Raw genomic sequence first — 72,089 nt, 5'->3', positions numbered from 1 at the left:
TTGGCAAAAAACACACACATTTCTTCACACAGGGTCGTGGGGTTAGACAGGGATGCAGCTTAAGCCCCACCCTCTTCAACATATATATCAACGAATTGGCGCGGGCACTAGAAAAGTCTGCAGCACCCGGCCTCCCCCTGCTAGAATCCGAAGTCAAATGTCTGCTGTTTGCTGATGATCTGGTGCTTCTGTCACCAACCAAGGAGGGCCTACAGCAGCACCTAGATCTTATGCACAGATTCTGTCAGACCTGGGCCCTGACAGTAAATCTCAGTAAGACCAAAATAATGGTGTTCCAAAAAAGGTCCAGTCACCAGGACCACAAATACAAATTCCATCTAGACACTGTTGCCCTAGAGCACACAAAAAACTATACATACCTTGGCCTAAACATTAGCGCCACAGGTAACTTCCACAAATCTGTGAACGATCTGAGAGACAAGGCAAGAAGGGCATTCTATGCCATCAAAAGAAACATAAATTTCAACATACCAATTAGGATTTGGCTAAAAATACTTGAATCAGTCATAGAGCCCATTGCCCTTTATGGTTGTGAGGTCTGGGGTCCGCTCACCAACCAAGACTTCACAAAATGGGACAAACACCAAATTGAGACTCTGCACGCAGAATTCTGCAAAAATATCCTCCGTGTAAAACGTAAAACACCAAATAATGCATGCAGAGCAGAATTAGGCCGATACCCACTAATTATCAAAATCCAGAAAAGAGCCGTTAAATTCTACAACCACCTAAAAGGAAGCGATTCACAAACCTTCCATAAAAAAAGCCATCACCTACAGAGAGATGAACCTGGAGAAGAGTCCCCTAAGCAAGCTGGTCCTGGGGCTCTGTTCACAAACACACCCTACAGAGCCCCAGGACAACAGCACAATTAGACCCAACCAAATCATGAGAAAACAAAAAGATAATTACTTAACACATTGGAAAGAATTAACAAAAAAACAGAGCAAACTAGAATGCTATTTGGCCCTACACAGAGAGTACACAGCGGCAGAATACCTGACCACTGTGACTGACCCAAAATTAAGGAAAGCTTTGACTATGTACAGACTCAGTGAGCATAGCCTTGCTATTGAGAAAGGCCGCCGTAGGCAGACATGGCTCTCAAGAGAAGACAGGCTATGTGCTCACTGCCCACAAAATGAGGTGGAAACTGAGCTGCACTTCCTAACCTCCTGCCCAATGTATGACCATATTAGAGAGACATATTTCCCCCAGATTACACAGATCCACAAAGAATTCGAAAACAAATCAAATTTTGAAAAACTCCCATATCTTTTGGGTGAAATTCCACAGTGTGCCATCACAGCAGCAAGATTTGTGACCTGTTGCCACGAGAAAAGGGCAACCAGTGAAGAACAAACACCATTGTAAATACAACCCATATTTATGCTTATTCATTTTATCTTGTGTCCTTTAACTATTTGTACATTGTATATATATATATAATATGACATTTGTAATGTCTTTACTGTTTTTAAACTTCTGTATGTGTAATGTTTACTGTTAATTTTTGTTGTTTTTCACTTTATATATTCACTTTGTATGTTGTCTACCTCACTTGCTTTGGCAATGTTAACACATGTTTCCCATGCCAATAAAGCCCTTGAATTGAATTGAATTGAATAGAGAGATAGAGAGAGAGAGAGAGAGAGAGAGAGAGAGAGAGAGAGAGAGAGAGAGAGAGAGAGAGAGAGAGAGAGATAGAGAGAGAGGTGTGGACCCATTGTTAGCCGCTGCTTGGCCTTTACAAAAAGCTACATACAACAGGCTATCACATTCACCTACATAACACCCATACCGGAATACAGTCCATCCTCATCTGGAAATATAATAATGCCTGTAGATATTGTTTATCCGTTAGTAATTCATATAGGTGACATTTAACTGTTGTTGTTAATGTTGTTGTTGTGGAGTTTTAAGGCTTCATTCAAGCACATTAAATTGTTATGTATTCCATACACATACAGTCAACATTCCATGTATAGGCTTTTCTCCAGAATGATTCAGCAAGTCAAGTTCCTTCAAAGATATGAATCTCAGCTGTATCCTCTCTGTATACAGGGATCTCACTGGGATGAAGTTTAAACAACGTGTGTAATAATCTCAGTGGGATCACCAGTGAGAGACCTGGCCTGCAAATGTCGCTATTTGGTTTTGAAAATAATAATGCAATGTTGGTCTGAGTTCTGGTTATTTTTCCTTGAGTTCCTTCATCTGTCTGTCATGGATGTTTGATTCCAAGTGTAACCTAGAGGCGGAATAAACACACACCTATTTAGGTGAGGTGCTGGCTAGCGTACTGGAACACTTAAAACATAAAGGAGAGCTGCCCACTCTGGGATCTCAGATGCAAATATTTAATGTCCAACGTTTCAACAGACAATGTGTTTTCGGACCTTCCCTTGATCGTATTCTCGCGGGGCAGAAACCTCAGAGATCAATTGGTAAACTCTGATTCACCACCCCAAGATATCCCTGCACAACGTCTATTTGCGCCACTACAAGTGTAATGGCTGTGCTCAATGCAATGGCACTTATAAATGTAGATCCTTCAAACACCCACAAACAGGGAAACAGATCCCAGTCCAAGGTGTTATCACGTGCTCCACTAAGGCAGTTATTTATCTTGTAACTAGTCCTTGTGGTAATGATGTGGGTAAAACAAGCTCCACTAAGGCAGTTATTTATCTTGTAACTAGTCCTTGTGGTAATGATGTGGGTAAAACAAGCTCTACTAAGGCAGTTATTTATCTTGTAACTAGTCCTTGTGGTAATGATGTGGGTAAAACAAGCTCTACTAAGGCAGTTATTTATCTTGTAACTAGTCCTTGTGGTAATGATGTGGGTAAAACAAAGCACAAATTAAAAGTACGTCTCTCAGAGTATCGTAGCACCATTAGGTGCAAAAAACGTCTCTCAGAGTATCGTAGCACCATTAGGTGCAAAAACTCGACTTACCAAGTTGCGGCCCACTTTTTGGAAGCAAACCACTTGATTACGGCTCTACGTTATATTGGCATCAAACATGTCACCCTCCCTAGGAGAGGGGGTGACCTCGACAATTTATTGTTAAAACGAGAGGCTGCCTGGATCTTTCATTTAAAGACCCTTACATAGACTGAACTGAAGCCATTCTTGTGATTAATTGTGATTTTGCTATTCATTGTAAGTGTTTGCAGGCCTATGTAGCCACATTGTATCTATGATCGTATGTTATCCATTTATGTTTTTGTATGCTATTTTAATATATGAGCATTAACCAATGATATCAGGCCACACCCGGCAATGATTACAGACACCTGTGTGTCTTTTAACACTCTATAAATGCAGTGTTTGTCATTACACCCTGATGAAGACAGCTTGTCTGTCGAAACGTTGGACATAAACTTTTTGCATCTGAGATCCTAGAGTGTGTGGCTCTCCTTTAGTTTTTTGATTCCAAGTGTCCCAGTAAGAGTAAAAGAGAACATGAGGCCTATTTGGGTTTGGTGGGAATGGTGCTGGACTGAGGTAGATGGACTGAGGCAGATGGACTGAGGTAGATGGACTGAGGAAAGTGGACTGGGACAGATGTGGGACAGATAACTGGGACATGTACTCTGGGACAGATACATCAGGACAGATGGACAGGGACAGATGGACAGGGACAGATGGACAGAGGCTGATGGACAGAGGTAGATGGACTGATGGTAGATGGACTAAGGGTGACGGAGATGGACAGGGGGAGGAGAAGAGAGGAACAGAGGGCCTAACAGTGAGGGGTAGGTCCGGTACAGAGGAGTGACGGAAGGAGAGGGATCTGAGTATTGTATCTCCGTATCTCTCTGTATATCTCTGTTCACATCACTTTTCCCTTAATCATAGATCAACACAATTTCCACTCATTGTGTAAGGTTTGAGTTTCAGGCTCTGAATCCAAGTGGCATATTTGTTTTCACACGCAGCTCTTATCTCAAACTCTAGAATCTCAACCACAATGGACACATAATAGATGCTTAATCCCTCATTGTCTTCTGACAAAGACAGTCAGTCAAGGTTAGATGAGATGCGCAAATATGGAGAAAGAGTCATTTTAAATCCCATCATTCAGCCCTTCCCATAATCACACATGGAACACCACACAACGGGTTGTGTCTCTAGTTCACCATGAAAGACCCGAGTCCAAATCCCAGATTCTGTATCTGGCCTTTCTTTCTCCCCATAGAGATAGACATGAATGTGATGCTTACTATCTTAATACAGGGTTATTCTCATCTATTCTGAACTAGGCCTTTCACTTAGAATAAGAATAGTTCTGTTGGGTTTCTAGGTGCCAAAGTCTTTGTAACTCACAGTACGTGATCCCTGGTGAGGTCTAATCCTACAACAAGAGGAAGATGTAACTCGCTGTCTGACATTGTGATGCGAAGGAAGAGATGGGGAGACTATTCTGACTTCTTCCCATTGCCTCTGTAAAGCAAACACAATGGACTAACAAACAACACCTGTACACAAGGTACAATAGGATACTTTACTTGTGGCTGCTAGGTCCATTTCAATCAGTAGTTACACAGCTCTTAACACGTGTGTATTAAATGTCTAGGAAACACATATCTATTGTCACCAAACCAGGATGTACATTTAGGAATTAATTTACTTGACTACTGAATTTCAAGGAAGTGAAAGCAATATTATGTTGTTTCATGCCAATGGGTTTCAAACAGGAAGCCAATATCATTTAAAAAACATCCTTAGAGACATTCTCAGACACATAACTTCATACAACACACTTTATATTCAAATTAGGAGCACATTTGGCTGAAATTAGGAGTAAATTAAGCAGAAACGAGGAATAAATATCACATATAGTACCAGTCAAACATTTGGACACACCGAATCATTCAAGGTTTTTTCTTTATTTTTACTATTTTCTACATTGTAGAATAATAGTGAAGATATCAAAACTATGAAATAACACATATGGAATTATGTCGTAACCCAAAAAGTGTTAAACAAATCAAAATAAATGAAGAATCTCAAATATAACAAAGTAGCCACCCTTTGCCTTGATGACAGCTTTGCACACTCTTGGCATTCTCTCAACCGGATTCACCTGGAATGCTTTTCCAACAGTTGTGAAGGAGTTCCCACATACGCTGAGCACTTGTTAGCTGCTTTTCCTTCACTCTGCGGTCCAACTCATCCCAAAACATCTCAGTTGGGTTGAGGTCGGGTGATTGTGGAGGCCAGGTCATCTGATGTAGCACTCCATCACTCTCCTTCTTGGTCAAACAGCTTTTACACAGCCTGGATGTGTGTTGGGTCATTGTCCTGTTGAAAAACAAATGATAGTCCCACTAAGCACAAACCAGATGGGATGGCGTATCACTGCAGAATGCTGTGTTAGCCATTCTGGTTAAGTGTGCCTTGAATTCTAAATAACTGACAGTGTCACCAGCAAAGCACCCCCACACCATCACACCACCTCCTCCATGCTTCATGGAGGGAACCACACATGCGGAGATGTCCATCTGATGTCCATTGCTCATGTTTCTTGGCCCAAGCAAGTCTCTTATTATTATTGGTGTCCTTTAGTAGTGGTTTCTTTGAAGCAATTCAACCATTAAGGCCTGATTCACGCAGTCTCCTCTGAACAGTTAATGTTGAGATGTGTCTGTTACTTGAATTCTGTGAATTTATTTGGGCTGAAATATGTGGTGCAGTTTACTCTAATGAACTTATCCTCTGCAGCAGAGGTAACTCTGGGTCTTCCTTTCCTGTGTCGGTGCTCATGAGAGACAGTTTCATCACAGCGCTTGATGGTTTTCGCAACTGCACTTGAAGAATTGAGATTGAGATTTTGCGGATTGAATGACCTTCATGTCTTAAAGTAATGAAGGACTGTCGTTTCTCTTTGCTTATTTGAGCTGTTCTTGACATTATATGGACTTGGTCTTTTACCAAATAGAGCTGTCTTCTGTATACTACCTCTACCTTGTCACAACACAACTGATTGTCTCAAATGCATTAAGAAGGACAGAAATTCCACAAATGAATTTTTAACAAGGCACACCTGTTAATTGAAATGCATTCCAGGTGATCTCATGACCTAATTTCAGGTGACCTCCTGAAGCTGGTTGAGAGAATGCCAAAAGTGTGCAAAACTGTCATCAAGGCAAAGGGTGGCTACATTAAAGAATCTCAAATATAAAATATATTTTGATTTGTTTAGCACTTTTTTGCTTACTGCATGATTCCTTATATGTTCTTTTTACATTTTCATGTCTTCACTATTATTCTACAATGTAAAAATGGTCAAAATAAGGAAACACTCTGGAATGAGTAGGTGTGTCCAAACCTTTGACTGGTACTGTAATCATACCTTGCAGGAAACATCATTTAGTTGAAACTATTTTTTGAGAACAAAGATCAGGTGTAGGGTGTGTGGACATCACCTGGCAATCCCCTCACACACTCTCTCTTCTTCCCATCATGATACCTGTACACTGACCTAAGCCCACAGGCAGAGAAGAGAGAGTACTGTCCTTATTGGGGGCTCTCTGATTGGATCCCACAGAGCTGATCTACCCGTGCCCTGCCGCTAAAGATTCCAGATGAGCTCCTGTATCCAAGCTCCCATGTACCTATGGATGTAGCTTATTGAAACGCTAACAGTCATCATGGAAAAGCTTGGAACTTTCTATTTACCTTTCATCTTATTGTCATTGACTCAGGTAAGTGTTCATTCTAATGCATTCTTTTGTATTTTGTATTTTATTTGTGGATGATGGAGGTAGATGCTGTGATTTGTCTTGTACATTTTATTTTTTATTTAAAACTTTTTGTCCTCATTGCTTTTTCAGATACAGCATGCATTAGCAGGTGAGTTAGCTGGGCTTATATTGGAAGTATTTGAAGAGTTTATTTCCAAAACACTATATCCACAACTTGTCCACATTTGTGTTTCTTCCATCAGAACTTAGTGCGTATGGGTACTTCTATGTGTGTGTAAAATATCACTGTTCTCACATGTTTTATTCATAGATTTTAGATGTGTATTCAAATGTTTTTTATTTTGCTAAACGCTATAAATCCATTGTTTAGCTGGAATGGAATGGACATATCTTGTATAACATATAAATTCAACCCATCATATAAATCTAGCCTCTTGCTATAGTGTTTGGTTAGAGTTAGGTCTCATCCTAAAAGGCACCCTATTCCCTATATAGTGCACTACTTTTGACCAGAGCCCAGATCTCATATTACTGTATTGATAATCGGTTATATATATATTTTAATATTGGCGTCACAAAAGTATCATATGTACAGTTGTTTATAACATTTTTTATTATTTGTCACATTTGATTCATCTACATTTGTAACCAAATGTGTCTCTCTGAGATAAAAACATCTCGTAAAACCAATACACATGCATTTCATTGAACAACCCCGTGATTAGATGTGGAAAAAACACACCAATCTCTTTCAGAAATTCTTTCAACAAAAAAAGCGAATTCGCCAACATTTCTGAAAATGGATATATAACGTTTTGGAATGAAACACTTCATTTTATTGTGCAAGAAGGTTTATTTATTTGTTATAATTTTTGGTGGTTCACAACTTAATATACAGTATTTTAGAAAGAAGATATTGTGCTACACTGACATTACAGGTTAAACATGTAACGTGGCAATGCACCAACGCCAACCCTTAGAAATGTCTATAGATGTGGAACAAAAATTATTATTAATTCAATACAATAACAATTTATTTTGTCTCTCAAATATCGATTTTAATCATATTTTGTAGTGTATTCTAATAATGACCAGTCATTGTGAATTGATAAAAGAGAACTAACTAGCTATTGAATACCGTGGTTATTTGGAAACTACCCAGAATACATGTTAAAATGTCATCATCATTATCAACATTTCAGCTGATGTGTTTTCTATGCTCCCAGATACACAACTCCTAACCTTTATTTGTAGCACAGGGCCTAACTATAGAACTCATTCAAAATTGATCAAATATTATTGTCCAATGTCTTCGTTTTTATACTGCTACGTCATGTAATCCTTCATGACTGACAACGTTTGTGTTCTCTATTCAGCTTGTAGTATCACGTCAGTAACATCTCCTTCCGCATCGACACTGACCGTCAAATGGAACAGTTACCCTGGAGCCACAAATTATTTTCTGGATTTGCGGGTCGTGAACTCAATAAACATCGCGCCAGTTGTGGTGACACTGCCTGTGTCAAGTACACAAAGGCTGATCCAAGGACTGCGGCCAGGGAGTGTTTACCAAGTCCAATTGAAAGTCTTTCAGTTTTACTATGTGATGTGCACTAACACGCAAACTGCCACAACAGGTAACTCTCCTACGTGTAATATGACCAGTAGTTAATTAGTCCATGTTTACCTATTTGCATTGATTTCTTTGAGTGTTAGATCATCAACAGTGTCCTTATCTTGTTTCTAGTTCCCGCCACCTCCCAGATCACCTATTGCAAGGCCATATCGAGTACCTCCATCAGATTTGAATGGTCCGGCGTCTCTGGGGCTGACAAGTATTTGTTGGTTGTGGACGGGTTCAGTAACGGAGACAGATACAACCACAGTTTCACTACGCTGACTGGACAGGTGGATGGGCTCACACCTGCCAAGTCTTATATCTGCTATGTCTACTCTTCCAACCAAGCGGGACTGGGGACCAGCAGCATGACCAGGACAATCACGACATGTAAGTCTGACAAATAGAATCATACAGGCTATATGATAAAGTATGTAAAACAGTGTAGAACGGCTCATAATAATGTCCGCAATGGTGCAAATGGAATGGCATCAAACGCCAGGAAACCATGTTGTTTGATGTATTTGATACCATTCCACTGATGCCACTCTAGTCATTACCATGAGCCCGTTCGCCCCAATTAATGTGACACCAGCCTCCTTTGATATACAGTAACAGGACAAACTCAAGTTGCGCATGTCTATAGCAAGGGCCCTGAGTTTTTCCTAGTCACATCAAGTGCTCAGGAAAGACTCAGATGATCCCTAGTAACAGTGGTGTCTGTAGTACTGTCCCTACTAATCACACCATTATCTCTTTCCCTACAGTGGTACAACCTAGTAACAGTGGTGTCTGTAGTACTGTCCCTACTAATCACACCATTATCTCTTTCCCTACAGTGGTACAACCCCCAGCTGGTGTTGCCGTAGTACTGTCCCTACTAATCACACCATTATCTCGTTCCCTACAGTGGTACAACCCCCAGCTGGTGTTGCCGTAGTACTGTCCCTACTAATCACACCATTATCTCGTTCCCTACAGTGGTACAACCCCCAGCTGGTGTTGCCGTAGTACTGTCCCTACTAATCACACCATTATCTCGTTCCCTACAGTGGTACAACCCCCAGCTGGTGTTGCCGTAGTAGCGACAGGAAAGAGCACAGCCCGTGTAACTTGGCATTCGGTCAACAAAGTTCTGTTGTATCAGGTCAGCATTACAGACAACAACAAACCGAGTGTGTCTGTACTGAAGAACACCACCACTACGTACATGGACGTCGATAATCTACAACCCTGCTCCACATACATTGTAGGAGTGTCATCAGTCAACACCTTCCTAGAGCCTGGAGAACCCACTAATGTCTCACACAGCACATCCAGTGAGTACTGTTGGAAGAGAGAAAATGAGATGAAATGATGGTCAGAGAGAGAGGAAATTAGATGAAATTACAGTCAGAGAGAGAGAGAGAGAGAGAGGAAATTAGATGAAATTACAGTCAGAGAGAGAGAGAGAGAGAGAGAGAGGAAATTAGATGAAATTACAGTCAGAGAGAGAGAGAGAGAGGAAATTAGATGAAATTACAGTCAGAGAGAGAGGGAGAGAGAGAGAGGGGATACAATGAAATTACAGTCAGACAGAGAGAGAGAGAGGGGATACAATGAAATTACAGTCAGACAGAGAGAGGGGATACAATGAAATTACAGTCAGACAGAGAGAGAGGGGATACAATGAAATTACAGTCAGAGAGAGAGAGGGGGGATCAAATGAAGTTACAGTCAGACAGAGAGAGAGAGAGGGGATACAATGAAATTACAGTCAGACAGAGAGAGAGAGAGGGGATACAATGAAATTACAGTCAGACAGAGAGAGAGAGAGGGGATACAATGAAATTACAGTCAGAGAGAGAGAGAGAGAGAGAGAGAGGGGATCAAATGAAATTACAGTCAGACAGAGAGAGAGGGGGGATAAAATTAAATTACAGTCAGACAGAGAGAGAGAGAGAGAGGGGATCAAATGAAATTACAGTCAGACAGAGAGAGAGAGGGGGGATCAAATGAAATTACAGTCAGACAGAGAGAGAGAGAGGGGATACAATGAAATTACAGTCAGACAGAGAGAGAGAGAGGGGATACAATGAAATTACAGTCAGAGAGAGAGAGAGGGGATACAATGAAATTACAGTCAGACAGAGAGAGAGAGAGGGGATACAATGAAATTACAGTCAGGGAGAGAGAGAGGGGATCAAATGAAATTACAGTCAGACAGAGAGAGAGAGAGAGAGAGGGGATCAAATGAAATTACAGTCAGACAGAGAGAGAGAGGGGGGATCAAATGAAATTACAGTCAGACAGGGAGAGAGAGAGGGGATACAATGAAATTACAGTCAGACAGAGAGAGAGAGAGGGGATACAATGAAATTACAGTCAGACAGAGAGAGAGAGAGGGGATACAATGAAATTACAGTCAGAGAGAGAGAGAGAGAGAGAGGGGATCAAATGAAATTACAGTCAGACAGAGAGAGAGAGGGGGGATAAAATTAAATTACAGTCAGACAGAGAGAGAGAGAGAGAGAGAGAGAGAGAGAGAGGGGATACAATGAAATTACAGTCAGACAGAGAGAGAGAGGGGATCAAATGAAATTACAGTCAGACAGAGAGAGGAAATGAGAGAGAAGATGCATGCACACATGTACTGTAGGCTACACATGCAGACATGTACTGTAGGCTACACATGCACACATGTACTGTAGGCTACACATGCAGACATGTACTGTAGGCTACACATGCACACATGTACAGACAGACAGACAGACAGACAGACAGACAGACAGACAGACAGACAGACAGACAGACAGACAGACAGACAGACAGACAGACAGACAGACAGACAGACAGACAGACAGACAGACAGACAGACAGACAGACAGACAGACAGACAGACAGACAGACAGACAGACAGACAGACAGACAGACAGACAGACAGACAGACAGACAGACTGACAGGCAGACAGACAGACAGACTGACAGGCAGGGCATAATCTGTATTTGTCCTTGCTTTTAGCCATCAACAGGGTCATGTCCATCTCAATGAACTACAGCTGTTCTAGTGGGGTGGTGGCTGTGACTTGGGAACAGGTGTTGGGAGCCAACTCCTACAGGTGACTACTGTCTCTTATTTACCTGGATTGATTGTGCTGTTCTGTGTGATTGCTACATCTTCCTCAGTTGAATGCCTTTTTCTTAGGACCAAGAGTTATTTCTGATCCCTTATCCAGGGACTGGTGTTTCTCCCAGTCAGGTCACATGGTCCGGGTAAAACTCCTGTGTCCCCTCTCATTGAAGGTGGCTCTGAATAACACACATATGTTATGTACATCTGCTAAATGACTCAATGACCAAACTGTGAATGTGTTGTCAAGGGCGGAGGCTGTAGATGTGAACGGGACGGCCCTGTCTTGCACCTCTGCCTCAAACACCTGTCAGATCACCATGTTGAACTGTGGAGAGAGATACCTGATCCAGGTCACTGCCATCTCATTCGACTGCCAGAGCACCTCCAACACATCCACATACTTTGAGACAGGTGAAGGACATGTGGATGTACAGCATACCTCTACTATCTTGCTATCCCCTCCTCTCTGTCTACATATTTTTCTTCAATTTGATCTGTTATGTGTTCCAGTTCCCCTCACGTTCACACTCACACACACACTCATATGTGTACACTCACACTCACACACACGCACACATACACCCCTCAACCACCCGCCACACGCACATACAGTACACATTCTACCAGACACACTTAATCTGTCTCCAACAACTGATCCCTCTGAGTCAATCCTACTCTCTCCTGAACCTTCCCATAATATCTGCTGTTTGTTGCTCATCCTAATCACTGGTACACACCCAGCAGATATATAGTTCTGAAGAGGTCTATGGACTAGACGAGTCTCTATTGAGTAGAGGGGGGGTGTATGAAAGGTCAGACAGTGATAGTGTCTGTCATACCAGGAAGTGAAAGGGTTTTACACACACCTAGACATGTGTGAGGTATAGAGTGAAAACTCACAAAGGAATATGTTACCTACTGTACCTGTGTTGATAAGGAGAGACAAAGACAAAGTGATTCAGGTTAAGTTTCAATATGATCCTCCGTTATTGTTCTGGTTGACTTGGGGACATTAGAGTTGAACCTCCATCCAACTGGCTCTACTTCATATGATGTTATATATCTCACAGTTGCACATTCACTGTCCAATTTACAGCAAGTTCACTTGTTTGTTTCCCTTCTAGACATTGTACAAAATGTCTTTTTTAAGGGCACTTTATATTTCCCCCTTCTTCTCCAGTCCTATTTTCAGTTCACTCCCCTTTACCATGTGCCCTAACCCCTAACCCCTTACTCTGTACCCCTGTCCCACCCTAACCCCTAACCATTACTCTGTACCCCTGTCCCACCCTAACCCCTAACCCCTTACTCTGTACCCCTGTCCCACCCTAAACCCTAACCCCTTACTCTGTACCCCTGTCCCACCCTAATCCCTAACCCCTTACTCTATACCCCTGTCCCACCCTAACCCCTAACCCCTTACTCTGTACCCCTGTCCCACCCTAAACCCTAACCCCTTACTCTGTACCCCTGTCCCACCCTAACCCCTAACCCCTGTCCCACCCTAACCCCTAACCCCTTACTCTGTACCCCTGTCCCACCCTAACTTCTAACCCTTTACTCTGTACCCTTGTCCCACCCTAACCCCTAACCCCTTACTCTGTACCCCTGTTCCACCCTAACCCCTAACCCCTTACTCTGTGCCCCTGTCCCACCCTAACCCCTAACCCCTAACCCCTAACCTCTTACTCTGTACCCCTGTCCCACCCTAACCCCTAACCCCTAACCTCTTACTCTGTACCCCTATCCCACCCTAACCCCTAACCCCTTACTCTGTACCCCTGTCCCACCCTAACCCCTAACCCCTAACCCCTAACCCCTTACTCTGTACCCCTGTCCCACCCTAACCCCTAACCTCTTACTCTGTACCCCTGTTCCACCCTAACCCCTAACCCCTAACCCCTTACTCTGTGCCCCGTCCCACCCTAACCCCTAACCCCTTACTCTGTACCCCTGTCCCACCCTAACCCCTTACTCTGTACCCCTGTCCCACCCTAACCCCTAACCTCTTACTCTGTACCCCTGTCCCACCCTAACCCCTAACCCCTTACTCTGTACCCATGTCCCACCCTAACCCCTAACCCCTAACCCCTTACTCTGTACCCCTGTCCCACCCTAACCCCTAACCTCTTACTCTGTACCCCTGTTCCACCCTAACCCCTAACCCCTAACCCCTTACTCTGTGCCCCCGTCCCACCCTAACCCCTAACCCCTTACTCTGTACCCCTGTCCCACCCTAACCCCTTACTCTGCAGCCCTGTCCCACCCTAACCCCTAACCCCTTACTCTGCAGCCCTGTCACACCCTAACCCCTAATATGTACCCTTGTCCCACCCTAACCCTTAACCCTCTCTCTCTCTCCCCCACCAGTGCCCTGCGTTCCCTCCCAGCTGGCGACGTACCGTGAGTGTTCCAGTAATGCGATCATCTTCTCCTGGGCTCCCACCAATAACACCAACTACTACGTAGCTACGTCTCTGGCTTCAGACGGACAGCTGGTGGTGTGTCGCACCAGGGGCACAGAGTGCTTTTTCACCAACACGGTCTGCGGACACACCTACCAGTTCACCGTTTACGCCGTCAGTAGTTGCAACAGCAAAACCAGTCCCTCGAAGCACGTCCGGACCTGTGAGTGAAGGGAAGGGGTGTAGGGAATGTGTGGTGGGGGGAGGGGGAGGGGCAGAAAGAGAGAGTTCTTTACCTAGTGGCTACCTGTGGTAATGCAAGGTAACGTGTGTGTCTGTGTGTGTATTTGTATTATACATGTCTGTGCGTGTACAACATGAGTGAATTCTCTCCCCCCCCCCCCACCCTCCCTCCCCAGCCCCTTGTATCCCCCAGAATATAAAGACGTATGCAGAGTGTCGGTCTGATGTGTTGATCACCACCTGGGACAAGACAGCAGGGGCTCTGTCCTACACAGTGGAGGCTCAGGGTAACAACGGAGACAGCTACAACTGCAGCTCCTCCACCAACAGCTGTGCTCTGCCCGGTGTGGCCTGTGGAGAGAGTCTGAGTGTGTGGATCACTGCCTCAAATGATGACTGTACCACAGAGAAGGAGCTGGGAGAGGCAGCTAAGACTGGTGAGTACTGGAGGATGGGTGTATTGTTATGTTATAGTGTAGGAAGAGGATAGAAGAAACTGACAAGTCTGGTGGGGATTTCGATCTGCGGCTAGTTGAGCCACTTATAGGGAGGACTGGAGCTTCAATATCATAGTTGAGAAATAATGGCATCATATACATTTACTTGTCATTACTTCAAACCTCTCTCCTCCTCGCTTCCCCAGTCCCTTGTCCCCCTACCAACGTGTCAGCCTCTGTGGAATGCAGCCCCAACTCTGCCCTTATGAACTGGACGGTGAGCAAAGGGGCAGTGTTCTACATCGCCATGGCACAGAACGCAGACGGCACGGTGCGATCCTGCCACTCCATGGGCCCTAACTGTCTCATACAGGGCTTAAACTGCGGCAAAACCTACACCGCCAGCGTCATAGCAACCGACACGACGTGCAACAGCTCCCAGAGCCAACTGGTCGCTGTAGAAACTGGTAAGTGATGGAGCGGGGGGGGGGGGGGCTAGGCTCTAAGGTGGGCACTACTTTAGAGGACTACAGTATGTGGCTTTATACACAAGTAGTGTTTGAGTCATTGAGTTCAGGTTAAGATTATTTGTCATATGCAACAGAATAGCCAGGGGCACAGTCCAACACTCAGACATAATTTACATACAAAGCATTTGTGTTCAGTGATTCTGCCAGATCAGGGGCAGTAGGGATGACCAGAGATGTTATCTTTATAAGTGTGACTTTGAACATTTTCCTGTCAACATGTAAGAATAACTTTTGGGTGTTTTGGAAAATGTATGGAGTAAAAAGTACATCATTGTCTTTAGAAATGTGGTGAAGTACAAGTAAACGTTGTCAAAAATACAAATAATACTCTCTCCTTTTCTCTGTCTCTCCCTTCTCTCTGTCTCTCTCTTTCTCTCTCTCTCTCTTTCTCTCTCCCTACAGGTGCCTGTCCCCCCACCAATGTCACAACGTCTCTGCAGTGTGATGGCAACATGGGCACTGTCTCCTGGACGGCCGTTGCCAGGGCGGACATGTACCTAGCAATCGCCACAGGTGACGACGGACACACCCACACCTGCAGCTCCAATAACACCGACTGTTCCTTCACCGACCTGCACTGCGCCGAGACCTACGCTGTCACTGTGGTTACCATGGACAGGGGCTGCCGTAGCGACCCCAGCCCTGACGTTGAACTCAGAACAGGTGAGAAGATACAGAGTCTGTCTGTCTGATCTCTCTGTGATGAATATCTTGTAGATCTAGAACTCGATTTCATCTTTCATAATCTCTCATGGACAGACGCACTTAACATAGAACGATATCGCAGCATCTCTCAACAGACTGTGGGATGAGACGATTAACCAGGGACTTTGTTCCGCTGTGTAGATTTTTTACGCCACTGATCATTTGGACAAATCACGATTTCACAAGTGTTCACATCTTTCGAATTTCAGAAGGCGAGGGGACATTTAGCCCATCCATTTAGTGGGGTGGAGACTTTGATAGTCTGGTTTGTATCTTTTCTCATACATCTTTCCCCTGAACCTGATGGAGGATCTCACGCATTAACGCAATAATTAAGTTCTGGGGTCCGAGATTCCATTCTTCATTACATTCACACTTGTTGGACTTGAGTTAGCAACTGTATACTCTAGTACATCTGTTGTCTCTGGACTGCTCAGCACTGTGTCCACCCATCGACCTGGAGGGCATGGTGTCCTGTTCCACCAACATCCTGTCCCTGACCTGGGATGCCAGCCCAGTGTCCGGGGCCAATAACACCTTACACTCCTTGAAGATAGGGGTGCTAACAACACCACTTCATATCCCACAATTTGTATTACATTTTTATTGACGGATAACCAGGGGCACAGTCCAACACTCAGACATAATTTACATACAAATCATTTGTGTTCAGTGATTCTGCCAGATCAGGGGCAGTAGGGATGACCAGAGATGTTATCTTTATAAGTGTGACTTTGAACATTTTCCTGTCAACATGTAAGAATAACTTTTGGGTGTTTGGGAAAATGTATGGAGTAAAAAGTACATCATTGTCTTTAGAAATGTGGTGAAGTACAAGTAAACGTTGTCAAAAATAAAAATAATACTCTCTCCTTTTCTCTGTCTCTCCCTTCTCTCTGTCTCTCTCTTTCTCTCTCCCCTTCTCTCTCTCTCTCCCCTCTCTCGTCCTCTCTCTCTCTTTCTCCATCACCCTCCCTCTCTCTTTCTCCATCACCCTCCCTCTCTCTCTTTCTCTCTCCATACAGGTGCCTGTCCCCCACCAATGTCACAACGTCTCTGCAGTGTGATGGCAACATGGGCACTGTGTCCTGGACGGCCGTTGCCAGGGCGGACATGTACCTAGCAACCGCCACAGGTGACGACGGACATACCCACACCTGCAGCTCCAACTCCACCGATTGTTCCTTCACCGACCTGCACTGCGCCGAGACCTACGCTGTCACTGTGGTTACCATAGACAGGGGCTGCCGTAGCGACCCCAGCCCTGACGTTGAACTCAGAACAGGTGAGAAGATACAGAGTCTGTCTGTCTGATCTCTCTGTGATGAATATCTTGTAGATCTAGAACTCGATTTCATCTTTCATAGTCTCTCATGGACAGACGCACGTAACATAGAACGATATCGCAGCATCTCTCAACAGACTGTGGGATGAGACGATTAACCAGGGACTTTGTTCCGCTGTGTAGATTTTTTACGCCACTGATCATTTGGACAAATCACGATTTCACAAGTGTTCACATCTTTCGAATTTCAGAAGGGGAGGGGACATTTAGCCCATCCATTTATAATAATAATAATAATAATATATGCCATTTAGCAGACGCTTTTATCCAAAGCGACTTACAGTCATGTGTGCATACATTCTACGTATGGGTGGTCCCGGGGATCGAAACCACTACCCTGGCGTTACAAGCGCCATGCTCTACCAACTGAGCTACAGAAGGACCACATTTAGTGGGGTGGAGACTTTGATAGTCTGGTTTGTATCTTTTCTCATACATCTTTCCCCTGAACCTGATGGAGGATCTCACGCATTAACGCAATAATTAAGTTCTGGGGGTCCGAGATTCCATTCTTCATTACATTCCCACTTGTTGGACTTGAGTTAGCAACTGTATACTCTAGTACATCTGTTGTCTCTGGACTGCTCAGCACTGTGTCCACCCATCGACCTGGAGGGCATGGTGTCCTGTTCCACCAACATCCTGTCCCTGACCTGGGATGCCAGCCCAGTGTCCGGGGCCAATAACACCTTACACTCCTTGAAGATAGGGGGTGCTAACAACACCACTTCATATCCCACAATTTGTATTACATTTTTATTGACGGATAACCAGGGGCACAGTCCAACACTCAGACATAATTTACATACAAATCATTTGTGTTCAGTGATTCTGCCAGATCAGGGGCAGTAGGGATGACCAGAGATGTTATCTTTATAAGTGTGACTTTGAACATTTTCCTGTCAACATGTAAGAATAACTTTTGGGTGTTTGGGAAAATGTATGGAGTAAAAAGTACATCATTGTCTTTAGAAATGTGGTGAAGTACAAGTAAACGTTGTCAAAAATAAAAATAATACTCTCTCCTTTTCTCTGTCTCTCCCTTCTCTCTGTCTCTCTCTTTCTCTCTCCCCTTCTCTCTCTCTCTCCCCTCTCTCGTCCTCTCTCTCTCTTTCTCCATCACCCTCCCTCTCTCTTTCTCCATCACCCTCCCTCTCTCTCTTTCTCTCTCCATACAGGTGCCTGTCCCCCCACCAATGTCACAACGTCTCTGCAGTGTGATGGCAACATGGGCACTGTGTCCTGGACGGCCGTTGCCAGGGCGGACATGTACCTAGCAACCGCCACAGGTGACGACGGACATACCCACACCTGCAGCTCCAACTCCACCGACTGTTCCTTCACCGACCTGCACTGCGCCGAGACCTACGCTGTCACTGTGGTTACCATGGACAGGGGCTGCCGTAGCGACCCCAGCCCTGACGTTGAACTCAGAACAGGTGAGAAGATACAGAGTCTGTCTGTCTGATCTCTCTGTGATGAATATCTTGTAGATCTAGAACTCGATTTCATCTTTCATAGTCTCTCATGGACAGACGCACTTAACATAGAACGATATCGCAGCATCTCTCAACAGACTGTGGGATGAGACGATTAACCAGGGACTTTGTTCCGCTGTGTAGATTTTTTACGCCACTGATCATCATTTGTGACAAATTTCAGAAGGGGAGGGGACATTTAGCCCATCCATTTATAATAATTTCAAAGTGTTCACATCTTACAGTCATGTGTGCATTTCAGATGGGGGAGGGGACATTTAGCCCATCCATTTAGTGGGGTGGAGACTTTGATAGTCTGGTTTGTATCTTTTCTCATACATCTTTCCCCTGAACCTGATGGAGGATCTCACGCATTAACGCAATAATTAAGTTCTGGGGGTCCGAGATTCCATTCTTCATTACATTCCCACTTGTTGGACTTGAGTTAGCAACTGTATACTCTAGTACATCTGTTGTCTCTGGACTGCTCAGCACTGTGTCCACCCATCGACCTGGAGGGCATGGTGTCCTGTTCCACCAACATCCTGTCCCTGACCTGGGATGCCAGCCCAGTGTCCGGGGCCAATAACACCTTACACTCCTTGAAGATAGGGGTGCTAACAACACCACTTCATATCCCACAATTTGTATTACATTTTTATTGACGGATAACCAGGGGCACAGTCCAACACTCAGACATAATTTACATACAAATCATTTGTGTTCAGTGATTCTGCCAGATCAGGGGCAGTAGGGATGACCAGAGATGTTATCTTTATAAGTGTGACTTTGAACATTTTCCTGTCAACATGTAAGAATAACTTTTGGGTGTTTGGGAAAATGTATGGAGTAAAAAGTACATCATTGTCTTTAGAAATGTGGTGAAGTACAAGTAAACGTTGTCAAAAATAAAAATAATACTCTCTCCTTTTCTCTGTCTCTCCCTTCTCTCTGTCTCTCTCTTTCTCTCTCCCCTTCTCTCTCTCTCTCCCTCTCTCGTCCTCTCTCTCTCTTTCTCCATCACCCTCCCTCTCTCTTTCTCCATCACCCTCCCTCTCTCTCTTTCTCTCTCCATACAGGTGCCTGTCCCCCCACCAATGTCACAACGTCTCTGCAGTGTGATGGCAACATGGGCACTGTGTCCTGGACGGCCGTTGCCAGGGCGGACATGTACCTAGCAACCGCCACAGGTGACGACGGACATACCCACACCTGCAGCTCCAACTCCACCGACTGTTCCTTCACCGACCTGCACTGCGCCGAGACCTACGCTGTCACTGTGGTTACCATGGACAGGGGCTGCCGTAGCGACCCCAGCCCTGACGTTGAACTCAGAACAGGTGAGAAGATACAGAGTCTGTCTGTCTGATCTCTCTGTGATGAATATCTTGTAGATCTAGAACTCGATTTCATCTTTCATAGTCTCTCATGGACAGACGCACTTAACATAGAACGATATCGCAGCATCTCTCAACAGACTGTGGGATGAGACGATTAACCAGGGACTTTGTTCCGCTGTGTAGATTTTTACGCCACTGATCATTTGGACAAATCACGATTTCACAAGTGTTCACATCTTTCGAATTTCAGAAGGGGAGGGGACATTTAGCCCATCCATTTAGTGGGGTGGAGACTTTGATAGTCTGGTTTGTATCTTTTCTCATACATCTTTCCCCTGAACCTGATGGAGGATCTCACGCATTAACGCAATAATTAAGTTCTGGGGTCCGAGATTCCATTCTTCATTACATTCCCACTTGTTGGACTTGAGTTAGCAACTGTATACTCTAGTACATCTGTTGTCTCTGGACTGCTCAGCACTGTGTCCACCCATCGACCTGGAGGGCATGGTGTCCTGTTCCACCAACATCCTGTCCCTGACCTGGGATGCCAGCCCAGTGTCCGGGGCCAATAACACCTTACACTCCTTGAAGATAGGGGTGCTAACAACACCACTTCATATCCCACAATTTGTATTACATTTTTATTGACGGATAACCAGGGGCACAGTCCAACACTCAGACATAATTTACATACAAATCATTTGTGTTCAGTGATTCTGCCAGATCAGGGGCAGTAGGGATGACCAGAGATGTTATCTTTATAAGTGTGACTTTGAACATTTTCCTGTCAACATGTAAGAATAACTTTTGGGTGTTTGGGAAAATGTATGGAGTAAAAAGTACATCATTGTCTTTAGAAATGTGGTGAAGTACAAGTAAACGTTGTCAAAAATAAAAATAATACTCTCTCCTTTTCTCTGTCTCTCCCTTCTCTCTGTCTCTCCCCTTCTCTCTCTCTCTCCCCTTCTCTCTCTCTCCCCTCTCTCTTCCTCTCTCTCTCTTTCTCCATCACCCTCCCTCTCTCTTTCTCCATCACCCTCCCTCTCTCTCTTTCTCTCTCCCTACAGGTGCCTGTCCCCCCACCAATGTCACAACGTCTCTGCAGTGTGATGGCAACATGGGCACTGTGTCCTGGACGGCCGTTGCCAGGGCGGACATGTACCTAGCAACCGCCACAGGTGACGACGGACATACCCACACCTGCAGCTCCAACTCCACCGACTGTTCCTTCACCGACCTGCACTGCGCCGAGACCTACGCTGTCACTGTGGTTACCATGGACAGGGGCTGCCGTAGCGACCCCAGCCCTGACGTTGAACTCAGAACAGGTGAGAAGATACAGAGTCTGTCTGTCTGATCTCTCTGTGATGAATATCTTGTAGATCTAGAACTCGATTTCATCTTTCATAGTCTCTCATGGACAGACGCACTTAACATAGAACGATATCGCAGCATCTCTCAACAGACTGTGGGATGAGACGATTAACCAGGGACTTTGTTCCGCTGTGTAGATTTTTTACGCCACTGATCATTTGGACAAATCACGATTTCACAAGTGTTCACATCTTTCGAATTTCAGAAGGGGAGGGGACATTTAGCCCATCCATTTAGTGGGGTGGAGACTTTGATAGTCTGGTTTGTATCTTTTCTCATACATCTTTCCCCTGAACCTGATGGAGGATCTCACGCATTAACGCAATAATTAAGTTCTGGGGGTCCGAGATTCCATTCTTCATTACATTCCCACTTGTTGGACTTGAGTTAGCAACTGTATACTCTAGTACATCTGTTGTCTCTGGACTGCTCAGCACTGTGTCCACCCATCGACCTGGAGGGCATGGTGTCCTGTTCCACCAACATCCTGTCCCTGACCTGGGATGCCAGCCCAGTGTCCGGGGCCAATAACACCTTACACTCCTTGAAGATAGGGGTGCTAACAACACCACTTCATATCCCACAATTTGTATTACATTTTTATTGACGGATAACCAGGGGCACAGTCCAACACTCAGACATAATTTACATACAAATCATTTGTGTTCAGTGATTCTGCCAGATCAGGGGCAGTAGGGATGACCAGAGATGTTATCTTTATAAGTGTGACTTTGAACATTTTCCTGTCAACATGTAAGAATAACTTTTGGGTGTTTGGGAAAATGTATGGAGTAAAAAGTACATCATTGTCTTTAGAAATGTGGTGAAGTACAAGTAAACGTTGTCAAAAATAAAAATAATACTCTCTCCTTTTCTCTGTCTCTCCCTTCTCTCTGTCTCTCTCTTTCTCTCTCCCCTTCTCTCTCTCTCTCCCCTCTCTCGTCCTCTCTCTCTCTTTCTCCATCACCCTCCCTCTCTCTTTCTCCATCACCCTCCCTCTCTCTCTTTCTCTCTCCATACAGGTGCCTGTCCCCCACCAATGTCACAACGTCTCTGCAGTGTGATGGCAACATGGGCACTGTGTCCTGGACGGCCGTTGCCAGGGCGGACATGTACCTAGCAACCGCCACAGGTGACGACGGACATACCCACACCTGCAGCTCCAACTCCACCGACTGTTCCTTCACCGACCTGCACTGCGCCGAGACCTACGCTGTCACTGTGGTTACCATGGACAGGGGCTGCCGTAGCGACCCCAGCCCTGACGTTGAACTCAGAACAGGTGAGAAGATACAGAGTCTGTCTGTCTGATCTCTCTGTGATGAATATCTTGTAGATCTAGAACTCGATTTCATCTTTCATAGTCTCTCATGGACAGACGCACTTAACATAGAACGATATCGCAGCATCTCTCAACAGACTGTGGGATGAGACGATTAACCAGGGACTTTGTTCCGCTGTGTAGATTTTTTACGCCACTGATCATTTGGACAAATCACGATTTCACAAGTGTTCACATCTTTCGAATTTCAGAAGGGGAGGGGACATTTAGCCCATCCATTTAGTGGGGTGGAGACTTTGATAGTCTGGTTTGTATCTTTTCTCATACATCTTTCCCCTGAACCTGATGGAGGATCTCACGCATTAACGCAATAATTAAGTTCTGGGGGTCCGAGATTCCATTCTTCATTACATTCCCACTTGTTGGACTTGAGTTAGCAACTGTATACTCTAGTACATCTGTTGTCTCTGGACTGCTCAGCACTGTGTCCACCCATCGACCTGGAGGGCATGGTGTCCTGTTCCACCAACATCCTGTCCCTGACCTGGGATGCCAGCCCAGTGTCCGGGGCCAATAACACCTTACACTCCTTGAAGATAGGGGGTGCTAACAACACCACTTCATATCCCACAATTTGTATTACATTTTTATTGACGGATAACCAGGGGCACAGTCCAACACTCAGACATAATTTACATACAAATCATTTGTGTTCAGTGATTCTGCCAGATCAGGGGCAGTAGGGATGACCAGAGATGTTATCTTTATAAGTCTGAATTTGAACATTTTCCTGTCAACATGTAAGAATAACTTTTGGGTGTTTGGGAAAATGTATGGAGTAAAAAGTACATCATTGTCTTTAGAAATGTGGTGAAGTACAAGTAAACGTTGTCAAAAATAAAAATAATACTCTCTCCTTTTCTCTGTCTCTCCCTTCTCTCTGTCTCTCCCCTTCTCTCTCTCTCTCCCCTTCTCTCTCTCTCCCCTCTCTCTTCCTCTCTCTCTCTTTCTCCATCACCCTCCCTCTCTCTCTTTCTCTCTCCCTACAGGTGCCTGTCCCCCACCAATGTCACAACGTCTCTGCAGTGTGATGGCAACATGGGCACTGTCTCCTGGACGGCCGTTGCCAGGGCGGACATGTACCTAGCAATCGCCACAGGTGACGACGGACACACCCACACCTGCAGCTCCAATAACACCGACTGTTCCTTCACCGACCTGCACTGCGCCGAGACCTACGCTGTCACTGTGGTTACCATGGACAGGGGCTGCCGTAGCGACCCCAGCCCTGACGTTGAACTCAGAACAGGTGAGAAGATACAGAGTCTGTCTGTCTGATCTCTCTGTGATGAATATCTTGTAGATCTAGAACTCGATTTCATCTTTCATAATCTCTCATGGACAGACGCACTTAACATAGAACGATATCGCAGCATCTCTCAACAGACTGTGGGATGAGACGATTAACCAGGGACTTTGTTCCGCTGTGTAGATTTTTTACGCCACTGATCATTTGGACAAATCACGATTTCACAAGTGTTCACATCTTTCGAATTTCAGAAGGGGAGGGGACATTTAGCCCATCCATTTAGTGGGGTGGAGACTTTGATAGTCTGGTTTGTATCTTTTCTCATACATCTTTCCCCTGAACCTGATGGAGGATCTCACGCATTAACGCAATAATTAAGTTCTGGGGTCCGAGATTCCATTCTTCATTACATTCACACTTGTTGGACTTGAGTTAGCAACTGTATACTCTAGTACATCTGTTGTCTCTGGACTGCTCAGCACTGTGTCCACCCATCGACCTGGAGGGCATGGTGTCCTGTTCCACCAACATCCTGTCCCTGACCTGGGATGCCAGCCCAGTGTCCGGGGCCAATAACACCTTACACTCCTTGAAGATAGGGGTGCTAACAACACCACTTCATATCCCACAATTTGTATTACATTTTTATTGACGGATAACCAGGGGCACAGTCCAACACTCAGACATAATTTACATACAAATCATTTGTGTTCAGTGATTCTGCCAGATCAGGGGCAGTTGGGATGACCAGAGATGTTATCTTTATAAGTGTGACTTTGAACATTTTCCTGTCAACATGTAAGAATAACTTTTGGGTGTTTGGGAAAATGTATGGAGTAAAAAGTACATCATTGTCTTTAGAAATGTGGTGAAGTACAAGTAAACGTTGTCAAAAATAAAAATAATACTCTCTCCTTTTCTCTGTCTCTCCCTTCTCTCTGTCTCTCTCTTTCTCTCTCCCCTTCTCTCTCTCTCTCCCCTCTCTCGTCCTCTCTCTCTCTTTCTCCATCACCCTCCCTCTCTCTTTCTCCATCACCCTCCCTCTCTCTCTTTCTCTCTCCATACAGGTGCCTGTCCCCCCACCAATGTCACAACGTCTCTGCAGTGTGATGGCAACATGGGCACTGTGTCCTGGACGGCCGTTGCCAGGGCGGACATGTACCTAGCAACCGCCACAGGTGACGACGGACATACCCACACCTGCAGCTCCAACTCCACCGACTGTTCCTTCACCGACCTGCACTGCGCCGAGACCTACGCTGTCACTGTGGTTACCATGGACAGGGGCTGCCGTAGCGACCCCAGCCCTGACGTTGAACTCAGAACAGGTGAGAAGATACAGAGTCTGTCTGTCTGATCTCTCTGTGATGAATATCTTGTAGATCTAGAACTCGATTTCATCTTTCATAGTCTCTCATGGACAGACGCACTTAACATAGAACGATATCGCAGCATCTCTCAACAGACTGTGGGATGAGACGATTAACCAGGGACTTTGTTCCGCTGTGTAGATTTTTTACGCCACTGATCATTTGGACAAATCACGATTTCACAAGTGTTCACATCTTTCGAATTTCAGAAGGGGAGGGGACATTTAGCCCATCCATTTAGTGGGGTGGAGACTTTGATAGTCTGGTTTGTATCTTTTCTCATACATCTTTCCCCTGAACCTGATGGAGGATCTCACGCATTAACGCAATAATTAAGTTCTGGGGGTCCGAGATTCCATTCTTCATTACATTCCCACTTGTTGGACTTGAGTTAGCAACTGTATACTCTAGTACATCTGTTGTCTCTGGACTGCTCAGCACTGTGTCCACCCATCGACCTGGAGGGCATGGTGTCCTGTTCCACCAACATCCTGTCCCTGACCTGGGATGCCAGCCCAGTGTCCGGGGCCAATAACACCTTACACTCCTTGAAGATAGGGGTGCTAACAACACCACTTCATATCCCACAATTTGTATTACATTTTTATTGACGGATAACCAGGGGCACAGTCCAACACTCAGACATAATTTACATACAAATCATTTGTGTTCAGTGATTCTGCCAGATCAGGGGCAGTAGGGATGACCAGAGATGTTATCTTTATAAGTGTGACTTTGAACATTTTCCTGTCAACATGTAAGAATAACTTTTGGGTGTTTGGGAAAATGTATGGAGTAAAAAGTACATCATTGTCTTTAGAAATGTGGTGAAGTACAAGTAAACGTTGTCAAAAATAAAAATAATACTCTCTCCTTTTCTCTGTCTCTCCCTTCTCTCTGTCTCTCTCTTTCTCTCTCCCCTTCTCTCTCTCTCTCCCCTCTCTCGTCCTCTCTCTCTCTTTCTCCATCACCCTCCCTCTCTCTTTCTCCATCACCCTCCCTCTCTCTCTTTCTCTCTCCATACAGGTGCCTGTCCCCCCACCAATGTCACAACGTCTCTGCAGTGTGATGGCAACATGGGCACTGTGTCCTGGACGGCCGTTGCCAGGGCGGACATGTACCTAGCAACCGCCACAGGTGACGACGGACATACCCACACCTGCAGCTCCAACTCCACCGACTGTTCCTTCACCGACCTGCACTGCGCCGAGACCTACGCTGTCACTGTGGTTACCATGGACAGGGGCTGCCGTAGCGACCCCAGCCCTGACGTTGAACTCAGAACAGGTGAGAAGATACAGAGTCTGTCTGTCTGATCTCTCTGTGATGAATATCTTGTAGATCTAGAACTCGATTTCATCTTTCATAGTCTCTCATGGACAGACGCACTTAACATAGAACGATATCGCAGCATCTCTCAACAGACTGTGGGATGAGACGATTAACCAGGGACTTTGTTCCGCTGTGTAGATTTTTTACGCCACTGATCATTTGGACAAATCACGATTTCACAAGTGTTCACATCTTTCGAATTTCAGAAGGGGAGGGGACATTTAGCCCATCCATTTAGTGGGGTGGAGACTTTGATAGTCTGGTTTGTATCTTTTCTCATACATCTTTCCCCTGAACCTGATGGAGGATCTCACGCATTAACGCAATAATTAAGTTCTGGGGGTCCGAGATTCCATTCTTCATTACATTCCCACTTGTTGGACTTGAGTTAGCAACTGTATACTCTAGTACATCTGTTGTCTCTGGACTGCTCAGCACTGTGTCCACCCATCGACCTGGAGGGCATGGTGTCCTGTTCCACCAACATCCTGTCCCTGACCTGGGATGCCAGCCCAGTGTCCGGGGCCAATAACACCTTACACTCCTTGAAGATAGGGGGTGCTAACAACACCACTTCATATCCCACAATTTGTATTACATTTTTATTGACGGATAACCAGGGGCACAGTCCAACACTCAGACATAATTTACATACAAATCATTTGTGTTCAGTGATTCTGACAGATCAGGGGCAGTAGGGATGACCAGAGATGTTATCTTTATAAGTCTGAATTTGAACATTTTCCTGTCAACATGTAAGAATAACTTTTGGGTGTTTGGGAAAATGTATGGAGTAAAAAGTACATCATTGTCTTTAGAAATGTGGTGAAGTACAAGTAAACGTTGTCAAAAATAAAAATAATACTCTCTCCTTTTCTCTGTCTCTCCCTTCTCTCTGTCTCTCTCTTTCTCTCTCTCCCTTCTCTCTCTCTCTCCCCTCTCTCTCCTCTCTCTCTCTTTCTCCATCACCCTCTCTCTCTTTCTCCATCACCCTCCCTCTCTCTCTTTCTCTCTCCATACAGGTGCCTGTCCCCCCACCAATGTCACAACGTCTCTGCAGTGTGATGGCAACATGGGCACTGTGTCCTGGACGGCCGTTGCCAGGGCGGACATGTACCTAGCAACCGCCACAGGTGACGACGGACATACCCACACCTGCAGCTCCAACTCCACCGACTGTTCCTTCACCGACCTGCACTGCGCCGAGACCTACGCTGTCACTGTGGTTACCATGGACAGGGGCTGCCGTAGCGACCCCAGCCCTGACGTTGAACTCAGAACAGGTGAGAAGATACAGAGTCTGTCTGTCTGATCTCTCTGTGATGAATATCTTGTAGATCTAGAACTCGATTTCATCTTTCATAGTCTCTCATGGACAGACGCACTTAACATAGAACGATATCGCAGCATCTCTCAACAGACTGTGGGATGAGACGATTAACCAGGGACTTTGTTCCGCTGTGTAGATTTTTTACGCCACTGATCATTTGGACAAATCACGATTTCACAAGTGTTCACATCTTTCGAATTTCAGAAGGGGAGGGGACATTTAGCCCATCCATTTAGTGGGGTGGAGACTTTGATAGTCTGGTTTGTATCTTTTCTCATACATCTTTCCCCTGAACCTGATGGAGGATCTCACGCATTAACGCAATAATTAAGTTCTGGGGTCCGAGATTCCATTCTTCATTACATTCCCACTTGTTGGACTTGAGTTAGCAACTGTATACTCTAGTACATCTGTTGTCTCTGGACTGCTCAGCACTGTGTCCACCCATCGACCTGGAGGGCATGGTGTCCTGTTCCACCAACATCCTGTCCCTGACCTGGGATGCCAGCCCAGTGTCCGGGGCCAATAACACCTTACACTCCTTGAAGATAGGGGGTGCTAACAACACCACTTCATATCCCACAATTTGTATTACATTTTTATTGACGGATAACCAGGGGCACAGTCCAACACTCAGACATAATTTACATACAAATCATTTGTGTTCAGTGATTCTGCCAGATCAGGGGCAGTAGGGATGACCAGAGATGTTATCTTTATAAGTCTGAATTTGAACATTTTCCTGTCAACATGTAAGAATAACTTTTGGGTGTTTGGGAAAATGTATGGAGTAAAAAGTACATCATTGTCTTTAGAAATGTGGTGAAGTACAAGTAAACGTTGTCAAAAATAAAAATAATACTCTCTCCTTTTCTCTGTCTCTCCCTTCTCTCTGTCTCTCTCTTTCTCTCCCCCTCTCTCTCTCTCTCCCCTCTCTCGTCCTCTCTCTCTCTTTCTCCATCACCCTCCCTCTCTCTTTCTCCATCACCCTCCCTCTCTCTCTTTCTCTCTCCATACAGGTGCCTGTCCCCCCACCAATGTCACAACGTCTCTGCAGTGTGATGGCAACATGGGCACTGTGTCCTGGACGGCCGTTGCCAGGGCGGACATGTACCTAGCAACCGCCACAGGTGACGACGGACATACCCACACCTGCAGCTCCAACTCCACCGACTGTTCCTTCACCGACCTGCACTGCGCCGAGACCTACGCTGTCACTGTGGTTACCATGGACAGGGGCTGCCGTAGCGACCCCAGCCCTGACGTTGAACTCAGAACAGGTGAGAAGATACAGAGTCTGTCTGTCTGATCTCTCTGTGATGAATATCTTGTAGATCTAGAACTCGATTTCATCTTTCATAGTCTCTCATGGACAGACGCACTTAACATAGAACGATATCGCAGCATCTCTCAACAGACTGTGGGATGAGACGATTAACCAGGGACTTTGTTCCGCTGTGTAGATTTTTTACGCCACTGATCATTTGGACAAATCACGATTTCACAAGTGTTCACATCTTTCGAATTTCAGAAGGGGAGGGGACATTTAGCCCATCCATTTAGTGGGGTGGAGACTTTGATAGTCTGGTTTGTATCTTTTCTCATACATCTTTCCCCTGAACCTGATGGAGGATCTCACGCATTAACGCAATAATTAAGTTCTGGGGGTCCGAGATTCCATTCTTCATTACATTCACACTTGTTGGACTTGAGTTAGCAACTGTATACTCTAGTACATCTGTTGTCTCTGGACTGCTCAGCACTGTGTCCACCCATCGACCTGGAGGGCATGGTGTCCTGTTCCACCAACATCCTGTCCCTGACCTGGGATGCCAGCCCAGTGTCCGGGGCCAATAACACCTTACACTCCTTGAAGATAGGGGTGCTAACAACACCACTTCATATCCCACAATTTGTATTACATTTTTATTGACGGATAACCAGGGGCACAGTCCAACACTCAGACATAATTTACATACAAATCATTTGTGTTCAGTGATTCTGCCAGATCAGGGGCAGTAGGGATGACCAGAGATGTTATCTTTATAAGTGTGACTTTGAACATTTTCCTGTCAACATGTAAGAATAACTTTTGGGTGTTTGGGAAAATGTATGGAGTAAAAAGTACATCATTGTCTTTAGAAATGTGGTGAAGTACAAGTAAACGTTGTCAAAAATAAAAATAATACTCTCTCCTTTTCTCTGTCTCTCCCTTCTCTCTGTCTCTCTCTTTCTCTCTCCCCTTCTCTCTCTCTCTCCCTCTCTCGTCCTCTCTCTCTCTTTCTCCATCACCCTCCCTCTCTCTTTCTCCATCACCCTCCCTCTCTCTCTTTCTCTCTCCATACAGGTGCCTGTCCCCCACCAATGTCACAACGTCTCTGCAGTGTGATGGCAACATGGGCACTGTGTCCTGGACGGCCGTTGCCAGGGCGGACATGTACCTAGCAACCGCCACAGGTGACGACGGACATACCCACACCTGCAGCTCCAACTCCACCGACTGTTCCTTCACCGACCTGCACTGCGCCGAGACCTACGCTGTCACTGTGGTTACCATGGACAGGGGCTGCCGTAGCGACCCCAGCCCTGACGTTGAACTCAGAACAGGTGAGAAGATACAGAGTCTGTCTGTCTGATCTCTCTGTGATGAATATCTTGTAGATCTAGAACTCGATTTCATCTTTCATAGTCTCTCATGGACAGACGCACTTAACATAGAACGATATCGCAGCATCTCTCAACAGACTGTGGGATGAGACGATTAACCAGGGACTTTGTTCCGCTGTGTAGATTTTTTACGCCACTGATCATTTGGACAAATCACGATTTCACAAGTGTTCACATCTTTCGAATTTCAGAAGGGGAGGGGACATTTAGCCCATCCATTTAGTGGGGTGGAGACTTTGATAGTCTGGTTTGTATCTTTTCTCATACATCTTTCCCCTGAACCTGATGGAGGATCTCACGCATTAACGCAATAATTAAGTTCTGGGGGTCCGAGATTCCATTCTTCATTACATTCCCACTTGTTGGACTTGAGTTAGCAACTGTATACTCTAGTACATCTGTTGTCTCTGGACTGCTCAGCACTGTGTCCACCCATCGACCTGGAGGGCATGGTGTCCTGTTCCACCAACATCCTGTCCCTGACCTGGGATGCCAGCCCAGTGTCCGGGGCCAATAACACCTTACACTCCTTGAAGATAGGGGGTGCTAACAACACCACTTCATATCCCACAATTTGTATTACATTTTTATTGACGGATAACCAGGGGCACAGTCCAACACTCAGACATAATTTACATACAAATCATTTGTGTTCAGTGATTCTGCCAGATCAGGGGCAGTAGGGATGACCAGAGATGTTATCTTTATAAGTGTGACTTTGAACATTTTCCTGTCAACATGTAAGAATAACTTTTGGGTGTTTGGGAAAATGTATGGAGTAAAAAGTACATCATTGTCTTTAGAAATGTGGTGAAGTACAAGTAAACGTTGTCAAAAATAAAAATAATACTCTCTCCTTTTCTCTGTCTCTCCCTTCTCTCTGTCTCTCCCCTTCTCTCTCTCTCTCCCCTTCTCTCTCTCTCCCCTCTCTCTTCCTCTCTCTCTCTTTCTCCATCACCCTCCCTCTCTCTCTTTCTCTCTCCCTACAGGTGCCTGTCCCCCCACCAATGTCACAACGTCTCTGCAGTGTGATGGCAACATGGGCACTGTCTCCTGGACGGCCGTTGCCAGGGCGGACATGTACCTAGCAACCGCCACAGGTGACGACGGACACACCCACACCTGCAGCTCCAACTCCACCGACTGTTCCTTCACCGACCTGCACTGCGCCGAGACCTACGCTGTCACTGTGGTTACCATGGACAGGGGCTGCCGTAGCGACCCCAGCCCTGACGTTGAACTCAGAACAGGTGAGAAGATACAGAGTCTGTCTGTCTGATCTCTCTGTGATGAATATCTTGTAGATCTAGAACTCGATTTCATCTTTCATAATCTCTCATGGACAGACGCACTTAACATAGAACGATATCGCAGCATCTCTCAACAGACTGTGGGATGAGACGATTAACCAGGGACTTTGTTCCGCTGTGTAGATTTTTTTACGCCACTGATCATTTGGACAAATCACGATTTCACAAGTGTTCACATCTTTCGAATTTCAGAAGGGGAGGGGACATTTAGCCCATCCATTTAGTGGGGTGGAGACTTTCATAGTCTGGTTTGTATCTTTTCTCATACATCTTTCCCCTGAACCTGATGGAGGATCTCACGCATTAACGCAATAATTAAGTTCTGGGGGTCCGAGATTCCATTCTTCATTACATTCACACTTGTTGGACTTGAGTTAGCAACTGTATACTCTAGTACATCTGTTGTCTCTGGACTGCTCAGCACTGTGTCCACCCATCGACCTGGAGGGCATGGTGTCCTGTTCCACCAACATCCTGTCCCTGACCTGGGATGCCAGCCCAGTGTCCGGGGCCAATAACACCTTACACTCCTTGAAGATAGGGGGTGCTAACAACACCACTTCATATCCCACAATTTGTATTACATTTTTATTGACGGATAACCAGGGGCACAGTCCAACACTCAGACATAATTTACATACAAATCATTTGTGTTCAGTGATTCTGCCAGATCAGGGGCAGTAGGGATGACCAGAGATGTTATCTTTATAAGTGTGAATTTGAACATTTTCCTGTCAACATGTAAGAATAACTTTTGGGTGTTTGGGAAAATGTATGGAGTAAAAAGTACATCATTGTCTTTAGAAATGTGGTGAAGTACAAGTAAACGTTGTCAAAAATAAAAATAATACTCTCTCCTTTTCTCTGTCTCTCCCTTCTCTCTGTCTTCCCCTTCTCTCTCTCTCTTCCCTTCTCTCTCTCTCTCCCCTCTCTCTTCCTCTCTCTCTCTTTCTCCATCACCCTCCCTCTCTCTCTTTCTCTCTCCATACAGGTGCCTGTCCCCCCACCAATGTCACAACGTCTCTGCAGTGTGATGGCAACATGGGCACTGTGTCCTGGACGGCCGTTGCCAGGGCGGACATGTACCTAGCAACCGCCACAGGTGACGACGGACATACCCACACCTGCAGCTCCAACTCCACCGACTGTTCCTTCACCGACCTGCACTGCGCCGAGACCTACGCTGTCACTGTGGTTACCATGGACAGGGGCTGCCGTAGCGACCCCAGCCCTGACGTTGAACTCAAAACAGGTGAGAAGATACAGAGTCTGTCTGTCTGATCTCTCTGTGATGAATATCTTGTAGATCTAGAACTCGATTTCATCTTTCATAATCTCTCATGGACAGACGCATTTAACATAGAACGATATTGCAGCATCTCTCAACAGACTGTGGGATGAGACGATTAACCAGGGACTTTGTTCCGCTGTGTAGATTTTTTACGCCACTGATCATTTGGACAAATCACGATTTCACAAGTGTTCACATCTTTCGAATTTCAGAAGGGGAGGGGACATTTAGCCCATCCATTTAGTGGGATGGAGACTTTGATAGTCTGGTTTGTATCTTTTCTCATACATCTTTCCCCTGAACCTGATGGAGGATCTCACGCGTTAACGCAATAATTAAGTTCTGGGGTTCCGAGATTCCATTCTTCATTACATTCCCACTTGTTGGACTTGAGTTAGCAACTGTATACTCTATTACATCTGTTGTCTCTGGACTGCTCAGCACTGTGTCCACCCATCGACCTGGAGGGCATGGTGTCCTGTTCCACCAACATCCTGTCCCTGACCTGGGATGCCAGCCCAGTGTCCGGGGCCAATAACACCTTACACTCCTTGAAGATAGGGGGTGCTAACAACACCACTTCATATCCCACAATTTGTATTACATTTTTATTGACTGATAACCAGGGGCACAGTCCAACACTCAGACATAATTTACATACAAATAATTTGTGTTCAGTGATTCTGCCAGATCAGGGGCAGTAGGGATGACCAGAGATGTTATCTTTATAAGTGTGACTTTGAACATTTTCCTGTCAACATGTAAGAAGAACTTTTGGGTGTTTGGGAAAATGTATGGAGTAAAAAGTACATCATTGTCTTTAGAAATGTGGTGAAGTACAAGTAAACGTTGTAAAAAATACAAATAATACTCTCTCCTTTTCTCTGTCTCTCCCTTCTCTCTGTCTCTCTCTTTCTCTCTCTCTCTCTCTCTCTCTCTTTCTCATCTCTCTTTCTCTCTCCCTACAGGTGCCTGTCCCCCCACCAATGTCACAACGTCTCTGCAGTGTGATGGCAACATGGGCACTGTCTCCTGGACGGCCGTTGCCAGGGCGGACATGTACCTAGCAACCGCCACAGGTGACGACGGACACACCCACATCTGCAGCTCCAACTCCACCGACTGTTCCTTCACCGACCTGCACTGCGCCGAGACCTACGCTGTCACTGTGGTTACCGTGGACAGGGGCTGCCGTAGCGACCCCAGCCCTGATGTTGAACTCAGAACAGGTGAGAAGATACAGAGTCTGTCTGTCTGATCTCTCTGTGATGAATATCTTGTAGATCTAGAACTCGATTTCATCTTTCATAATCTCTCATGGACAGACGCACGTAACATAGAACGATATCGTAGCATCTCTCAACAGACTGTGGGATGAGACGATTAACCAGGGACTTTGTTCCGCTGTGTAGATTTTTTACGCCACTGATCATTTGGACAAATCACGATTTCACAAGTATTCACATCTTTCGAATTTCAGAAGGGGAGGGGACATTTAGCCCATCCATTTAGTGGGGTGGAGACTTTGATAGTCTGGTTTGTATCTTTTCTCTACATCTTTCCCCTGAACCTGATGGAGGATCTGACGCGTTAACGCAATAATTAAGTTCTGGGGGTCCGAGATTCCATTCTTCAGTACATTCCCACTTGTTGGACTTGAGTTAGCAACTGTATACTCTAGTACATCTGTTGTCTCTGGACTGCTCAGCACTGTGTCCACCCATCGATCTGGAGGGCATGGTGTCCTGTTCCACCAACATCCTGTCCCTGACCTGGGATGCCAGCCCAGTGTCCGGGGCCAATAACACCTTACACTCCTTGAAGATAGGGGGTGCTAACAACACCACTTCATATCCCACAATTTGTATTACATTTTTATTGACGGATAACCAGGGGCACAGTCCAACACTCAGACATAATTTACATACAAATCATTTGTGTTCAGTGATTCTGCCAGATCAGGGGCAGTAGGGATGACCAGAGATGTTATCTTTATAAGTGTGACTTTGAACATTTTCCTGTCAACATGTAAGAATAACTTTTGGGTGTTTGGGAAAATGTATGGAGTAAAAAGTACATCATTGTCTTTAGAAATGTGGTGAAGTACAAGTAAACGTTGTCAAAAATAAAAATAATACTCTCTCCTTTTCTCTGTCTCTCCCTTCTCTCTGTCTCTCTCTTTCTCTCTCCCCTTCTCTCTCTCTCTCCCCTCTCTCGTCCTCTCTCTCTCTTTCTCCATCACCCTCCCTCTCTCTTTCTCCATCACCCTCCCTCTCTCTCTTTCTCTCTCCATACAGGTGCCTGTCCCCCACCAATGTCACAACGTCTCTGCAGTGTGATGGCAACATGGGCACTGTGTCCTGGACGGCCGTTGCCAGGGCGGACATGTACCTAGCAACCGCCACAGGTGACGACGGACATACCCACACCTGCAGCTCCAACTCCACCGACTGTTCCTTCACCGACCTGCACTGCGCCGAGACCTACGCTGTCACTGTGGTTACCATGGACAGGGGCTGCCGTAGCGACCCCAGCCCTGACGTTGAACTCAGAACAGGTGAGAAGATACAGAGTCTGTCTGTCTGATCTCTCTGTGATGAATATCTTGTAGATCTAGAACTCGATTTCATCTTTCATAGTCTCTCATGGACAGACGCACTTAACATAGAACGATATCGCAGCATCTCTCAACAGACTGTGGGATGAGACGATTAACCAGGGACTTTGTTCCGCTGTGTAGATTTTTTACGCCACTGATCATTTGGACAAATCACGATTTCACAAGTGTTCACATCTTTCGAATTTCAGAAGGGGAGGGGACATTTAGCCCATCCATTTAGTGGGGTGGAGACTTTGATAGTCTGGTTTGTATCTTTTCTCATACATCTTTCCCCTGAACCTGATGGAGGATCTCACGCATTAACGCAATAATTAAGTTCTGGGGGTCCGAGATTCCATTCTTCATTACATTCACACTTGTTGGACTTGAGTTAGCAACTGTATACTCTAGTACATCTGTTGTCTCTGGACTGCTCAGCACTGTGTCCACCCATCGACCTGGAGGGCATGGTGTCCTGTTCCACCAACATCCTGTCCCTGACCTGGGATGCCAGCCCAGTGTCCGGGGCCAATAACACCTTACACTCCTTGAAGATAGGGGTGCTAACAACACCACTTCATATCCCACAATTTGTATTACATTTTTATTGACGGATAACCAGGGGCACAGTCCAACACTCAGACATAATTTACATACAAATCATTTGTGTTCAGTGATTCTGCCAGATCAGGGGCAGTAGGGATGACCAGAGATGTTATCTTTATAAGTGTGACTTTGAACATTTTCCTGTCAACATGTAAGAATAACTTTTGGGTGTTTGGGAAAATGTATGGAGTAAAAAGTACATCATTGTCTTTAGAAATGTGGTGAAGTACAAGTAAACGTTGTCAAAAATAAAAATAATACTCTCTCCTTTTCTCTGTCTCTCCCTTCTCTCTGTCTCTCTCTTTCTCTCTCCCCTCTCTCTCTCTCTCCTCTCTCGTCCTCTCTCTCTCTTTCTCCATCACCCTCCCTCTCTCTTTCTCCATCACCCTCCCTCTCTCTCTTTCTCTCTCCATACAGGTGCCTGTCCCCCACCAATGTCACAACGTCTCTGCAGTGTGATGGCAACATGGGCACTGTGTCCTGGACGGCCGTTGCCAGGGCGGACATGTACCTAGCAACCGCCACAGGTGACGACGGACATACCCACACCTGCAGCTCCAACTCCACCGACTGTTCCTTCACCGACCTGCACTGCGCCGAGACCTACGCTGTCACTGTGGTTACCATGGACAGGGGCTGCCGTAGCGACCCCAGCCCTGACGTTGAACTCAGAACAGGTGAGAAGATACAGAGTCTGTCTGTCTGATCTCTCTGTGATGAATATCTTGTAGATCTAGAACTCGATTTCATCTTTCATAGTCTCTCATGGACAGACGCACTTAACATAGAACGATATCGCAGCATCTCTCAACAGACTGTGGGATGAGACGATTAACCAGGGACTTTGTTCCGCTGTGTAGATTTTTTACGCCACTGATCATTTGGACAAATCACGATTTCACAAGTGTTCACATCTTTCGAATTTCAGAAGGGGAGGGGACATTTAGCCCATCCATTTAGTGGGGTGGAGACTTTGATAGTCTGGTTTGTATCTTTTCTCATACATCTTTCCCCTGAACCTGATGGAGGATCTCACGCATTAACGCAATAATTAAGTTCTGGGGTCCGAGATTCCATTCTTCATTACATTCCCACTTGTTGGACTTGAGTTAGCAACTGTATACTCTAGTACATCTGTTGTCTCTGGACTGCTCAGCACTGTGTCCACCCATCGACCTGGAGGGCATGGTGTCCTGTTCCACCAACATCCTGTCCCTGACCTGGGATGCCAGCCCAGTGTCCGGGGCCAATAACACCTTACACTCCTTGAAGATAGGGGTGCTAACAACACCACTTCATATCCCACAATTTGTATTACATTTTTATTGACGGATAACCAGGGGCACAGTCCAACACTCAGACATAATTTACATACAAATCATTTGTGTTCAGTGATTCTGCCAGATCAGGGGCAGTAGGGATGACCAGAGATGTTATCTTTATAAGTGTGACTTTGAACATTTTCCTGTCAACATGTAAGAATAACTTTTGGGTGTTTGGGAAAATGTATGGAGTAAAAAGTACATCATTGTCTTTAGAAATGTGGTGAAGTACAAGTAAACGTTGTCAAAAATAAAAATAATACTCTCTCCTTTTCTCTGTCTCTCCTTCTCTCTGTCTCTCCCCTTCTCTCTCTCTCTCCCTTCTCTCTCTCTCCCTCTCTCTTCCTCTCTCTCTCTTTCTCCATCACCCTCCCTCTCTCTCTTTCTCTCTCCCTACAGGTGCCTGTCCCCCCACCAATGTCACAACGTCTCTGCAGTGTGATGGCAACATGGGCACTGTCTCCTGGACGGCCGTTGCCAGGGCGGACATGTACCTAGCAACCGCCACAGGTGACGACGGACATACCCACACCTGCAGCTCCAACTCCACCGACTGTTCCTTCACCGACCTGCACTGCGCCGAGACCTACGCTGTCACTGTGGTTACCATGGACAGGGGCTGCCGTAGCGACCCCAGCCCTGACGTTGAACTCAGAACAGGTGAGAAGATACAGAGTCTGTCTGTCTGATCTCTCTGTGATGAATATCTTGTAGATCTAGAACTCGATTTCATCTTTCATAATCTCTCATGGACAGACGCACGTAACATAGAACGATATCGTAGCATCTCTCAACAGACTGTGGGATGAGACGATTAACCAGGGACTTTGTTCCGCTGTGTAGATTTTTTACGCCACTGATCATTTGGACAAATCACGATTTCACAAGTGTTCACATCTTTCGAATTTCAGAAGGGGAGGGGACATTTAGCCCATCCATTTAGTGGGGTGGAGACTTTGATAGTCTGGTTTGTATCTTTTCTCATACATCTTTCCCCTGAACCTGATGGAGGATCTCACGCATTAACGCAATAATTAAGTTCTGGGGTCCGAGATTCCATTCTTCATTACATTCACACTTGTTGGACTTGAGTTAGCAACTGTATACTCTAGTACATCTGTTGTCTCTGGACTGCTCAGCACTGTGTCCACCCATCGACCTGGAGGGCATGGTGTCCTGTTCCACCAACATCCTGTCCCTGACCTGGGATGCCACCAGTGTCCGGGGCCAATAACATTTTTTTACACTCCTTGAAGATAGGGGTGCTAACAACACCACTTCATATCCCACAATTTGTATTACATTTTTATTGACGGATAACCAGGGGCACAGTCCAACACTCAGACATAATTTACATACAAATCATTTGTGTTCAGTGATTCTGCCAGATCAGGGGCAGTAGGGATGACCAGAGATGTTATCTTTATAAGTGTGAATTTGAACATTTTCCTGTCAACATGTAAGAATAACTTTTGGGTGTTTGGGAAAATGTATGGAGTAAAAAGTACATCATTGTCTTTAGAAATGTGGTGAAGTACAAGACAAACGTTGTCAAAAATAAAAATAATACTCTCTCCTTTCTCTGTCTCAGAATTCTTCTGTCTTCCCCTTCTCTCTCTCTGAACCTTCTCTCTCTCGTTTCTCTTCCTCTGAGTTCTTTCTCCATCACCCTCCCTCTCTGCTTTCTCTCGGGATACAGGTGCCTGTCCCCCCACCAATGTCACAACGATCTGCAGTTTGATGGCAACATGGGCACTGTGTCCTGACGGCAATTGCCAGGGCGGACATTCTGCAACCGCCACAGGTGGTGTCGGACATACCCACACCTGCAGCTCCAACTCCACCGACTGTTCCTTCACCGACCTGCACTGTTCCGAGACCTACGCTGTCACTGTGGTTACCATGGAGATGGGCTAGCGACCCCAGCCCTGACGTTGAACTCAAAACAGGTGAGAAGATACAGAGTCTGTCTGTCTTCTCTGTGATGAATATCTTGTAGATCTAGAACTCGATTTCATCTTTCATAATCTCTCATGGACAGACGACATTTAGAATGGAAATGGCACCAGCATCTTTCAACAGACTGTGGGATGAGAAATATTAACCAGGGACTTTGTTCAGCTGTGTAGATTTTTTACGCCACTGATCATTTGGACAAATCTCATTTCACATGTGTTCACATCTTTAAATTTCATTTGGGGGGGAATTTAGCCCATCCATTTAGTGGGATGGAGACTTTGATAGTCTGGTTTGTATCTTTTCTCATACATCTTTCCCCTGAACCTGATGGAGGATCTCACGCGTTAACGCAATAATTAAGTTCTGGGGTTCCGAGATTCCATTCTTCATTACATTCCCACTTGTTGGACTTGAGTTAGCAACTGTATACTCTATTACATCTGTTGTCTCTGGACTGCTCAGCACTGTGTCCACCCATGACCTGGAGGGCATGGTGTCCTGTTCCACCAACATCCTGTCCCTGACCTGGGATGCCAGCCCAGTGTCAGGGGCCAATAACAGTTACACTCCTTGAAGATAGGGGGTGCTAACAACACCACTTCATATCCCACAATTTGTATTACATTTTTATTGACTGATAACCAGGGGCACAGTCCAACACTCAGACAAATTTACATACAAATAATTTGTGTTCAGTGATTCTGCCAGATCAGGGGCAGTAGGGATGACCAAGATGTTATCTTTATCTGTGACTTTGAACATTTTCCTGTCAACATGTAAGAAGAACTTTTGGGTGTTTGGGAAAATGTATGGAGAAAATTTACATCATTGTCTTTAGAAATGTGGTGAAGTACAAGTAAACGTTGTAAAAAATTCAAATAATACTCTCTCCTTTTCTCTGTCTCACCCTTCACTCTGTCTCTCTCTTTCTCTCTCTCTTTCTCTCTCCCTACAGGTGCCTGTCCATAAACCAATGTCATCATAATCTCTGCAGTGTGATGGCAACATGGGCACTGTCTCCTGGACGGCCGTTGCCAGGGCGGACATGTATTGTGCTGCCACAGGTGCTGGACACACCCACATCTGCAGCTCCAACTCCACCGACTGTTTTTCACCGACCTGCACTGAGAGAGACCTACGCTGTCACTGTGGTTACCGTGGACAGGGGCTGCCTACTGGAACCCCAGCCCTGATTTGAACTCAGAACAGGTGAGAAGATACAGAGTCTGTCTGTCTGATGTCTCTGTGATGAATATCTTGTAGATCTAGAACTCGATTTCATCTTTCATAATTGTGCATGGACAGACGCAGTAACATAGAATGTTCCATAGCATCTCTCAACAGACTGTGGGATGAGACGATTAACCAGGGACTTTGTTCCGCTGTTAGATTTTTTAAGAACCACTGATCATTTGGACAAATCACGATTTCACAAGTATTCACATCTTTCTGACTTTTTTTCAGAAGGGGAGGGGACATTTAGCCCATCCATTTAGTATGGGTGAGACTTTGATAGTCTGGAAAACAAAATCTTTTTTACATCTTTCCCCTGAACCTGATGGAGGATCACACTTTTTCTGTTACAAACTGACAACCGGCCCCCTTCAGGGGGAAAAGATTCCATTCTTCAGTAAAACTTTTGGGGACCCAACTGTATACTCTAGTACATCTGTTGTCTCTGGACTGCTCAGCACTGTGTCCACCCATCGACCTGGAGGGCATGGTGTCCTGTTCCACCAACATCCTGTCCCTGACCTGGGATGCCAGCCCAGTGTCCGGGGCCAATAACACCTTACACTCCTTGAAGATAGGGGGTGCTAACAACACCACTTCATATCCCACAATTTGTATTACATTTTTATTGACGGATAACCAGGGGCACAGTCCAACACTCAGACATAATTTACATACAAATAATTTGTGTTCAGTGATTCTGCCAGATCAGGGGCAGTAGGGATGACCAGAGATGTTATCTTTATAAGTCTGAATTTGAACATTTTCCTGTCAACATGTAAGAATAACTTTTGGGTGTTTGGGAAAATGTATGGAGTAAAAAGTACATCATTGTCTTTAGAAATGTGGTGAAGTACAAGTAAACGTTGTCAAAAATAAAAATAATACTCTCTCCTTTTCTCTGTCTCTCCCTTCTCTCTGTCTTCTTTCTCTCTTCTCTCTCTCTCTTCCCTCTCTCTCCTCTCTCTCTCTTTCTCCATCACCCTCCCTCTCTCTTTCTCCATCACCCTCCCTCTCTCTCTTTCTCTCTCCATACAGGTGCCTGTCCCCCCACCAATGTCACAACGTCTCTGCAGTGTGATGGCAACATGGGCACTGTGTCCTGGACGGCCGTTGCCAGGGCGGACATGTACCTAGCAACCGCCACAGGTGACGACGGACATACCCACACCTGCAGCTCCAACTCCACCGACTGTTCCTTCACCGACCTGCACTGCGCCGAGACCTACGCTGTCACAATGGTTACCATGGACAGGGGCTGCCGTAGCGACCCCAGCCCTGACGTTGAACTCAAAACAGGTGAGAAGATACAGAGTCTGTCTGTCTGATCTCTCTGTGATGAATATCTTGTAGATCTAGAACTCGATTTCATCTTTCATAATCTCTCATGGACAGACGCATTTAACATAGAACGATATTGCAGCATCTCTCAACAGACTGTGGGATGAGACGATTAACCAGGGACTTTGTTCCGCTGTGTAGATTTTTTACGCCACTGATCATTTGGACAAATCACGATTTCACAAGTGTTCACATCTTTTGAATTTCAGAAGGGGAGGGGACATTTAGCCCATCCATTTAGTGGGATGGAGACTTTGATAGTCTGGTTTGTATCTTTTCTCATACATCTTTCCCCTGAACCTGATGGAGGATCTCACGCATTAACGCAATAATTAAGTTCTGGGGGTCCGAGATTCCATTCTTCATTACATTCCCACTTGTTGGACTTGAGTTAGCAACTGTATACTCTATTACATCTGTTGTCTCTGGACTGCTCAGCACTGTGTCCACCCATCGACCTGGAGGGCATGGTGTCCTGTTCCACCAACATCCTGTCCCTGACCTGGGATGCCAGCCCAGTGTCCGGGGCCAATAACACCTTACACTCCTTGAAGATAGGGGTGCTAACAACACCACTTCATATCCCACAATTTGTATTACATTTTTATTGACGGATAACCAGGGGCACAGTCCAACACTCAGACATAATTTACATACAAATAATTTGTGTTCAGTGATTCTGCCAGATCAGGGCAGTAGGGATGACCAGAGATGTTATCTTTATAAGTCTGAATTTGAACATTTTCCTGTCAACATGTAAGAATAACTTTTGGGTGTTTGGGAAAATGTATGGAGTAAAAAAGTACATCATTGTCTTTAGAAATGTGGTGAAGTACAAGTAAACGTTGTCAAAAATAAAAATAATACTCTCTCCTTTTCTCTGTCTCTCCCTTCACTCTGTCTCTCCCCTTCTCTCTCTCTCTCCCCTTCTCTCTCTCTCCCCTCTCTCTTCCTCTCTCTCTCTTTCTCCATCACCCTCCCTCTCTCTTCTCTCTCCCTACAGGTGCCTGTCCCCCCACCAATGTCACAACGTCTCTGCAGTGTGATGGCAACATGGGCACTGTCTCCTGGACGGCCGTTGCCAGGCGGACATGTACCTAGCAACCGCCACAGGTGACGACGGACACACCCACATCTGCAGCTCCAACTCCACCGACTGTTCCTTCACCGACCTGCACTGCGCCGAGACCTACGCTGTCACTGTGGTTACCGTGGACAGGGGCTGCCGTAGCGACCCCAGCCCTGATGTTGAACTCAGAACAGGTGAGAAGATACAGAGTCTGCCTGTCTGATCTCTCTGTGATGAATATCTTGTAGATCTAGAACTCGATTACATCTTTCATAATCTCTCATGGACAGACGCACGTACAGTGCCTTGCGAAAGTATTCGGCCCCCGTGAACTTTGCCACATTTTGCCACATTTCAGGCTTCAAACATAAAGATATAAAACTGTATTTTTTTGTGAAGAATCAACAACAAGTGGGACACAATCATGACGTGGAACGACAGTTATTGGATATTTCAAACTTTTTAACAAATCAAAAACTGAAACATTGGGCGTGCTAAATTATTCAGCCCCTTTACTTTCAGTGCAGCAAACTCTCTCCAGAAGTTCAGTGAGGATCTCTGAATGATCCAATGTTGACCTAAATGACTAATGATGATAAATACAATCCACCTGTGTGTAATCAAGTCTCCGTATAAATGCACCTGCACTGTGATAGTCTCAGAGGTCCGTTAAAAGCGCAGAGAGCATCATGAAGAACAAGGAACACACCAGGCAGGCCGAGATACTGTTGTGAAGAAGTTTAAAGCCGGATTTGGATACAAAAATATTTCCCAAGCTTTAAACATCCCAAGGAGCACTGTGCAAGCGATAATATTGAAATGGAAGGAGTATCAGACCACTGCAAATCTACCAAGACCTGGCCGTCCCTCTAAACTTTCAGCTCATACAAGGAGAAGACTGATCAGAGATGCAGCCAAGAGGCCCATGATCACTCTGGATGAACTGCAGAGATCTACAGCTGAGGTGGGAGACTCTGTCCATAGGACAACAATCAGTCGTATATTGCACAAATCTGGCCTTTATGGAAGAGTGGCAAGAAGAAAGCTATTTCTTAAAGATATCCATAAAAAGTGTTGTCTAAAGTTTTCCACAAGCCACCTGGGAGACACACCAAACATGTGGAAGAAGGTGCTCTGGTCAGATGAAACCAAAATTGAACTTTTTGGCAACAATGCAAAACGTTATGTTTGGCGTAAAAGCAACACAGCTCATCACCCTGAACACACCATCCCCACTGTCAAACATGGTGGTGGCAGCATCATGGTTTGGGCCTGCTTTTCCTTCAGCAGGGACAGGGAAGATGGTTAAAATTGATGGGAAGATGGATGGAGCCAAATACAGGACCATTCTGGAAGAAAACCTGATGGAGTCTGCAAAAGACCTGAGACTGGGACGGAGATTTGTCTTCCAACAAGACAATGATCCAAAACATAAAGCAAAATCTACAATGGAATGGTTCAAAAATAAACATATCCAGGTGTTAGAATGGCCAAGTCAAAGTCCAGACCTGAATCCAATCGAGAATCTGTGGAAAGAACTGAAAACTGCTGTTCACGAATGCTCTCCATCCAACCTCACTGAGCTCGAGCTGTTTTGCAAGGAGGAATGGGAAAGAATTTCAGTCTCTCGATGTGCAAAACTGATAGAGACATACCCCAAGCGACTTACAGCTGTAATCGCAGCAAAAGGTGGCCCTACAAAGTATTAACTTAAGGGGGCTGAATAATTTTGCACGACCAACTTTTCAGTTTTTGATTTGTTAAAAAAGTTTGAAATATCCAATAAATGTCGTTCCACTTCATGATTGTGTCCCACTTGTTGTTGATTCTTCACAAAAAAAATACAGTTTTATATCTTTATGTTTGAAGCCTGAAATGTGGCAAAAGGTCGCAAAGTTCAAGGGGGCCGAATACTTTCGCAAGGCACTGTAACATAGAACGATATCGCAGCATCTCTCAACAGACTGTGGGATGAGACGATTAACCAGGGACTTTGTTCCGCTGTGTAGATTTTTTACGCCACTGATCATTTGGACAAATCACGATTTCACAAGTGTTCACATCTTTCGAATTTCAGAAGGGGAGGGGACATTTAGCCCATCCATTTAGTGGGATGGAGACTTTGATAGTCTGGTTTGTATCTTTTCTCATACATCTTTCCCCTGAACCTGATGGAGGATCTCACGCATTAACGCAATAATTAAGTTCTGGGGGTCCGAGATTCCATTCTTCATTACATTCCCACTTGTTGGACTTGAGTTAGCAACTGTATACTCTAGTACATCTGTTGTCTCTGGACTGCTCAGCACTGTGTCCACCCATCGACCTGGAGGGCATGGTGTCCTGTTCCACCAACATCCTGTCCCTGACCTGGGATGCCAGCCCAGTGTCCGGGGCCAATAACACCTTACACTCCTTGAAGATAGGGGGTGCTAACAACACCACTTCATATCCCACAATTTGTATTACATTTTTATTGACGGATAACCAGGGGCATAGTCAAACACTCAGACATAATTTACATACAAATCATTTGTGTTCAGGGATTACCAGAGATGTTATCTTTATAAGTCTGAATTTGAACATTTTCCTGTCAACATGTAAGAATAACTTTTGGGTGTTTGGGAAAATGTATGGAGTAAAAAGTACATCATTGTCTTTAGAAATGTGGTGAAGTACAAGTAAACGTTGTCAAAAATAAAAATAATACTCTCTCCTTTTCTCTGTCTCTCCCTTCTCTCTCTCTCTCCCCTTCTCTCTCTCTCTCCCCTTCTCTCTCTCTCTCCCCTCTCTCTTCCTCTCTCTCTCTTTCTCCATCACCCTCCCTCTCTCTCTTTCTCTCTCCCTACAGGTGCCTGTCCCCCCACCAATGTCACAACGTCTCTGCAGTGTGATGGCAACATGGGCACTGTCTCCTGGACGGCCGTTGCCAGGGCGGACATGTACCTAGCAACCGCCACAGGTGACGACGGACACACCCACATCTGCAGCTCCAACTCCACCGACTGTTCCTTCACCGACCTGCACTGCGCCGAGACCTACGCTGTCACTGTGGTTACCGTGGACAGGGGCTGCCGTAGCGACCCCAGCCCTGATGTTGAACTCAGAACAGGTGAGAAGATACAGAGTCCGTCTGTCTGATCTCTCTGTGATGAATATCTTGTAGATCTAGAACTCGATTACATCTTTCATAATCTCTCATGGACAGACGCACGTACAGTGCCTTGCGAAAGTATTCGGCCCCCGTGAACTTTGCCATATTTTGCCACATTTCAGGCTTCAAACATAAAGAAATAAAACTGTATTTTTTTGTGAAGAATCAACAACAAGTGGAACACAATCGTGACGTGGAACGACATTTATTGGATATTTCAAACTTTTTTAACAAATCAAAAACTGAAAAATTGGGCGTGCTAAATTATTCAGCCCCTTTACTTTCAGTGCAGCAAACTCTCTCCAGAAGTTCAGTGAGGATCTCTGAATGATCCAATGTTGACCTAAATGACTAATGATGATAAATACAATCCACCTGTGTGTAATCAAGTCTCCGTATAAATGCACCTGCACTGTGATAGTCTCAGAGGTCCGTTAAAAGCGCAGAGAGCATCATGAAGAACAAGGAACACACCAGGCAGGTCCGAGATACTGTTGTGAAGAAGTTTAAAGCCGGATTTGGATACAAAAATATTTCCCAAGCTTTAAACATCCCAAGGAGCACTGTGCAAGCGATAATATTGAAATGGAAGGAGTATCAGACCACTGCAAATCTACCAAGACCTGGCCGTCCCTCTAAACTTCCAGCTCATACAAGGAGAAGACTGATCAGAGATGCAGCCAAGAGGCCCATGATCACTCTGGATGAACTGCAGAGATCTACAGCTGAGGTGGGAGACTCTGTCCATAGGACAACAATCAGTCGTATATTGCACAAATCTGGCCTTTATGGAAGAGTGGCAAGAAGAAAGCTATTTCTTAAAGATATCCATAAAAAGTGTTGTCTAAAGTTTTCCACAAGCCACCTGGGAGACACACCAAACATGTGGAAGAAGGTGCTCTGGTCAGATGAAACCAAAATTGAACTTTTTGGCAACAATGCAAAACGTTATGTTTGGCGTAAAAGCAACACAGCTCATCACCCTGAACACACCATTCCCACTGTCAAACATGGTGGTGGCAGCATCATGGTTTGGGCCTGCTTTTCCTCAGCAGGGACAGGGAAGATGGTTAAAATTGATGGGAAGATGGATGGAGCCAAATACAGGACCATTCTGGAAGAAAACCTGATGGAGTCTGCAAAAGACCTGAGACTGGGACGGAGATTTGTCTTCCAACAAGACAATGATCCAAAACATAAAGCAAAATCTACAATGGAATGGTTCAAAAATAAACATATCCAGGTGTTAGAATGGCCAAGTCAAAGTCCAGACCTGAATCCAATCGAGAATCTGTGGAAAGAACTGAAAACTGCTGTTCACGAATGCTCTCCATCCAACCTCACTGAGCTCGAGCTGTTTTGCAAGGAGGAATGGGAAAGAATTTCAGTCTCTCGATGTGCAAAACTGATAGAGACATACCCCAAGCGACTTACAGCTGTAATCGCAGCAAAAGGTGGCCCTACAAAGTATTAACTTAAGGGGGCTGAATAATTTTGCACGACCAATTTGTCAGTTTTTGATTTGTTAAAAAAGTTTGAAATATCCAATAAATGTCGTTCCACTTCATGATTGTGTCCCACTTGTTGTTGATTCTTCACAAAAAAATACAGTTTTATATCTTTATGTTTGAAGCCTGAAATGTGGCAAAAGGTCGCAAAGTTCAAGGGGGCCGAATACTTTCGCAAGGCACTGTAACATAGAACGTTATCGCAGCATCTCTCAACAGACTGTGGGATGAGACGATTAACCAGGGACTTTGTTCCGCTGTGTAGATTTTTTACGCCACTGATCATTTGGACAAATCACGATTTCACAAGTGTTCACATCTTTCGAATTTCAGAAGGGGAGGGGACATTTAGCCCATCCATTTAGTGGGGTGGAGACTTTGATAGTCTGGTTTGTATCTTTTCTCATACATCTTTCCCCTGAACCTGATGGAGGATCTCACGCATTAACGCAATAATTAAGTTCTGGGGGTCCGAGATTCCATTCTTCATTACATTCCCACTTGTTGGACTTGAGTTAGCAACTGTATACTCTAGTACATCTGTTGTCTCTGGACTGCTCAGCACTGTGTCCACCCATCGACCTGGAGGGCATGGTGTCCTGTTCCACCAACATCCTGTCCCTGACCTGGGATGCCAGCCCAGTGTCCGGGGCCAATAACACCTTACACTCCTTGAAGATAGGGGGTGCTAACAACACCACTTCATATCCCACAATTTGTATTACATTTTTATTGACGGATAACCAGGGGCATAGTCCAACACTCAGACATAATTTACATACAAATCATTTGTGTTCAGTGATTCTGCCAGATCAGGGGCAGTAGGGATTACCAGAGATGTTATCTTTATAAGTCTGAATTTGAACATTTTCCTGTCAACATGTAAGAATAACTTTTGGGTGTTTGGGAAAATGTATGGAGTAAAAAGTACATCATTGTCTTTAGAAATGTGGTGAAGTACAAGTAAACGTTGTCAAAAATAAAAATAATACTCTCTCCTTTTCTCTGTCTCTCCCTTCTCTCTGTCTCTCCCCTCTCTCTCTCTCTCCCTTCTCTCTCTCTCTCCCCTCTCTCCTCTCTCTCTTCCTCTCTCTCTCTCTTTCTCCATCACCCTCCCTCTCTCTCTTTCTCTCTCCCTACAGGTGCCTGTCCCCCCACCAATGTCACAACGTCTCTGCAGTGTGATGGCAACATGGGCACTGTCTCCTGGACGGCCGTTGCCAGGGCGGACATGTACCTAGCAACCGCCACAGGTGACGACGGACACACCCACATCTGCAGCTCCAACTCCACCGACTGTTCCTTCACCGACCTGCACTGCGCCGAGACCTACGCTGTCACTGTGGTTACCGTGGACAGGGGCTGCCGTAGCGACCCCAGCCCTGATGTTGAACTCAGAACAGGTGAGAAGATACAGAGTCTGTCTGTCTGATCTCTCTGTGATGAATATCTTGTAGATCTAGAACTCGATTACATCTTTCATAATCTCTCATGGACAGACGCACGTACAGTGCCTTGCGAAAGTATTCGGCCCCCGTGAACTTTGCCATATTTTGCCACATTTCAGGCTTCAAACATAAAGAAATAAAACTGTATTTTTTTGTGAAGAATCAACAACAAGTGGAACACAATCGTGATGTGGAACGACATTTATTGGATATTTCAAACTTTTTTAACAAATCAAAAACTGAAAAATTGGGCGTGCTAAATTATTCAGCCCCTTTACTTTCAGTGCAGCAAACTCTCTCCAGAAGTTCAGTGAGGATCTCTGAATGATCCAATGTTGACCTAAATGACTAATGATGATAAATACAATCCACCTGTGTGTAATCAAGTCTCCGTATAAATGCACCTGCACTGTGATAGTCTCAGAGGTCCGTTAAAAGCGCAGAGAGCATCATGAAGAACAAGGAACACACCAGGCAGGTCCGAGATACTGTTGTGAAGAAGTTTAAAGCCGGATTTGGATACAAAAATATTTCCCAAGCTTTAAACATCCCAAGGAGCACTGTGCAAGCGATAATATTGAAATGGAAGGAGTATCAGACCACTGCAAATCTACCAAGACCTGGCCGTCCCTCTAAACTTCCAGCTCATACAAGGAGAAGACTGATCAGAGATGCAGCCAAGAGGCCCATGATCACTCTGGATGAACTGCAGAGATCTACAGCTGAGGTGGGAGACTCTGTCCATAGGACAACAATCAGTCGTATATTGCACAAATCTGGCCTTTATGGAAGAGTGGCAAGAAGAAAGCTATTTCTTAAAGATATCCATAAAAAGTGTTGTTTAAAGTTTTCCACAAGCCACCTGGGAGACACACCAAACATGTGGAAGAAGGTGCTCTGGTCAGATGAAACCAAAATTGAACTTTTTGGCAACAATGCAAAACGTTATGTTTGGCGTAAAAGCAACACAGCTCATCACCCTGAACACACCATTCCCACTGTCAAACATGGTGGTGGCAGCATCATGGTTTGGGCCTGCTTTTCCTCAGCAGGGACAGGGAAGATGGTTAAAATTGATGGGAAGATGGATGGAGCCAAATACAGGACCATTCTGGAAGAAAACCTGATGGAGTCTGCAAAAGACCTGAGACTGGGACGGAGATTTGTCTTCCAACAAGACAATGATCCAAAACATAAAGCAAAATCTACAATGGAATGGTTCAAAAATAAACATATCCAGGTGTTAGAATGGCCAAGTCAAAGTCCAGACCTGAATCCAATCGAGAATCTGTGGAAAGAACTGAAAACTGCTGTTCACGAATGCTCTCCATCCAACCTCACTGAGCTCGAGCTGTTTTGCAAGGAGGAATGGGAAAGAATTTCAGTCTCTCGATGTGCAAAACTGATAGAGACATACCCCAAGCGACTTACAGCTGTAATCGCAGCAAAAGGTGGCCCTACAAAGTATTAACTTAAGGGGGCTGAATAATTTTGCACGACCAATTTGTCAGTTTTTGATTTGTTAAAAAAGTTTGAAATATCCAATAAATGTCGTTCCACTTCATGATTGTGTCCCACTTGTTGTTGATTCTTCACAAAAAAATACAGTTTTATATCTTTATGTTTGAAGCCTGAAATGTGGCAAAAGGTCGCAAAGTTCAAGGGGGCCGAATACTTTCGCAAGGCACTGTAACATAGAACGTTATCGCAGCATCTCTCAACAGACTGTGGGATGAGACGATTAACCAGGGACTTTGTTCCGCTGTGTAGATTTTTTACGCCACTGATCATTTGGACAAATCACGATTTCACAAGTGTTCACATCTTTCGAATTTCAGAAGGGGAGGGGACATTTAGCCCATCCATTTAGTGGGGTGGAGACTTTGATAGTCTGGTTTGTATCTTTTCTCATACATCTTTCCCCTGAACCTGATGGAGGATCTCACGCATTAACGCAATAATTAAGTTCTGGGGGTCCGAGATTCCATTCTTCATTACATTCCCACTTGTTGGACTTGAGTTAGCAACTATATACTCTAGTACATCTGTTGTCTCTGGACTGCTCAGCACTGTGTCCACCCATAGACCTGGAGGGCATGGTGTCCTGTTCCACCAACATCCTGTCCCTGACCTGGGATGCCAGCCCAGTGTCCGGGGCCAATAACACCTTACACTCCTTGAAGATAGGGGGTGCTAACAACACTACTTCATATCCCACAATTTGTATTACATTTTTATTGACGGATAACCAGGGGCACAGTCCAACACTCAGACATAATTTACATACAAATCATTTGTGTTCAGTGATTCTGCCAGATCAGGGGCAGTTGGGATGACCAGAGATGTTATCTTTATAAGTCTGAATTTGAACATTTTCCTGTCAACATGTAAGAATAACTTTTGGGTGTTTGGGAAAATGTATGGAGTAAAAAGTACATCATTGTCTTTAGAAATGTGGTGAAGTACAAGTAAACGTTGTCAAAAATACAAATAATACTCTCTCCTTTTCTCTGTCTCTCTCTTCTCTCTGTCTCTCTCTTTCTCTCTCTCTTTCTCTCTCCCTACAGGTGCCTGTCCCCCCACCAATGTCACAACGTCTCTGCAGTGTGATGGCAACATGGGCACTGTCTCCTGGACGGCCGTTGCCAGGGCGGACATGTACCTAGCAACAGCCACAGGTGACGACGGACACACCCACACCTGCAGCTCCAACTCCACCGATTGTTCCTTCAACGACCTGCACTGCGCCGAGACCTACGCTGTCACTGTGGTTACCATGGACAGGGGCTGCTATAGCGACCCCAGCCCTGACGTTGAACTCAGAACAGGTGAGAAGATACAGAGTCTGTCTGATCTCTCTGTGATGAATATCTTGTAGATCTAGAACTCGATTACATCTTTCATAATCTCTCATGAACAGACGCACGTAACATAGAACGATATCGTAACATCTCTCAACAGACTGTGGGATGAGACGATTAACCAGGGACTTTGTTCCGCTGTGTAGATTTTTTACGCCACTGATCATTTGGACAAATCACGATTTCACATCTTTCGAATTTCAGAAGGGGAGGGGACATTTAGGCCATCCATTTAGTGGGGTGGAGACTTTGATAGTCTGGTTTGTATCTTTTCTCATACATCTTTCCCCTGAACCTGATGGAGGATCTCACGCATTAACGCAACAATTAAGTTCTGGGGATCCGAGATTCCATTCTTCATTACATTCACACTTGTTGGACTTGAGTTAGCAACTGTATACTGTTGTACATCTGTTGTCTCTGGACTGCTCAGCACTGTGTCCACCCATCGATCATGCGGGATCTGCATTGAAAAGCAATGGAGAGTGCGCATTAATTTCCTGATTCTGCTTTGTTCACATTTATTTTCAGCTAGTGCAGCTCGTGAGTCTGTGAGTGACAGTAGGCTGTTCGAGATTGTTGTTTCAATGTTTTGTACACTCAGTGCATATCTTTGATCTTTTGGAGTAATATCTTGGTTATTATAAGACTATCCAAGTCATTTAATTATTATATGGATGTATGTGTTTTTCAATGATTAGATAATTGAGTAACACCAAATGAACCCACTGTCCATCCTCTCGTCTCCACTCTAGGGCCCTGTGCTCCTGGTAACCTGCAGACTAGCCTCCAGTGCAGCACCAACTCTACCACAGTGACCTGGGACAGAGGCAGTGGAGCACTGTCCTATATGGTTGTAGGAGAGGCTACCAACAGCCACATTACCTCCTGTAACTCTAGCGCCACCTACTGTGATCTGGAGGGAATGCAGTGTGGCCAGATGTACAACGTCTCAGTCCACTCTATGGATGGAGTCTGTAGGAGCATTCAGAGTGTCAGCTCAGACGTGCAAACGGGTGAGACGGGCAAAAAACATGAACACACACACATACACAGATAGTAATGTGTTGCTAATGCAATTGACTAATGAGAATCCCTCCCTCCAGCCCCCTGCCCGCCCCAGAATGTGGCTGCCCAGGTGCACTGTGCCTCAGGCATCATGTTGGTGACCTGGGAACCCAACATGGATGCCTGGTTTTTCCTGGTGGATGCAGTGACAGAGGTAGGGAGCAGCCACTCCTGTAACACTACAGACACCCAGTGCTCCATCACCAGTCTTCCCTGTGGAGAGAGCTTCTCTGTCCAGGTCACCGCTGCCAGAAGAGGCTGCCACAGCATGCCAAGTCAGGCTCTCAACGTCTCATCAGGTACGGCCCGGGTCATCAGAACACGACATTGCTCAGTTGTTTGTCATCAGAATGCACCATCGACTATTGTGTAGCAACTAATACATAACCGATCTACAGTTTGATTCCTGAACGTTTTGGTAATTAGATTGATCAAAACAGAATAGCTATTTTTATACGACACATATAAAGTTCTAGATGACCCATGATCCCAGATGAGATACTTTTTTCTGACTCTAAACCTCCCTTCAAAGTGTTCATAACTTCCCTACTAAAAGGCATCTTCTCTCTAGGATTATTGCTCCAGTGTATCTAACCATCCCTTCCTCTCCTTCTACCCAGCCCCATGCATGCCCACGAGGGTGAACGGTAGCCAGAACTGTGTGACCAACTCTGCCTGGGTGTCCTGGGCCCCTGCTCTGGGGGTGGACAGGTACATGGTGACTGCTGATGGCGTGGGGGGGTTCAACTCCTCCTGCTCCATCCCTGGCTTTGACACCACCTGTGAGGTGCCTGACCTGGCCTGCGGCGTGCTCTACACCTTCTCTGTTACTGCTAGCAACGGACACTGTGATAGTCCACCCAGTGCGACCTTCGAACTCGAGACAGGTAATGAATGGCGATGTCGCCAGGTTCTGGTTGGATGAATGGGGCTATTTTGCTGGGATGTAAGGTTTTTGGTCGTTGGTGTAAAAATAAAAAAAAGTGATATTCAGTAACTCTTGGAGGACAATGTAAGTTGACTGGGAATATTATAGTAATTATTTTAACCTATTTTACTGGCTATCATATTATTTAGTGTCATGCTATATATCTCTCTGAAAATCAATAACAAAATATCATGTGTTTACCTCCAGCTCCCTGCACCCTTGCAAGCATCACCGCCTTCGCCCCGTGTCACAACTCCTCCATCCGGGTCCTGTGGAAGCCCATGGAGGGCAGCGTGGGAAACTCTGTGTACACCGCCACAGCGGAGGCCAGTGACCGCAGCGTGCTGACCTGCAACAGCTCTGCCAGCAGCTGTGACCTGGAGGGGGCGCTCTGCGGTCTGCACTACACAGTCATCGTAGCAGCATCATCAGACTGCTGCACCAGTCAGAGAAGTCCTCCTTATAGGATCAGCATGGGTAGGTTACTGTGTTACTTTCATTGCTGCATTAAGAGTCATACCAGGTCCCGTATTCACAAAGTACCTTAGAGTACTGAGTTCTGATCTGGGATCAGGACCTGCCTGTCCATATAATCATATTCATTTGGAGCTAAAAGACACATCTGATCCTAGATCAGCACTCCTGCTCTGAGACGCTTTGTGCATACAGACCCTGGTACTCTGTAGTAAAGCTGTTCCAGAACAGGTTTTATAACAGTTGTTATAACAGTGGTCATTATAGTCAACATGGTTAGTGTCCTTGCTTGTTCTAGTTATCTATCTAAAGTTCATCTCTGACCTCTCACCCTCCTCCCTATGTGTCCCTCTCAGAACCCTGCCCACCCCAGGGTGTGGCCATCAGCTCCTCCTGTGAGTCCCATGGAGTGCACGTGTCCTGGACCGCGTCCCCTGTGGCTGAGACCTACCTCATGATCGCAACGGGTGGAAATGGTGACGTGCGGTCCTGCAACACGACCGCCAGCAACTGCTCCCTGTCTGCGCTGCAGTGTGGTCAGCAGTATGCCGTCTCTGTGACCGCTAGCCACGAGAACTGCTCCAGTATGGCCAGCCAGAACGTCACGTTCAATACGGGTACGCATCACACAAAAATGACGTGTGTGTGTCCCAAAGAACTTCTGAAGACACACTCCATGTGCTTCTGCCAAAATATGATGCACTATTTATATGATGTCATCATCTGCCATTTGACCTAAACTTTCAACTTTGACCTTTCTATCCTTTAGTGCCTTGCCAGCCAGACGGTCTGTCCGTGTTGGTCCAGTGTGTCAACCACTCTGCGCTGCTATCGTGGACAGTCAGAGGTGGTGTTGTGGACTACTGGGGCTGTGCCCAGGCTGAGGATGGCATCATGCTTTACTGTGAGAGCACAGGGACCTCCTGTACCATCACAGGGCTGGAGTGTGGTGCCCAGTACAACTTCTCTGTTCAGGCCTCAGACGGGACCTGCAACAGCTCCTTCAGTGAGCCTCTGCTGGCTGGAGCAGGTATTGTACAGCCATCTTATTGTACAGCCATCTTATTGTACAGCCATCTTATTGTACAGTCATCATATTGTACAGCCATCTTATTGTACAGTCATCTTATTGTACAGTCATCATATTGTACAGTCATCATATTGTACAGCCATCTTATTGTACAGTCATCATATTGTACAGTCATCATATTGTACAGTCATCTTATTGTACAGCCATCTTATTGTACAGCCATCTTATTGTACAGTCATCATATTGTACAGTCATCATATTGTACAGCCATCTTATTGTACAGTCATCATATTGTACAGTCATCATATTGTACAGTCATCATATTGTACAGCCATCTTATTGTACAGTCATCATATTGTACAGCAATCTTATTGTACAGTCATCATTTTGTACAGCCATCTTATTGTACAGTCATCATATTGTACAGTCATCATATTGTACAGTCATCATATTGTACAGTCATCATATTGTACAGCCATCTTATTGTACAGTCATCTTATTGTACAGTCATCATATTGTACAGCCATCTTATTGTACAGTCATCTTATTGTACAGTCATCTTATTGTACAGTCATCATATTGTACAGCCATCTTATTGTACAGTCATCATATTGTACAGCCATCTTATTGTACAGTCATCATATTGTACAGTCATCATATTGTACAGTCATCATATTGTACAGTCACCTTATTGCACGGTCATCATATTGTACAGTCATCATATTGTACAGTCACCTTATCGTACAGTCACCTTATCGTACAGACATATTGATCATTGAGTAGTGATAGTTTTCCTTGGTCTTGGGAGGATAACTCATCTTAGAGCCTCTCTCTCAATTGATATTTTCTTGATTCATGACATGTTCCCTCCTCATCTCTTCATCAAACAGGAGAGGAAGGTCAGAAAGGAAGGAACATGTTTAGATCTGTATATAGGTATTTGTTGACGTTTTGTTCAAAGTCTGACAGTTTGTCCTTCTCCTTTTCTGTAGCTCCCTGTCCCCCAGAGACCATGGCAGTGACCATGTTCCCCACGCAGAACCAGACCCAGTTTTTGCGTGCTTCCTGGACCCATGTGAACTGTCCCAACGTCCAATACCTGCTGGAGGTGACCGGGAGCATCCTGGGAGACAGCCAATCCCTGTTCGAGCTGTCTTCCTATTGGACCAGCTCCAGCTTCTTTGAGCTGCTCCTCCCCTGTGGCTCGTCCTATAGCGCGACAGTGAGGAGCAGGAACTTTGCAGGCGACAGCGCCCCCTCTGAGGCCATCACTGGAATCACAGGTACAGCAAGAGGACTAACGTGGGACAGATGTGCATAACTCATAGAGTTAGATAGAGGACTCATAGATTTAGATAGAGGACTCATGCATGTATCTGTTCCATTATGTGTGACAGCAGCTACATTTTAAAGCAGTCCATTTTCTTATTATTTTGTCTCTCAATCTATCTCTATGGCATAACACATTTCACACCTAAATCTGACGTCAGTGCATCAAGTGTTAAAGTCATGACATATAAAAACCATGAGCTGGTGCACACCCAGAGAAAATGATTTTATGTCCAGGTACTGACTAACGGCGAATAAACTAAGCTATAAAAATAAAGAGTTGCACACTTCATATATAAACATTGGTAAATCACCAACGTTTCAGCATCACTGTGTCTTCTTCAGGGTGCCTTCTTCAGGGTGCCTTCTTCAGGGTGCCTTCTTCAGGGTGTCTTCTTCAGGGTGCCTTCTTCAGGGTGCCTTCTTCAGGGTGCCTTCTTCAGGGTGCCTTCTTCAGGGTGCCTTCTTCAGGGTGCCTTCTTCAGGGTGCCTTCTTCAGGGTGCCTTCTTCAGGGTGCCTTCTTCAGGGTGTCTTCTTCAGGGTGCCTTCTTCAGGGTGCCTTCTTCAGGGTGCCTTCTTCAGGGTGTCTTCTTCAGGGTGCCTTCTTCAGGGTGCCTTCTTCAGGGTGCCTTCTTCAGGGTGCCTTCTTCAGGGTGCCTTCTTCAGGGTGCCTTCTTCAGGGTGCCTTCTTCAGGGTGCCTTCTTCAGGGTGCCTTCTTCAGGGTGCCTTCTTCAGGGTGCCTTCTTCAGGGCACTGTGATGCCGAAACGTTGGTGATTTACCCAATAGATTACTGGGAGTTTATATATGGAGTGTGCAACTCTTTATGTTTATGGCTCATAGTCATAACATAACATTACTAGGACCCAGAGTTTTTCCTGGTGAGGTCATATAGACCTTGCCCTAAACATAACATAACTCAACCATAACCATAACCATAACATTCCGTCTCTCCAGCCCCTTGCCCTAAACATAACATAACTCAACCATAACCATAACTCTAACCATAGCATTCCGTGTCTCCAGCCCCTTGCCCTAAACATAACATAACTCAACCATAACCATAACTCTAACCATAGCATTCTGTCTCCAGCCCCTTGCCCTAAACATAACATAACTCAACCATAACCATAACTCTAACCATAGCATTCCGTCTCTCCAGCCCCTTGCCCTAAACATAACATAACTCAACCATAACCATAACTCTAACCATAGCATTCCGTCTCTCCAGCCCCTTGCCGTAAACATAACATAACTCAACCATAACCATAACTCTAACCATAGCATTCCGTGTCTCCAGCCCCTTGCCCTAAACATAACATAACTCAACCATAACCATAACTCTAACCATAGCATTCCGTGTCTCCAGCCCCTTGCCCTAAACATAACATAACTCAACCATAACCATAACCATAGCATTCCGTCTCTCCAGCCCCTTGCCCTAAACATAACATAACTCAACCATAACCATAACTCTAACCATAGCATTCCGTGTCTCCAGCCCCTTGCCCTAAACATAACATAACAACTCAACCATAACCATAACTCTAACCATAGCATTCTGTCTCCAGCCCCTTGCCCTAAACATAACATAACTCAACCATAACCATAACTCTAACCATAGCATTCCGTCTCTCCAGCCCCTTGCCCTAAACATAACATAACTCAACCATAACCATAACTCTAACCATAGCATTCCGTCTCTCCAGCCCCTTGCCGTAAACATAACATAACTCAACCATAACCATAACTCTAACCATAGCATTCCGTGTCTCCAGCCCCTTGCCCTAAACATAACATAACTCAACCATAACCATAACTCTAACCATAGCATTCCGTGTCTCCAGCCCCTTGCCCTAAACATAACATAACTCAACCATAACCATAACTCTAACCATAGCATTCCGTCTCTCCAGCCCCTTGCCCTAAACATAACATAACTCAACCATAACCATAACTCTAACCATAGCATTCCGTGTCTCCAGCCCCTTGCCCTAAACATAACATAACTCAACCATAACCATAACTCTAACCATAGCATTCCGTGTCTCCAGCCCCTTGCCCTAAACATAACATAACTCAACCATAACCATAACTCTAACCATAGCATTCCGTGTCTCCAGCCCCTTGCCCTAAACATAACATAACTCATCCATAACCATAACTCTAACCATAGCATTCCGTCTCTCCAGCCCCTTGCCCTAAACATAACATAACTCAACCATAACCATAACTCTAACCATAGCATTCCGTGTCTCCAGCCCTTTGCCCTAAACATAACATAACTCAACCATAACCATAACTCTAACCATAGCATTCCGTGTCTCCAGCCCCTTGCCCTAAACATAACATAACTCATCCATAACCATAACTCTAACCATAGCATTCCGTGTCTCCAGCCCCTTGCCCTAAACATAACATAACTCAACCATAACCATAACTCTAACCATAGCATTCCGTGTCTCCAGCCCCTTGCCCTAAACATAACATAACTCATCCATAACCATAACTCTAACCATAGCATTCCGTGTCTCCAGCCCCTTGCCCTAAACATAACATAACTCATCCATAACCATAACTCTAACCATAGCATTCCGTGTCTCCAGCCCCTTGCCCTAAACATAACATAACTCAACCATAACCATAACTCTAACCATAGCATTCCGTGTCTCCAGCCCCTTGCCCTAAACATAACATAACTCATCCATAACCATAACTCTAACCATAGCATTCTGTCTCCAGCCCCTTGCCCTAAACATAACATAACTCAACCATAACCATAACCATAACTCTAACCATAGCATTCCGTGTCTCCAGCCCTTTGCCCTAAACATAACATAACTCAACCATAACCATAACTCTAACCATAGCATTCCGTGTCTCCAGCCCCTTGCCCTAAACATAACATAACTCAACCATAACCATAACTCTAACCATAGCATTCCGTGTCTCCAGCCCCTTGCCCTAAACATAACATAACTCATCCATAACCATAACTCTAACCATAGCATTCCGTGTCTCCAGCCCCTTGCCCTCCACCGGTGGTGACCTACAGTGGTTCCAACTCCTCGGCCACCATCTCGTGGAATGGTTCCGTCTATGCCACCATGTATACGGTGTATGACATCAGTGGTGTGGTGCGGACCCAGGTGTGCAGCACAGTACAGCTGTCCTGTTCCCTGGTCAACCTGGACTACAACAACCTGGAGGTTACCGCTAGCAACACTGCCGGGGAGAGCGAACCCACCAGGGAAATAACAGGTAGGAACCAACCCAGACGGTTGTGTTTGAAAATGTGACCGTTTGTTATCGAAATAGGCAGAAGCCAGTCTCTTAATATGATGTTAATCAATGTCTCTTAATATAATGTTAATCACCGTCTCTTAATATAATGTTAATCAATGTCTCTTAACATGGTTCCCATCTACAGTGCATCACTTGAAAAGGAGAGATCTCAGTGAAGAAGAGATGATCTCAGAGAAGGGTGCGTTAAGCTCTGCTCTACTTCATACTCTATGATACAGGAGAGCAACGTTACAAACTGAAAAGTGGTTTTAATAACAAATCAATTCTAATAAATAATTCAGTTCATAATCAGACCACTCTCCTTGCCTCCTTCATCAGGTCTGTCCATGCCCGAGGTGCAGGTCACCGTGGAAACCCTAAACGTCCTCCTAGTGGAGTGGTCCCGCGTGAAGGGGGCGGCCTACTACACCCTGGTGGTCCGAGAGCAGAGTTCTCACCCCCGCTACGCCAGCCGCTCCCAGATACTGACCGTGTACGGCGAGAGCTCCATCGTCACTGACCTCAACCCTTCCTCCACTTACTGCCTATCTGTGTCTGCCCAGACAGAGGCCAGCAAGGGGCCCGACTCAGAGCCTGTGTGTGTGGAGACTGTGGCACCTGCAGTCAAGATGTGAAGGGGGGTTCTGGACTGAAGAAAAGAAGTAGAGCCATGAATGTATCTGAATATATGGCTCTAATCATGGGTATCACAGAACGAGAATGTAATACAGTCTCTGGATCTTTTGGTGCCAACATGGGCAAGGCAACCCACAAGCAATTGTTCAATCTCAAATCAGTCTGCTTTACTCTGCAAAACTAAGGTCTCCTTTGGGAAAGTGGTCTTCTAACTTCCTGGTTAAACGCAAAAGCGACAGTATGGCTCTGGTCGGCGTTACAGGGCCGATGGCAGCATGTATTGTATAGTCACTGCAGACAGCTGAATGCTACCCAACTCGTCTTCCAGTACCTCCAGCAGTACACGTTGGCGTTCTAGCCCTCGACAAATGCACCTTATTCCTTGCGGGATTTATGATTAGTTGACAAGTTGATTCAGGTGTGCTTGTCCAGGGTAACAATACAAACGTGTTCTGTTGGTTGTACTGGAGTTCCAGGGTTGGGAAACACTGCTATAGCGGACCGTAACGTTTTCTAAATTGTCTATATTTTAAAGAAAGTTTTGGGGTAGCTTTGTCTGCGGTGTGATGGTTGAGATATCGTATCCAAAGTGGTGATTTCCTATCTCTTTGCCTGATGTATCAAGTAGTGGAACATATTTGTATGACTTGTGAGAAACGACCTGTGAAGTATACTATTCCTAACACATCATCCTCATCCTCCATGCTGAAATTGGTGAAATCAAAGCTCAAACATTCTAGTTTTTGTGTAATTTTTACAATACCTTCAACAAGTTAATTTTAATGACTTGTTTTATATGCATCTTTCCTTTTTATTACTTATGTATACTGAACAAAAATATAAATGCAACATGCAACAATTTCAAAAATGTTACTGAGTAACAGTGAATATAAGGAAATCGGTCAATTTAAATAAATTCATAAGGCCCTAATCTATGGATTTCACATGCACAGGCCCACCCATTTGGCAGCTAGGCCCACCCACTTGGCAGCTAGGCCCACCCAATCAGAATTTGTTTTCTCCCACAAAAGGGCTTTATGACAGACAGAAACACTCCAGTTTCATCAGCTGTCCAGGTGGCTGGTCTCAGACAATCCTGCAGGTGAAGAAGCCAGATGTGGAGTTCCTGAGCTGGCGTGGTTACACGTGGTCTGCGGTTATGAGTTCGGTTTGACATACTGTCAAATTCTCTAAAACGAAGTTGGAGGTGGCTTATGGTAGAGAAATTAACACATTTCAAACAGCTCTGGTGGACATTCCTGCAGTCAGCATGCCAATTGCATGCTCCTTCAAAACTTGAGACATCTGTGCACATTTTTAGAATGGCCTTTTAATGGTTTAATCAGCTTATTGATATGCCACACCTGTCAGGTGGATGAAATCTTTTGGCAAACGAGAAATGCTCACTAACAGGAATGTAAACCAATTTGTGCACAAAATATGAGAAAAAAGCTTTTCGTGGGTATGGAACATTTCTGGGATATTTTATTTCAGCTCATGAAACATGGGACCAACACTTTACATGTTGCGTTTATATTTTTGTTCAGTATATATGAGAAAGTATATGTATCTTTATTGAAGAGTAATATATCTGGCTGTATTTTCAATAACAGATGATTTGTAATGTACTGTGCCATTTTCTTGACTATCTTTATCAAGAGAAACAGTCAGACAAAAATGATCAAAATGTACAACTTTTCCACTTTCATTAATTCAAATTCATTGTCATTCCGTACAAAATAGAATATAGAAAATACTCATATCTCCCTTTCATTGATGTCGATACTTATGGTTTATTTCTAATGGGACCAATGAACAACGGAGTATGATGCACTTTATTACATGGTAGTCCGTCATTTAGCAGACACTACGGTAGTCCATTATTCAGTCATTTAGCAGACACTACAGTAGTCCATTATTCAAGAATTTAGCAGACACTACGGTAGTCCATTATTCAGTCATTTAGCAGACACTACGGTAGTCCATTATTCAGTCATTTAGCAGACACTACGGTAGTCCATTATTCAGTCATTTAGCAGACACTACGGTAGTCCATTATTCAGTCATTTAGCAGACACTACAGTAGTCCATTATTCAGTCATTTAGCAGACACTACGGTAGTCCATTATTCAGTCATTTAGCAGACACTACGGTAGTCCATTATTCAGTCATTTAGCAGACACTACGGTAGTCCATTATTCAGTCATTTAGCAGACACTACGGTAGTCCATTATTCAGTCATTTAGCAGACACTACGGTAGTCCATTATTCAGTCATTTAGCAGACACTACGGTAGTCCATTATTCAGTCATTTAGCAGACACTACGGTAGTCCATTATTCAGTCATTTAGCAGACACTACGGTAGTCCATTATTTCAGGTGAGTCATTTAGCAGACACTACGGTAGTCCATTATTCAGTCATTTAGCAGACACTACGGTAGTCCATTATTCAGTCATTTAGCAGACACTACGGTAGTCCATTATTCAGTCATTTAGCAGACACTACGGTAGTCCATTTCTTCATTTAGCAGACACTACGGTAGTCCATTTCTTCATTTAGCAGACACTACGGTAGTCCATTATTCAGTCATTTAGCAGACACTACGGTAGTCCATTATTCAGTCATTTAGCAGACACTACGGTAGTCCATTATTCAGTCATTTAGCAGACACTACGGTAGTCCATTATTCAGTCATTTAGCAGACACTACGGTAGTCCATTATTCAGTCATTTAGCAGACACTACGGTAGTCCATTATTCAGTCATTTAGCAGACACTACGGTAGTCCATTATTCAGTCATTTAGCAGACACTACAGTAGTCCATTATTCAGTCATTTAGCAGACAGTCCTCACGGTACGGTAGTCCATTATTCAGTCATTTAGCAGACACTACGGTAGTCCATTATTCAGTCATTTAGCAGACACTACGGTAGTCCATTATTCAGTCATTTAGCAGACACTACGGTAGTCCATTATTCAGTCATTTAGCAGACACTACGGTAGTCCATTTCTTCATTTAGCAGACACTACGGTAGTCCATTTCTTCATTTAGCAGACACTACGGTAGTCCAGTCATTTAGCAGACACTACGGTAGTCCATTTCTTCATTTAGCAGACACTACGGTAGTCCATTATTCAGTCATTTAGCAGACACTACGGTAGTCCATTTCTTCATTTAGCAGACACTACGGTAGTCCATTATTCAGTCATTTAGCAGACACTACGGTAGTCCATTATTCAGTCATTTAGCAGACACTACGGTAGTCCATTATTCAGTCATTTAGCAGACACTACGGTAGTCCATTATTCAGTCATTTAGCAGACACTACGGTAGTCCATTATTCAGTCATTTAGCAGACACTACGGTAGTCCATTTAGTCCATTATTCAGTCATTTAGCAGACACTACGGTAGTCCATTTTCTAGTCATTTAGCAGACACTACGGTAGTCCATTATTCAGTCATTTAGCAGACACTATGGTAGTCCATTATTCAGTCATTTAGCAGACACTACGGTAGTCCATTATTCAGTCATTTAGCAGACACTACGGTAGTCCATTATTCAGTCATTTAGCAGACACTACGGTAGTCCATTATTCAGTCATTTAGCAGACACTACAGTAGTCCATTATTCAGTCATTTAGCAGACACTACGGTAGTCCATTATTCAGTCATTTAGCAGACACTACGGTAGTCCATTATTCAGTCATTTAGCAGACACTACGGTAGTCCATTATTCAGTCATTTAGCAGACACTACGGTAGTCCATTTTTCATTATTCAGTCATTTAGCAGACACTACGGTAGTCCATTATTCAGTCATTTAGCAGACACTACGGTAGTCCATTTTCTTCATTTAGCAGACACTACGGTAGTCCATTATTCAGTCATTTAGCAGACACTACGGTAGTCCATTATTCAGTCATTTAGCAGACACTACGGTAGTCCATTATTCAGTCATTTAGCAGACACGGTAGTCCATTATTCAGTCATTTAGCAGACACTACGGTAGTCCATTATTCAGTCATTTAGTAGTCCATTTCTTCATTTAGCAGACACTACGGTAGTCCATTATTCAGTCATTTAGCAGACACTACGGTCATCCATTATTCAGTCATTTAGCAGACACTACAGTAGTCCATTATTCAGGAATTTAGCAGACACTACGGTAGTCCATTATTCAGTCATTTAGCAGACAGTCCTATTCAGGTAGTCCAGTTCTTCATTTAGCAGACACTACGGTAGTCCATTATTCAGTCATTTAGCAGACACTACGGTAGTCCATTATTCAGTCATTTAGCAGACACTACGGTAGTCCATTATTCAGTCATTTAGCAGACACTACGGTAGTCCATTATTCAGTCATTTAGCAGACACATTTACTACGGTAGTCCATTATTCAGTCATTTAGCAGACACTACGGTAGTCCATTATTCAGTCATTTAGCAGACACTACGGTAGTCCAGTTCTTCATTTAGCAGACACTACGGTAGTCCATTATTCAGTCATTTAGCAGACACTACGGTAGTCCATTATTCAGTCATTTAGCAGACACTACGGTAGTCCATTATTCAGTCATTTAGCAGACACTACGGTAGTCCATTATTCAGTCATTTAGCAGACACTACGGTAGTCCATTATTCAGTCATTTAGCAGACACTACGGTAGTCCATTATTCAGTCATTTAGCAGACACTACGGTAGTCCATTTCAGACACTACGGTAGTCCATTTAGCAGACACTACGGTAGTCCATTTTCTTCATTTAGCAGACACTACGGTAGTCCATTATTCAGTCATTTAGCAGACACAGTCATTTACGGTAGTCCATTATTCAGTCATTTAGACACTACGGTAGTCCATTATTCAGACACTACGGTAGTCCATTATTCAGTCATTTAGCAGACACTACGGTAGTCCATTATTCTTCATTTAGCAGACACTACGGTAGTCCATTATTCAGTCATTTAGCAGACACTACGGTAGTCCATTATTCAGTCATTTCATTTAGCAGACACTACGGTAGTCCATTATTCAGTCATTTAGCAGACACTACGGTAGTCCATTTTTTCAGTCATTTAGCAGACACTACGGTAGTCCATTATTCAGTCATTTAGCAGACACTACGGTAGTCCATTATTCAGTCATTTAGCAGACACTACGGTAGTCCATTATTCAGTCATTTAGCAGACACTACGGTAGTCCATTATTCTTCATTTAGCAGACACTACGGTAGTCCATTATTCAGTCATTTAGCAGACACTACGGTAGTCCATTATTCAGTCATTTAGCAGACACTACGGTAGTCCATTATTCAGTCATTTAGCAGACACTACGGTAGTCCATTATTCAGTCATTTAGCAGACACTACGGTAGTCCATTATTCAGTCATTTAGCAGACACTACGGTAGTCCATTATTCAGTCATTTAGCAGACACTACGGTAGTCCATTATTCAGTCATTTAGCAGACACTACGGTAGTCCATTTCTTATTCAGTCATTTAGCAGACACTACGGTAGTCCATTTCTTCATTTAGCAGACACTACGGTAGTCCATTATTCAGTCATTTAGCAGACACTACGGTAGTCCATTTCTTCATTTAGCAGACACTACGGTAGTCCATTATTCAGTCATTTAGCAGACACTACGGTAGTCCATTATTCAGTCATTTAGCAGACACTACGGTAGTCCATTATTCAGTCATTTAGCAGACACTACGGTAGTCCATTTCTTCATTTAGCAGACACTACGGTAGTCCATTATTCAGTCATTTAGCAGACACTACGGTCGTCCATTATTCAGTCATTTAGCAGACACTACAGTAGTCCATTATTCAGGAATTTAGCAGACACTACGGTAGTCCATTATTCAGTCATTTAGCAGACACTAGTCGGTAGTCCATTATTCAGTCATTTAGCAGACACTACGGTAGTCCATTATTCAGTCATTTAGCAGACACTACGGTAGTCCATTATTCAGTCATTTAGACAGACACTACGGTAGTCCATTATTCAGTCATTTAGCAGACACTACGGTAGTCCAGTTCTTCATTTAGCAGACACTACGGTAGTCCATTATTCAGTCATTTAGCAGACACTACGGTAGTCCATTATTCAGTCATTTAGCAGACACTACGGTAGTCCATTATTCAGTCATTTAGCAGACACTACGGTAGTCCATTATTCAGTCATTTAGCAGACACTACGGTAGTCCAGTTCTTCAGTCATTTAGCAGACACTACGGTAGTCCATTATTCAGTCATTTAGCAGACACTACGGTAGTCCATTATTCAGTCATTTAGCAGACACTCAGTCGCAGTAGTCCATTATTCAGTCATTTAGCAGACACTACGGTAGTCCATTATTTTCAGTCCATTTAGCAGACACTACGGTAGTCCATTATTCAGTCATTTAGCAGACACTACGGTAGTCCATTATTCAGTCATTTAGCAGACACTACGGTAGTCCATTATTCAGTCATTTAGCAGACACTACGGTAGTCCATTATTCAGTCATTTAGCACACTAGGGTAGTCCATTATTCAGTCATTTAGCAGACACTACAGTAGTCCATTATTCAGTCATTTAGCAGACACTACGGTAGTCTATTATTCAGTCATTTAGCAGACACTACGGTAGTCCATTATTCAGTCATTTAGCAGACACTACGGTAGTCCATTATTCAGTCATTTAGCAGACACTACGGTAGTCCATTATTCAGTCATTTAGCAGACACTACGGTAGTCCATTATTCAGTCATTTAGCAGACACTACGGTAGTCCATTATTCAGTCATTTAGCAGACACTACGGTAGTCCATTATTCAGTCATTTAGCAGACACTACGGTAGTCCATTATTCAGTCATTTAGCAGACACTACGGTAGTCCATTCAGTCATTTAGCACACTAGGGTAGTCCAGTTCTTCATTTAGCAGACACTACGGTAGTCCATTATTCAGTCATTTAGCAGACACATTTAGCAGACACTACGGTAGTCCATTATTCAGTCATTTAGCAGACACTACGGTAGTCCATTATTCAGTCATTTAGCAGACACTACGGTAGTCCATTATTCAGTCATTTAGTCCAGACACTACAGTAGTCCATTATTCAGTCATTTAGCAGACACTACGGTAGTCCATTATTCAGTCATTTAGCAGACACTACGGTAGTCCATTATTCAGTCATTTAGCAGACACTACGGTAGTCCATTATTCAGTCATTTAGCAGACACTACGGTAGTCCATTATTCAGTCATTTAGCAGACACTACGGTAGTCCATTATTCAGTCATTTAGCAGACACTACGGTAGTCCATTATTCAGTCATTTAGCAGACACTACGGTAGTCCATTATTCAGTCATTTAGCAGACACTACGGTAGTCCATTATTCAGTCATTTAGCAGACACTACGGTAGTCCATTATTCAGTCATTTAGCAGACACTACGGTAGTCCATTATTCAGTCATTTAGCAGACACTACGGTAGTCCATTATTCAGTCATTTAGCAGACACTACGTAGTAGTCATTTCCAGTCCATTATTCAGTCATTTAGCAGACACTACGGTAGTCCATTATTCAGTCATTTAGCAGACACTACGGTAGTCCATTATTCAGTCATTTAGCAGACACTACGGTAGTCCATTATTCAGTCATTTAGCAGACACTACGGTAGTCCATTATTCAGTCATTTAGCAGACACTACGGTAGTCCATTATTCAGTCATTTAGCAGACACATTATTCAGTCATTTAGCAGTAGTCCATTATTCAGTCATTTAGCAGAGTCCATTATTCAGTCATTTAGCAGACACTACGGTAGTCCATTATTCAGTCATTTAGCAGACACTACGGTAGTCCATTATTCAGTCATTTAGCAGACACTACGGTAGTCCATTATTCAGTCATTTAGCTAGTACACTACGGTAGTCCAGTTCTTCATTTTCGGTAGTCCATTTTCAGTCATTTAGCAGACACTACGGTAGTCCATTATTCAGTCATTTAGCAGACACTACGGTAGTCCATTATTCAGTCATTTAGCAGACACTACGGTAGTCCATTATTCAGTCATTTAGCAGACACTACGGTAGTCCATTATTCAGTCATTTAGCAGACACTACGGTAGTCCATTATTCAGTCATTTAGCAGACACTACGGTAGTCCATTATTCAGTCATTTAGCAGACACTACGGTAGTCCATTATTCAGTCATTTAGCAGACATTATTCAGTCATTTAGCAGACGGTAGTCCATTATTCAGTCAGTTTAGCAGTCCATTATTCACATTTACGGTAGTCCATTATTCAGTCATTTAGCAGACACTACGGTAGTCCATTATTCAGTCATTTAGCAGACACTACGGTAGTCCATTATTCAGTCATTTAGCAGACACTACGGTAGTCCATTATTCAGTCATTTAGCAGACGGTAGTCCACTACGGTAGTCCATTATTCAGTCATTTAGCAGACACTACGGTAGTCCATTATTCAGTCATTTAGCAGACACTACGGTAGTCCATTATTCAGTCATTTAGCAGACACTACGGTAGTCCATTATTCAGTCATTTAGCAGACACTACGGTAGTCCATTATTCAGTCATTTAGCAGACACTACGGTAGTCCATTATTCAGTCATTTAGCAGACACTACGGTAGTCCATTATTCAGTCATTTAGCAGACACTACGGTAGTCCATTATTCAGTCATTTAGCAGACACTACGGTAGTCCATTATTCAGTCATTTAGCAGACACTACGGTAGTCCATTATTCAGTCATTTAGCAGACACTACGGTAGTCCATTATTCAGTCATTTAGCAGACACTACGGTAGTCCATTATTCAGTCATTTAGCAGACACTACGGTAGTCCATTATTCAGTCATTTAGTCCATTACACTACGGTAGTCCAGTTCTTCATTTAGCAGACACTACGGTAGTCCATTATTCAGTCATTTAGCAGACACTACGGTAGTCCATTATTCAGTCATTTAGCAGACACTACGGTAGTCCATTATTCAGTCATTTAGCAGACACTACGGTAGTCCATTATTCAGACACTCACGGTAGTCCATTATTCAGTCATTTAGCAGACACTACGGTAGTCCATTATTCAGTCATTTAGCAGACACTACGGTAGTCCATTATTCAGTCATTTAGCAGACACTACGGTAGTCCATTATTCAGTCATTTAGCAGACACTACGGTAGTCCATTATTCAGTCATTTAGCAGACACTACGGTAGTCCATTATTCAGTCATTTAGCAGACACTACGGTAGTCCATTATTCAGTCATTTAGCAGACACTACGGTAGTCCATTATTCAGTCATTTAGCAGACACTACGGTAGTCCATTATTCAGTCATTTAGCAGACACTACGGTAGTCCATTATTCAGTCATTTAGCAGACACTACGGTAGTCCATTATTCAGTCATTTAGCAGACACTACGGTAGTCCAGTTCTTCATTTAGCAGACACTACGGTAGTCCATTATTCAGTCATTTAGCAGACACTACGGTAGTCCATTATTCAGTCATTTAGCAGACACTACGGTAGTCCATTATTCAGTCATTTAGCAGACACTACGGTAGTCCATTATTCAGTCATTTAGCAGACACTACGGTAGTCCATTATTCAGTCATTTAGCAGACACTACGGTAGTCCATTATTCAGTCATTTAGCAGACACTACGGTAGTCCATTATTCAGTCATTTAGCAGACACTACGGTAGTCCATTATTCAGTCATTTAGCAGACACTACGGTAGTCCATTATTCAGTCATTTAGCAGACACTACGGTAGTCCAGTTCTTCATTTAGCAGACACTACGGTAGTCCATTATTCAGTCATTTAGCAGACACTACGGTAGTCCAGTTCTTCATTTAGCAGACACTACGGTAGTCCATTACTCAGTCATTTAGCAGACACTACGGTAGTCCATTATTCAGTCATTTAGCAGACACATTATTCAGTCATTTACGGTAGTCCATTATTCAGTCATTTAGCAGACACTACAGTAGTCCATTATTCAGTCATTTAGCAGACACTACGGTAGTCCATTATTCAGTCATTTAGCAGATTATTCAGTCTACGGTAGTCCATTATTCAGTCATTTAGACACAGAGTCCATTCTACAGGTAGTCCATTATTCAGTCATTTAGCAGACACTACGGTAGTCCATTATTCAGTCATTTAGCAGACACTAGTAGTCCATTATTCAGTCATTTAGCAGACACTACGGTAGTCCATTATTCAGTCATTTAGCAGACACTACGGTAGTCCATTATTCAGTCATTTAGCAGACACTACGGTAGTCCATTATTCAGTCATTTAGCAGACACTACGGTAGTCCATTCATTTCAGTCATTTAGCAGACACTACGGTAGTCCATTATTCAGTCATTTAGCAGACACTACGGTAGTCCATTATTCAGTCATTTAGCAGACACTACGGTAGTCCATTATTCAGTCATTTAGCAGACACTACGGTAGTCCATTATTCAGTCATTTAGCAGACACTATGGTAGTCCATTATTCAGTCATTTAGCAGACACTACGGTAGTCCATTATTCAGTCATTTAGCAGACACTACGGTAGTCCATTTCTTCATTTAGCAGACACTACGGTAGTCCATTATTCAGTCATTTAGCAGACACTACGGTAGTCCATTATTCAGTCATTTAGCAGACACTACGGTAGTCCATTTCTTCATTTAGCAGACACTACGGTAGTCCATTATTCAGTCATTATTAGTCATTTAGCAGACACTACGGTAGTCCATTATTCAGTCATTTAGCAGACACTACGGTAGTCCATTATTCAGTCATTTAGCAGACACTACGGTAGTCCATTATTCAGTCATTTAGCAGACACTACGGTAGTCCATTTCTTCATTTAGCAGACACTACGGTAGTCCATTTCTTCATTTAGCAGACACTACGGTAGTCCATTATTCAGTCATTTAGCAGACACTACGGTAGTCCATTATTCAGTCATTTAGCAGACACTACGGTAGTCCATTATTCAGTCATTTAGC

General features: G+C 44.5%; 1 protein-coding gene across 1 annotated transcript; it reads left to right on the top strand.

The window, feature by feature from the left end:
* The first annotated feature begins 14,817 nt into the window (after positions 1-14,817).
* On the top strand, positions 14,818-62,162 carry LOC124009436. The gene is made up of 40 exons (XM_046321249.1): positions 14,818-15,019; positions 15,485-15,745; positions 18,311-18,571; positions 19,690-19,950; positions 21,021-21,281; positions 21,762-21,843; positions 22,350-22,609; positions 23,090-23,171; positions 23,659-23,918; positions 24,986-25,246; positions 26,315-26,575; positions 27,643-27,903; positions 28,970-29,230; positions 29,711-29,792; positions 30,298-30,557; positions 31,607-31,867; positions 32,919-33,179; positions 33,660-33,782; positions 34,187-34,447; positions 34,927-35,008; positions 35,516-35,775; positions 36,256-36,337; positions 36,841-37,100; positions 38,145-38,405; positions 41,976-42,236; positions 42,717-42,838; positions 43,364-43,541; positions 46,199-46,459; positions 49,152-49,412; positions 52,025-52,285; positions 53,074-53,334; positions 53,425-53,685; positions 54,007-54,273; positions 54,522-54,791; positions 55,145-55,405; positions 55,558-55,818; positions 56,811-57,101; positions 60,173-60,409; positions 60,579-60,632; positions 60,773-62,162. Exons 1-40 carry the CDS (start codon positions 14,818-14,820, stop codon positions 61,066-61,068), a joined length of 8,970 nt encoding a protein of 2,989 aa, XP_046177205.1. The 3' UTR covers positions 61,069-62,162.
* Positions 62,163-72,089: the final 9,927 nt, after the last annotated feature.

This window comes from Oncorhynchus gorbuscha, linkage group LG22 (assembly GCF_021184085.1).
Source record: "Oncorhynchus gorbuscha isolate QuinsamMale2020 ecotype Even-year linkage group LG22, OgorEven_v1.0, whole genome shotgun sequence".
NCBI lineage: Eukaryota > Metazoa > Chordata > Actinopteri > Salmoniformes > Salmonidae > Oncorhynchus > Oncorhynchus gorbuscha.
The sequence above is the reverse complement of the archived record's forward strand: the minus strand, read 5'-3'. Positions and strand labels throughout refer to the sequence as shown.

Bases quoted from the DNA above. Each gene is read 5' to 3' on its own strand.
- LOC124009436 (XM_046321249.1), top strand. From the start codon at position 14,818: ATGAACTGGACGGTGAGCAAAGGGGCAGTGTTCTACATCGCCATGGCA. The intron at 34,448-34,926 runs GTGAGAAGATAC...TGGACTGCTCAG, and splicing joins TGATGTTGAACTCAGAACAG to CACTGTGTCCACCCATCGAT. The intron at 60,410-60,578 runs GTAGGAACCAAC...TCCCATCTACAG, and splicing joins ACCCACCAGGGAAATAACAG to TGCATCACTTGAAAAGGAGA.